The sequence below is a fragment of the Tetrao urogallus genome (assembly GCF_951394365.1).
Source record: "Tetrao urogallus genome assembly, chromosome: 2".
Taxonomy (NCBI): domain Eukaryota; kingdom Metazoa; phylum Chordata; class Aves; order Galliformes; family Phasianidae; genus Tetrao; species Tetrao urogallus.
Genome location: NC_136814.1, coordinates 6131277 through 6202824, shown reverse-complemented (window position 1 = coordinate 6202824; position 71548 = coordinate 6131277). Strand labels below are relative to the sequence as shown.

Genomic DNA, 71548 nt, shown 5'->3' with positions numbered 1-71548 from the left:
GAAGTGACAGAGCTAGGGAGTTAGAAACTTAGAGATCCTTTTGGTAAGCACAAAGCCATGTAACACACCACCCTCCATTGTTTTGCCAGAGTTCATGTATTTGTGGAGTGCACTTTATTGGGATTAGGCATTAAAGTGCTTATTTAATTTCCCAGGACTCTGCCATCAAGGCTGGCAGTGCTTGATAGAGCTGAGCGTTTTGTTATGCTGTCGCCTGTTCTGTCAGAGGCAACCTATAAATACCTCATGCTTCTATGTTTCCCTATCTCTCACTCTGTAAGAGGAAATGGACTTTTTTTCATGTGATTAGCAGGCAGAGGAACTTGTGAAAGTGACACAGCTGTACTGGTTTTTTTTTTAAAAAAAAACAAAAAAAAACAAAAAAAAACCCAACACCAAAAACCCCACCCCACAGAGTTTGTTACCAGAGCAGCTTAACTGTTGGCTCTGATAGACCTGAGGGCAGGACTGCCTGCAACATGGAGCGAGAGCCAATGCGCATAAGGGAGGGCTACTTGGTTAAGAAGGTAAGCAGGCAGCCTTGGACAGGGTGGAGGAGAGAGCTGACTGAGCAGGCTGGGGAAGTGTAGGGAAATATGCTTTGCTTTCAGTTATTTAAAATTAAAAAGCTTTTTTTTTTTTTTTTTCTTCCTAAAAAGGAAGGTGAATAATGAAAACAATAATGTTAGTAGTAAAATAGTGTGATTACAGCAGTGATCTACTGATTACAGAAGTACTGCTAGCAGTCGTATCTTGTTACAGTACTAGGTGATGAGGCATTTCTGTGTTTATCCTACAGTACTTCTGGGTCAAATATATATATAAATATAAATATAAATATATATATATATATATATATATATATATATATATTTTTTTTTACTAAGAAACACAAATGCCTTGGTTGGAAGCTTGGTAAAATAGGTAACAGCTCAAAATGACCAGAGCCTGTTCTACTGTGCTTTATCAGAGAGTAAAATATTAGAGAAGCACGTTGCTATCCCTAAAGTAGGGAGAGCTTGTGGGACCATGGACAACGATTAGGTTACAGCTTTTATTGAAATCCTTAGTGAGATCAGTCTGGTGTCCAGCAGTTTAAACCAAGTCAGTTCTGGAGCAAGGGAGGAGCTCTGCTGTGGGGTCTCTGCTCATCAAAACCAGAATTCAGCTCCTTAGAGCTGCTGGCTGGAGAGCTCTAATCTGCTGCCACTGTTGCATAGAGGCCACTCCTCAGTCTTATTTCCACTGGCACTGGAAGTAGGCGAGTTTATACAGTAATCTCAAAGTTGAACTGATGCTGTCATGAGGAAAGAGATGACCAAATTCACTCACGGCAGATTGCAGTTCTCTCTAGTTCTGGTGGCCCAATACTTAGAGCAGGTGGCTCACAATCTATATTTTTCCATGGCAAGGAAATGGCTAGAAACTTGGACGCAAGCACTGTGTCTGGCTGGGGCATGCCAGGGAAAAGATGTGTGCAGGCATCCGGTGTGAGTTCCTGCCATTCCTGTGGGTGCTGGGTCCCCAAGAAGTCTCTCTGTGTGGGTACTGCTAATGGAAAATTGCTGCTGCATGTGCTGTTTCAGTAGCAATAGGGAAGTGGAAATTGTGCCCCTTTTCTGTAAGGTCGTTCTGTCCTTGCTGAAGTGAGTTTGTGTTGATGGTGAAGAGCAGCAGTGAGCCAAATGGAGGCTGGAGGGCAAAAGGAGAAGATGCAGACCAGACTGGTAGCAGCTGTTTGATCTATCAGTAAGACTGCAGTGGATTCTGTAACCAGAGCTTCCAGCCAGGATGGGCAAGGTCCTAATCAATCTTACCTGCTACTGAAGTACTCTCCTCTTTTTTGTTATGCTTCTAAAGTGAAGCTATGGAACACACCTCCCAGACAAGTCACTCACACAGCCACAGTTGTCTTTGCCAAGGGTGAAGGCTGTTTTTCACTGGCTCTCTTCTTTTCTAATTTACATCATGGGAACATGCTTGAGGATCAGTGTTTTAGCTGGTACAGCATGACTTCTATTACATATGCATTCAGTGTTGGTTTTAGGTCGTCCTAAGCTGCTACGTGTATTTGTGGTGACTATGTGTAATCTTCTGAGCAAGCATGGAAAACGGCTTCTACTCATGTAGTGCTGCAGGAATTTATTATTATTTTTTTTAAGTTGTTCTACCAAAGCAGGATTGTATGAGTTTTTAACACAGCTAATGATTTAGAGACCAATTTGGAGAACATCCATCTTTATATGAAGTTTTTGGAGCAGAGGAGTTGATCTGATTTTTAGTACAAAAACATGCAGCATCCTTCTTGTTTGTCTTTCATGAGCAGTTTTAGCTGAGATCACCATGACCACGTTTGGGCTTTCTGACGGTGGATGTAAAGCTGCCGGTCTAACCCAGCTGTGCAGTGGCTTCCATTGGTAGGGCACGTCAGAATCTTCAGGAAGTATTAGCAGAAATATCAAAAGATGTGCTAGACTGGCAAATAAAAGGATTGTGTGGTGGCTCAAGTCTTGGCTCACCATCTTACTTGATTCCTTAGCAGAAGTTCAACCTATGGGTCACGTTCTCCAGAAATGATGAATTCATACAGTTTAAATGAGCAAAAAATCAAACTAGAGGAAACAGCATTCAATCCCTGTGTGCAATCCATATCCAAGACTGGCTCTTCTTTGTAACTCCCTGTTCAGCTGGGTTTCTAGACAGTCCACAGCATAGTGATTTTTCCTTTGGAAGGAAGCATTTGCTTGTGGGGATCCTTCTGCCTCCATTGAGGGCTGCAGAGGTTGGGAGCAGGTTCCATTCTTGCTACCATCTCTGCTGACAGTTTCCCCTATTCACCCCGTAGTTGAATGTAAGATCTGATTCGGAGTGTGAAAGGCATAGAAGGCAAAGTAGGAAGAAGGATGTGATGGAGAAAGGCTATATTTGGGGAGTGGTGGGGTGGGGAAAAAAGGAAGATGGTTTTTCTGTCCCATTCACGTGTGTAGAAATGCAAATGCAGCTAGTGCAGTCCCTCTCTCATGTCTGAAGATCAAAACAAGGCACTTTGCACGGTGTGATGGTGTCTGCCTTGCTTCTATCTGCAGCTTTAAGACTGTCTGGTCACCATGGTGGGAGGGAAGGGGGACGGGGGGGGGGGGGGGGGGGGAGGATAAACTGGGGTCTCTCTTTGTGCTGGAAAGACTAAGGACAACTAATATTTTTGAAGAATTCTGGACCCATGTATGTTTGGTGCTCTTCAGTAATTCTTCAGAGAAGCTGTTGATATTCAGCATATCTAAATGTTCATTTGGATGAGAAGTCAGTCACTTCTGTGTCTGGGATTGTGACTGTTCTTAAAGCTGTATGCAGGCAGGCTGAGCTAGCTAGCACCAGGTTCTTAATTCTAGAGCTTAATCATGCTAACTGAGCACAGAGAAACAGATCGTTCCTCTTTGAGTCCCTGAGACTTTGGCCATTTATTTCACTATATGTAGGTTCTGGCCCTGGTTTTCTCTATATTTCACTTGTCTAAAAACTCTGATTCAGAAACAGAAAGTAAAAACTTCAAGAGATGAAATGAAGCACCTCAAATTCTCACCACAGCAGTTAGGGATCTGCACCCTAAGAACCTTAAACTACTCATTGCTATTTGCTGAAGTCAAGAAATCCTCTGCAAACTTAGAATCATAGTATCACTTGAATTGGAAGGGACCACTAAAGTTCACCTAGTTGAACACCCCTGCAATGAACAGAGACCTCTACAGATTGCCTAGGGCCTGGCTCAGCCTTGCCTTGAAAGTCTCTGGGGTTGGGGCATCAACCAGACCTCTGGGCAACTTCTTCCACTGCCTTACCACTTTTAGTGTAAAAAAATAAAACTTCTTCCTTATGTCCCATCTAAATCTCCACTCTCCTAGTTTGAAATCATTTCCCTCTGCCCTACCACAACAGACCCTGCTAGAGTCTGTCCCCTTCTTTCTTACAGCCCCCCATCAGATACTGGAAGGCTGCTCTCAGGTCTTCTGGATCCTTCCCTTCTGCAGGCTGCACAGCCCAGCTCTCAGCCTGTCCTCACAGGGAGGTGTTCCATCCCTGGGCTCATTTTTGCAGCCCTCCTCTGCACACTCTCCAACAGCTCCATGTCTCTCCTGTACTGAGCACTCCACGTCTGGATGCAGTGCTCCAGGTGAGGTCTCACAGTGAAGAGCAGAGGGGCAGGATCACCTCCCTCACCCTGCTGGCCGTCATCTTGAATCACAGTGGCTGGGACAAGCTGAAAAGAAATGCCTACAGGGAAAATATTGGAAAAACTTACAGGTGGGGCCACTGGAAGAGGAAGTAAATGGTGGTCAGAAGAATAACAGTGTGTTTGAACTGCATAGTAAGATGGATGCGGTTATGGTTTAGTGTTCCCCTTGAGACATGATAATTAATTTAGAGTCTGATGTTCTGTGGAAGATCACGTCTTCACTGTTCACATGATATCCATTGATTTCTCAATGCAGGGTAGCATGTTTAATACCTGGAAGCCAATGTGGGTTGTGCTCTTAGAAGATGGAATTGAATTCTACAAGCGGAAGTCTGACAACAGCCCCAAAGGGATGATCCCACTAAAAGGAAGCACCATCAACAGCCCATGCCAAGACTTTGGCAAAAGAATGGTAAGTACTTCTTTTTCTAATAACTATGATTGACAGTATACTTAAACTGCTGAAGGCCCTGAAAGGGCACAAGGCTGGTAGTTAGATTCCTTATTCATATCCTGGTGATCACTCTCATTTGTCTTAGAAGGTCACAAGCAGGCTTGGACTTCTGTAGTGTTTGAAAGGTGTGACTGCTTGAGGAACAGCTCAGGATATTTCAAAAGAAGCAGCTCAGAAAGCAGTTGTTTGGATTTCTGATTCTGTCAAAATGGATCTAAATTGTATTTTCACGGTACCAGTAGCCACAAAATAAACCTGTAGTAAACTGTCTCATGAGCCCTGGAAAAATGTAGTTATTGCCAAAGAGCACTGACTAGTTTGCTTGAGTGGGAGGGAGATAAATGCTGTGATACAAATGCCCTAAAAAAGCTGTGAATCCAAACTGTTTCATTACCATTCAGTAAGTACATGAGGTCAGGTAGTTCATATTCATATAATCTGTTTTATTTGCATGTTATGTGGTTATATGTAGAGCTTTTACCTATGACTAAGAGCTACGTGTTTACTCAGAGTGAAAAGCCAAAACAGATTTGGAGAAATTAGTTGAAATGATGCTATGCATTTGGGCTCTCTGTGGGCAAACACAGTAAGCAAGTTAAGGTCCAAATTCCCAAAGAGATGCACGTATCATGATACTGGTAAATTCAAAGTCTTGTTTGAAAGACTTTAGTAGAAAGCATTTAGTCCAGGAGGAGACTGTACTGTTGTGTCTGGAAGGAGAATTTTATGATGGTGCATCCTTATCCGATGGTCATCATTGATACAGCAATACCTGAGCTGGCAGGGGAGAGCATTCGGTTGATTCAGAAATATTTGAGACCAAAACCATCTATTCCTTCTTGCTGACAACTTCTGCCCTACTCAGCCCCTGGCAAGGCTGGGCAAGCCTTACTGGTAACCCCTGCAACTTTGGATCTGACCTTCTGTTTCAGCGAGCATACGTGCAAGCCAGAGCTCTGCTTTACTGCACTTGACTTGACCTCTTTTGCAAACCCTGAACAATAAAGGTGAAGTGTAATTGCATTCAGGGACTTGAGCATGGGGGAAGAAAATTAAATAATCAAATGAAGGAAGACAATATATCTGTACGTATCTGGTTCTAATTCTGTCAGTTTGAAACTCTTGTCTCTACATTATCTAATTAACGACCCTCTGTACAGCTTTCCTTACTCTATATGTGGGAGGAGGATGCTGTTTTGGAGTATCAGATCCTACAATACAGTACTAGACATTCATTTTTTCCTTATAAAGCATTTTTTTCTGGACAGGTTTTTTTGTGTTTGATGTTTTGATAAAATCATTGTTGTTCTGTGGGGATTGCATGTGCACTCCCAAAATAGGCAGAGGGGTAAAGTATTCAGTGTCAGATCAAGAAGACAAGGCATGTGCCTTTTCAGAAGTAAAATCTGATGCAGATCTTTGAAGTCAGTGGAAGTGGTCCTAATGACTTCATTAGGTGTTGGAGCAGATCCTCTTTGTTAGGTCAGTGAGATCCCTCTGCAAGTCCATAGAGCAGCAGCCCTGAAGAAGTGCAAATTTGCACTTCTCAAATAGTCAAAACTGCAGCATACTCATTCCTACAAGCAGTGGTGTTATTGGGATTGTTGTTACTGTCCAACATGATTAAATTACTGCATATATTCCTTGAAAATACAGGAACTTTATTTTTTGATATTTTACATCTTTATTATGCAGCTGAATTCAAAGCCTCTGTATTGCATTGTGCATTCTAGTTAATTGCATGCTAAAACATACAGTTGTGCTGCTTATGGGAATAATTCTGGTTTATAGTGGCTTGAATGCATTTATAGCGCTAAAAATGGAAGTATAGTTTTAGGTCAAGATTTCTGTAGGGTAAAAAGTGGGATAATTCTAATTAGGTCTGTTTTAAGTCTAGTATTATTTGAATTCACACTGGGGCAGGGAATATTAAGCTGTGAGCAGACTTCCATGTTCATCTAGTCAGATTTCAGCTGTTTGAGTCAGGTAGGCCTCAATGCAGTGATACAGTCTGAAACCTCAAGGGTGCATGTTACAGCACACAGTTTGGTAAATCAGTTGCAGAAAGCAGATGTTGAGGGGAAAGGAAGTAATCTTGGATTTCTTAAACAGATAAAGCTTGTTCCCAAGAGGCTGTGACTGCATATTTAATGATTTTAATTGCAAAATGTACTCACCATTGTTTACTGGTCTTGATGTGAATCTTTATCATTGCTCAACGTGATGTTAATTCTGCTATATTCCTTCTTCTTCCTCTGGATGGCATTATCATGTATGGCTCCTTATAGTGGGATTCATTTATCTAAAATGTTGGTGTTTAGTTCAAGCTAATGCTCTAATTTTCTCAAAAGCACAAATAGATACACATCTCCAGAAAGGAGTTTGTTCACTTCTAGGATTGGAGACAGCTGATGATTCAGTCTTGATTTCATTGCTGTAGATCCACTGTTCTGTGCCCTCTGATGATAGTCTCTACTTGTCCCTATGGACCCATGCTGTTTGCTCCATTATTAGCTTGATGTTTCCAGTTTGATGCCTACTGAGCCTTTTTATTCTTGTACAACTATGGAAAACGTAGCAGTTCCTCTTATGGGGAGTTGTATTTTAGAGGAAATGGAAGCCCTCTTGTCTGAGTAATTTGACCTACATTTTCCATCCAAAAGGTCACTGGATGAAACCAAGATCAAACAGTCTGAATTTAGAGGTTTTTTTTTTTCCAAGTTGGTGTTTTTTTGGTTTTTTTTTCTCCGCCTAGTCCTGCCTTTAAAAGATCTGTTCTCATTTTGTGGGAGTACAAGTTTTCCATTGGGGTCAATGTATATTAGAGAGGCAATGATCATGATGTGTATCTCAGAGTTGGATTTATCATTTCCCTGCCAAATCCTTAGAAGTGTGCTAGACTGTAAACAAGTGCGGCTACTCTCTGTGACAGTTTTCTTCTCTCTAAGCATATGGTGTGGTTTGTTTTTTCGTTATTGCCTCTCCTCCAGACTGACCGCATCTCTAAATAGTGAGACAAGTTTACACCCATGTGATTTTGCAGGGGATGGGTACTTCAGTCTTTCAGCTATGTTGGACTTGCCAGCAAATGTTAAAATCATCAGCTGTATCGGTGCCACTCATTTTTGCTCATGTTAGCTCTAGCTGGAAAGTAACAGAAGTCCATTATCTTTACTGCCTGTCCATGCTTTTCTTTAGAATTATTTGACTGTGGCTCTAAGGCACTCTCCAAAACCCCTTAGATAGACTGTATGCCATGGTGGCACCAGCTACACTAAAGTAACTTGAAAAAAACATTATTTATCCTTCCAGTTTGTCTTCAAACTCACTGCAGCCAAGCAACAAGACCACTTTTTTCAAGCCTCCTACCTGGAAGAGAGAGATGCTTGGGTACGGGATGTCAAAAAGGCAATTCAGTGCATAGATGGAGGTCAAAGATTTGCCAGAAAATCCACAAGAAAATCCATCAGACTTCCTGAAACAATCAACTTGAGGTATGTTCTTGTAGCTCTGCTCGTCTGTTTACTTCCCTCTGCAGGCAGTGGCAGAGATGTAACCTCAGCATGGAAGAGCTATTAGCATGTCTGTCCGTGCTACCAATCCAGTTTCCCTTGGAGTCCTTTCTGCATAACTGACAGTTTCAGCATGGCAAAAAATAACTTGTGGTGAGAACTGGGAAGATCTTTTTTTAAAGCCTCATCTTTTTATAAAAACAAGCTAATTTGTCAAAGGATTTTGCTTATGAGCAGGCTTCTGTGTACACTGCAGCACTACATGTGATTCTTTTAGGAGAAGCATTTTCACAGAGGACAGAATTTACTGTAAAAATGTTTTTATATTTATCTTATCTCTGGGCAAATACTACTGTTAGCATTTTTGGTTTTGGCATGATGAAGACAGTGCCTGCCAGAGTACTTGGAGTTGGCAAAGGGAGAAGGAAATATAAAGGGCACACTCAAGATGCCATCTGTTTGTCAGTACAGGTCAGTGTGATATTTGTCTCTGAGCAGCAAATACAAAGAATACAAGTGAGCCTGTGGTCCTTCTTACAGGACAGTGAAACAATAAGGGGCAAAGATCCAACTAAATGTCTTCGCTGGATTCATCAGGGGATCACCCTGATTGAATAAAAAGCCAAAGAATTTAGCCTGTGACACTCAGTGTTTGTCCTCATTTCAGAACCTCGGGGAATTAGTTTTGAGCAAGTGAAAAGCAGATGGGAAGGAGGAGGTCAGATCAGGGGTCACTGAGGTTACTTGGGCCCTCTGAGTGCTTAAGGGATGTCCCAGTCACAGGCTTTCTGCTCGAATAGCCTCCACAGTAGGGATTCCTCTGTTCACACTACAGTCATCACAAGCTGAGACAGTCTCAAAATGGGGCCAATTAATGATGAGCCCTTTCTGCACCATTCTTGTATTTCTGATGGCAATGGTGAAGCTTCCATGTTTTGCACAGAAAGCTTTTCAGGAGAAAAACACCAAGCCATGCTGTAGCACTGCAGAGAGCACTATGCTAGCAAAATATGAAGATCCTGTGAAAGAATGTTTCTATAATAGCTGGATATAACTTTTTACATGCTAACAGTTTTTGTTGTTTGTTTGTTTTATGCACAGTGCTTTGTACCTCTCAATGAAAGATCCTGAAAAGGGAATAAAGGAATTGAAGCTGGAAAAAGATAAAAAAGTGTTCAATCACTGCTTTACAGGTAAGGAGATCTTGTCCTGTTGTTTTTTTGGTGCTTTTTTTTTCCCCTTCGTTCAATAAAAAGAGCACAGGGCTAAGAGTCTAAAGATAGACTAAAACAGCTCTAAGCCATTTAAAGTACAGTTTGTGAAGAAAGTTTGAGAGGAAAGCCTGGCAGAGGTCATGCTGACCATTGTGGGACATGCTCAAAGGATGAAGCTTGGGAGGGTTCAGATACAGTCAGAGTGGAGGAGAGAAAATCAAATGAGTGCCAGCAAGATTGAAATAGATCTTTCTAGAAAGTTCTGTGAAACAATTCCAGAAGAACTGTTTCTCACTGAATTTTTCTACATCAAACTGTGTCATGTTTTAATTCCTGTCCTGCTCCAAGTCAAATCTGTGGGTGCTAAGCTTGAATGTCAACCTCTTTCTACAGCACTGCATCAGTAACATTGCAGCTTGAAAGACTGTCTCCTCCAGGCTTGGATTTTCCAGTCCCTCCTGCTGAAGCTTCCCAGCTCAGCCCTGCATCTTTTCCAAGCTCTTTTCTCCTGGAAATACAGTGTACAGGAATTGTATTGGCCCAGGACATCAGTTGGATTAGCTCACTGAATGAGTTGTGGAGATGATGTTGGAGTACCTCACTGAATGACACAAGCACATTTGCAGATTAATTCTCTGCATTGTCACTGAGAATATCTTTCAGGAGATTGGTGTTTAGATAGATTTGTTGCCTGTTGTGGTGTTTATTTCTTGTTGTTGTTGTTTTTTTGTTTTTTTTGTTTTTTTTATATAAGGTTTCTGTGTGTTTGTCTTGTCTGTGGCTGATATTCATATTGTTAATTCCTTTGTAACCAGGCACTGCTGTGATTGACTGGCTGGTGTCTAGCAACTCCATCCGAAATCGCAAAGAAGGCCTCATGCTTGCCTCCTCTCTCTTGAATGAAGGCTACCTACAGCCTGCAGGAGATACATCCAAGGCTGCAGCTGAGGGACTGTCAGATACCCCTTTCCTGGATCTTAGTGATGCCTATTACTACTTTGTGAGTGCTGTACTGGTTTTCCTTTGTTTCTGGTTTGCAGATACTCTTCTCAGGCTTGAGCCTTGTTTTTTAAGTCCTGGAGGAAAGGTTGTCAGAAATTGAGAATTCCATGTTAAATATCTTTCTCTGTGTGACGCTCAGAATAAACTGACTCAACATTTGTAAGGTCAGTTCTTCTGTCGCTCTGTGTGAGCTGAGTACAGAGATCAAACTGGGCTCTTTTTAGTTTAGACTTTGTTCCCATTAATTTCAGCAGTAACCAAGACTTGGCCACCAGCTCCCCTGATGATGAGTCAGTGGAAGGGAAGGGAGTAATTCATCATCATGAGGCTTCTTAGAGCAGCTCAAGCTGGAAACACGTTTTTGTGCTCAGAGCCATCAGATGTGACTCAGTTCAGATGCATGCAAGCAGAGCTTGCCTATGAGCCAAGAAGCAAAAGTTTTCAATATCTACCTTGTAACCCCTGTCCTGGGTAGTTTACCCGATCTTTTCAGTTTATTTCTTCAAATCAGTCCACAGAATACGAAGAACTTGCAATACTGCAATCACAGCCAAATACTGCTTTTAAAAATGCTTACCTTATGAACTTATGCTTGCAAAAAGTGTTCTTACTGTCGTGTAAAATTGCTTCAGTTTTACAGTTCTGTTTATACTTACTGCATAGAATCACCCTACTTCACTGAAATGAATTTCCCATTGTTTGCTTTGTTTTCCTAGAGTATCTCCATGGTACCTGGGCAGAAACAGAAGCACTGGCAGTGCTGGTGAAGGAACCATGTAGCCATTATGGTTCCTGGCTACCCATGACACTTCTGATAGCCATTGTGCACTCTGCTTGCTTTCAACTTGCTTTTAGTTTGTTTCAGTGGTCTGAGGGAGGAAACTCCAGGTCAGCACCTGGCTTGTTTTCACGTGAATTGGAAGTACAAAAGCTTACTATATGCAGTACAAATGGTTACCTTCATTTATACCATTTGAACTACATGGTTTCACTAAGCAGCATCACAAATTATCTGAGATGATAGACAGCCTGGATGGAAAGAAATTTTAGATGCTGTGCTCGATGTAGGAAGAGGAGAGGTACATTGGGTTGGGAATGGGCAGCCCAAAATGTATTGGCTGTGCCAGCTTTGCTTCATGTAAACTGTGATGCGTGGAGGTGCTCCAGCTCTCTTCAGAAGCCTAAAGACCTGTTTTCATAGTCCTCAATCTGAAATGCTTCCAGTGTGACATGGAGAGGTCTTCAACTTTACTGGAGTGTTTTTCAGTAAAAGAGTTGGTTTTTTTAGGTATCAAAAACAGAGTGGAAGGAAGGCAAAGAAGCCACACTCGTATATCATGTATAAATATGTACCATTTGTGTAACTACTTAATGTTCTCTTGTGATCATGCAGCCTGACAGTGGATTTTTCTGTGAGGGGAATTCTAGTGATGATGATGTGGTCCTGAAAGAAGAATTCAGAGGCATGATAGTCAAACAAGGATGTTTGCTAAAACAGGTTGGTACCATGCACCTTCTACCCTTTCTAGCCTAGGATACAGGATTACTCTTTTCCTCTTAAAAGCTTTAAAGAGAAAAATAAGCCTTGTATTTCTCTTGTTCAACCAAGTTACTCAAAAGCAACAGAAGAAATTAGGTATGAGTCTTTCTGCTAACACTTACCCTGTCACATTCACCTCAGCCTGGTTAGTAGGAACTATTGCAAGCAGCAGTAGTTAGTTGTGAAACTAATATTTTGAAATGCCGAGAGGAAATGATTCATGATGTTCTTTACCAATTAATCTGGATTTGGTCACCCTCAGTGAACTGTGGCTCACTGTAGGCATCACTGCTTCTGCTGATTATGTCTGTTTTCAAGACTGGAGTGATGGATGGGGGAAAATGTAGTCCTGCTGTGTAATGGCGTTACTGCAGTTACATTGTGAGTGCTGTAAAATGAGTCAGTGTTTCAGCTTCCTGAAATGCTTCCAGATCTGATGCCCTGGGATGTCACCCAGTCTGTCTTCCCTGCAGCTTTTCTGGTGACTCATCGTGTTCCGGCTGGGAAGGTCAGGAAGGGAAATTTCCCATCTTCCAGGAAGAACAAAGGGCAGAACCAGATGAGCTGGATGTAGTCCATGCATGCCTAGGGTCCTTGTGACCAGTAGGAGTCCATGAGGTGACCAGCTGGGCCAAACTGAGCTCTAGGATGAGATCTCCCAGAGCCTGAATGCACTTAAACAATACTGATTGATTGGAGGTGATGGACTAAAGGCTGGGGCAACTTTTATTAATATTTGGATGCCTGCACTGTTTGGAGCTACATCCACATGCTGATATTATGCTCTGAGGGCAGCCCCTAGAAGTCAGATGCAGTGCCTGGAGCTGAGTGTCTTGGAATGGCATTGCTGTGAATTGGCATGACTCAGCCATCCAGCCAGGGATGCTGTGGAGAAAAGTTAGGATCTGAGCCTGGCTGCTAATAGCAATGATTATATATATGTGCAATTATAACTGCACCGTTGGCCATAAGCATTTTCAGGGAGGGCAGTTCATGACATCTGTGTTTTTGAATTTTTCTAGGGGCATCGGAGGAAAAACTGGAAAGTGAGAAAGTTTGTTTTAAGAGAGGACCCTGCATATCTTCACTACTATGATCCTGCTGGAGTAAGACACGTTTGGTCAACTTTGAATTATTTTTCTGTTTGTTTGGCAGTTTTGCTTTGGGGTTGTATTTTTGTTGTTGCTGAAGTTTGGTTAGTTTTTTGTTTGTTTGATTTTCAGGCTGCCCTCCTCTAGAAATATGAGTGAAGTATTTGCTTAGGAATGTGTGATTAAAAAAAGCCAGGCAGGACAGCGGGGCAATTTATGTTCACACTGCCTGGTCACTCTGGAAAAGTAAGAGGGAATGATGTTTTGGCATGTCAGGGTGGCAAGTGACATCCAGACCTGGGAGCAGTCAGTACTGAACTGTGCTTTCACCTTGTCTCTGTGGTCAATTGGAAGTGAACAAATTGAAAAGAGCAAATTAAGGCAGTACAGTCACTTTGCAGTTCATAATTTTCCATGTCAGACTGAGACATGGCACTTTATTTCGCGTGTAATTGTAATAGGCCAAATACTGTTCTGAGAAAGGAAGGAGCATCACTGCAGAAAAAACCTACCTCAAAAGCAGGCGTCCATATGGGTTCAGCCCATTATGTGTGTTTGTCAGACAGCTTGCAGGAGCAGTGCTGTTGTTGTGGGGTACAGGTTCTGTGCCTGTCCTGCTTGGCAGAAGCAGCTTAGACACAATGAGGACTCAACACTGAAGAGTTTGACCTCCATTTCCAGTGTGTTTTCCCCACTCCTGGCTTTTCCTCCCAAAATACTGAAGTGTCAGCTCACAGGAAATGCGTGTTTCAGGCTTATGCTAATAGAAGTGCTTCTCCATGCATTCTTTGGCTATCACAGTCTAGAAGCATGAAAGAAGGAAAAATAGTCAAAGTTATAACAGCTCCTGCTGTTTTTGTTTTTTGTTTTTTTTTTTTCTCTAATTAAGCAAACTAAAACTTTCTAAGATCTGCTCTTCTTTCTAATTAACCTTCTTTTCATCATGAAAAGGAAAGCCTGTAGTTGGCACAAGGTGGTATATTCTTTCCATGCCATTACTCAGGACATGCAAAATACTCTGCAGATCCTGAATTCCAAATTCCAAAAGGCTTCTTATTTATTTACAGATTTGTGAACGCCCTTACCCTTCATATGACACTGGCTGAGGATCCCTGGTTTTCTAAGGTGACACACTGAGTCACCAAATGTTTTTGTTTCCACTGCGGAGTTGTAGTCAGTTGCAGAGATGTGAACAGTTTCAGGAGTGTTGTATTTTATGCTGACTTTATATCTGTCTCAGGGAGAAGATCCACTAGGAGCAATCCACTTGAGGGGCTGCGTGGTGACTGCAGTGGAAGATATGCCAGACTGTAAGGAACCATAGCGGAAGAGCTGTTACAGGGTTTTGGTGCATTCTTTCAATCTGCCAAAAAAATCACAAGTGATTTTTTTTTTTTTTTAATTTTTTTTTTTTTTTACTCAAAAACAATTTGCACCAATTCAGTAATTTTTCTAATTACTAATAATTCTAATTACTTGGTTATCTTTATCACAGTACCTTCCTCTAGTAACTAAAGGTAGCAACAAGGTATCTTGTGCTTTGTCAGTTGTTTAGACTGGTCAAAATGATGACCTGGCATCCCTATGTTAAGATAACTGGCCACAGAAATAAGCTGAGTTCTCTTTTTAGTTTGTTTTTTGGATGGTAACTTTAAGTTACAAATGGCAGTGCCAATGAATTTGCTACTCTACACATTCTTCTCCTTCCCAAAACTAGAAGCTGTGGGAAGAGCAATGGTTAGCATTGCTGCGGGAACAAGAAACGTTCACTCTATGCATTCTCTTCTCCATCGAAGCAGTGGTGAAATATGCAGAATTCATATTTTTTTACTCCAAAACAATGACATATTTCATGGTCTTAATTTTGCAAACTGCTTACAAAGGTATGGCCAGGCACAGCTATAGAAAGGGGGCAAATCCCTTCACAGAATGTAAAGGAAGAAACATTTTAAATGCAAGACTTTTGATCACTCATAGCTGACTTCCTTATTTCTTTCCTGTAGCCAAGAAGCATGACGTTGAAAACAACTTGTTTGAAATAATCACAGCAAGTGAAGTCCACTATTACTTGCAAGCAGCTTCATCTGCAGAGCGTACAGAGTGGATCAAAGCAATTCAGACAGTTGCTAGGACTGGGAAATGAAGATGATCCACCAGCAAGAAGGACAACTGAAACTGATTGCTCAAAACAAAACAGGAATTTTAGCTTTTCACTGAGATGAAGTCATGTCAACCAGAAAAGCCTCCTAAGGCTTGTGGGTTGGGAGGGGGGGATAAGTTTCAGTTCTGTAGTGGGCACAACCACAACACAAGTGGAAAGTATCTTACTAAATTATAGCATAGAATGTTACGTTAGTGTGTGCTTCTTGCAGTATTCAGTATGCCTTGGGAAGGTTACACCTTATGCCTTTCCCTGCTGCCACTGCTGATAGCAAGGATTTCACCATTAAGAGCGGACAGGATCTTGTTGCTGTCTGTACGCAAGGAAAAGCCAGTATAACTCAGCCTTTACTGTTTGAGTATCTTCTAATAACTCAAGGGATTCCCAAGACAAACTTTACCCTTTCTTCTTTACTAGCCCATCTTTCTACTGCCGTGTTCAGCTATCCAGGTAATGCAATAGAGCTAAGGAAATAAATATTTTTTGGAAATGTGATCCACACCTTTATAATCCTTCAGTGTCAAGGAAAGGAAGAGTACAGACAACTGTGGTAGCACTGTGCAGAAAGCATAGTGTACAAATGTACAAATCAATGACAGCTGTATGAGTATCCATGAAGGAAAACTTTGCCCGTGATTCTTCCGAAGCAATCTCAGTTTTTCTGTACCAACTTCATTTTGACCTTCACTAAATTTCTCCAAAAGAATCTGCTCCAGGATCGTTGTTTTGCTTCATTTAGATGCCAGTGCAGCTGCTGGAGTGTTGTGCACTGCTGATTTGACCTGTATTTGAATTAAGAATCTTTCAGGAAGAGGAAAAGGATCCATATGTTGATACTTGAATTCCCAGCTGAGGTGTTGTTGATTAGGGTCTGTCTTAACCTACAGAAATGTACTCAATGCTTGGCTCTGTGCTTTAAGTCATATTAGAGGAGCCTTATTAGTTCTGCAATAAGTGTTGTTTGATGGTGTCAAGTTGCCTGATCAATCTTTGTTTTTTTGTCATACTTATGCCTCCAACCTTCAAGTCTTCAAACTTTAACTGGAGGTCATCATGTGACATTCTGCACGTAGCCTTTTCTTAAAAAAAGAACTTAAAAAGAAACTTTAAAAGATAAATTAGATTTCTTATCCTTAAGAACTCTTATTCAGGTTTCTTGAAACTAAGAAATAAATATGATTCTAAAGCTTATTTTTAGTTCTGTTTTCATTATATGTGTATTTACCCTGTTCACACATATGCCATGCAACTGGAGCCAGGAGAAGCTGCTACTTCAGCTTAGGGTAGCCTGATTGATGTTCAGGAAGAAACTTCATCTGGTCCATGGAAGCTGTATTATCACAAAAGCTGTTGTTGTTTTGGTAAAGCAGTAGCACAAGCAGCTTCTGCAGTAGTTGGACTGTGCCTTGGTCTGTTGGACCAGCTTGGTGATGATAATCTCCCAGGGCATGATGCTTTCATTTAACGTGAAAACAAAACTTTGGTGATCCACTGCATGCATTTGGGTTGATATGGTTATCTGCACAATGGAAAGCTATAAATACAGTAACAGATTGCTGATAAGTTTGGTTTTGTTTTTTTTCCCCATTTGAAGGGGAAAGGGTATGAATGTATCATCATCTCGCTCACACAGATAGCAAAAACAGTTAATAGAAAGCAAGTCTGAAGAGATCTAATCTAACTGCCTGAAGGTTGATGGCCTAAGTATGGCTTGTTGCTTTCTAACAACATTATACCAATGCTTTGCCTTTCACTCTTGCCTAAAGAACACTCTGCAGTTATGTTCATGTTATGGAGTTGTGGTTTGATATCAAACACCTGCAGAAAAACAGGTACCACTTTTTGCTGGGACCCTCCTGTGTTGGTGAATCTCTGCAGGTAGAAGCCAATGTAGTCTGATGAGATCTGGACCTCAAAAGACTGTACCAGCTCAAAAGGAAAATATCTTGGGCCTTATGCTAAGCTCAAAGCTCAACCATGCTTTCTACTCTGTTTTTATCTCACAGGCATCTCCATTTGTTTATTGATCTCTGGTGTTTTTTCTTTATTTAACCCCCAAAGTGCTTGGTTTTTCAGAAATTGCAGGCTTTGGCATATTTGTGACCTCAACAGTAGAGAACAGCGAATACTGGCAGTCAGCAGAGTCTCCATTATCCTAAAGGAAACATGGATTTGCTCAAGAAGCTGCTTGTACCCTTGAATCTGGGTGATTTTCTACTGTGTGCGGTAGAGCACTCCTGGTGTCTTTCACTTCCTTGAATTACTTCTGGTAAAGGATCAGATCTCGTTCTTTAATAAGCTGAGTTTCTTCTCAGAAATAACAGAAAATGCAGCTGTGCTGAGGCAGCGGGCTGGCGGAGACAGTGTTGTCACATCCATTTAGGACATAAAGGAAATCGGTTTCTAGCAGGCATTTCCCGTATCTTATGCAAGCTGACAGGATCGCTGAAGCCTGGTCTGTTATTCTGAGGAAGAGAAGATAACTATTTGCTCAGCCCTGCTTTTTTGATAATTGCTTTGTGGTTTCTCAGACCTCACTAACCCCAAAATGTCCTATAGCACAGGAAAATGAAAAACAGAAACTCGTCCAGCTTAGCATAGCAAAGGAGGAATGCAACTGTTGGTACAGTGCCTACACATGAATGGTACTGTTGGCAAATCTCTTGGGGAAGAGAGCTAATGTTTGTACCAGACAAACATTGTTGACAGGTTCTCTGACCTGCTAGGTGGCTCTTTATGACGTGCACCCCGAGCACTTATCTCAGGGGAAGCATGAAGACTGCAAGCTTATGCCTCATGCCACCCTGCCCTCTTTTCCTTCTCTGAAGACTTTTGTTTGCCTGAGAAGGTACTACGCAACTCCAAACCGAGCTTCCTTTTACTCAGGTTGCCACACATCTTGACACAAATAATTAGCTCTGCGTTCCAGGATGAATGTGTGCTTTAAAAATAGACGTGATAAGAAACAAGTACATTTCAGCAAAGCCCAAACTTTTCTTTTTAGGGTGAGGCATCTCTGTGATAAGTTTTTCACAAGGGATGACCTGGAGGCAAGGGTTAATATGGGGCTGTTATTCAAAGATCCATTTTCAAACACGTGGTAGTGCTTCTGAAAAAGTGAGAATTTAAGTGCCGCAGGTAATCTGACATTAAGAATTGTGCATGATAGAATGGGAATTGTCACAACCCTCGAACTGAGTGAAGTTGCTCAGAAAACAGCTGCTGGAGCTGAGACAAGGTGCAAAGGCTACCATAATGGATGTCTGCAAAGGAAAAAAAAAAAAAGGATTAATTTTATGGCAGTACAATTTCCAGACATACCAAACGGATTTTGTCCAAGGAAATTAAATATTAAAATGCAATTATATCATAGATTATGAGGCAAGTGCAGTTACTCAGAAGATGGGGAAGGGAAGAGGCATACTGAATGCTAGCACTAGAGGAGAGAGCAGGCCTAGTACAAGGCCAAGTAAAAGAGAAAGAAAGGAGAGCAGATGCTTGTGATCCACGCTTCTTCCAACTGTTTTCACCTTCTATTTAAATCATCCTTCCATGCGCTCAGTAAATACTACTTCAACAATAATTACTTTTTTTTCCTATTAAGATGAATTAGTCTTTTGTTATAGAATACAGGAAAGCGAAAGAAACCACTGAGAATAAGGATTATATTTATAACCTTTGTTTACTGTAAGACATGTACAATGTCATCTACAGTGAAGATCCTCATGTGTTTGATTTGCCATAGTTTTCCCTCCCCTGGCATGCTGCCCATGTACTCATCAGAGCTGGTTTTCAGGGGTGTCTATTAATGATGTACGTACAAAAACACGCTTATAGCGTGAACCTCCTTCTTCCACAGTTTAAAAGAAAACTGAACAAAACAAACTTGTAAATACATAGGAAAATATAGCATCCATGAGAACTGCAACAGCCTACTAATTGTTCAGCCACGGGTGGTGCTTTTTCCCATTATCCAATAGTCCCTTCCCCAGGTGGAGGCGATTCTGTCTTAACCAGTTTCCAGCAGTGGTTTTCAAAAGATTTTTACTTGTTCTGTGTTCTGGCTTTCCCTTGAAGGGTAAGGTGAGAGTTCTTTGTGGTTCCGTGATATTTGTTTCTGTCTTTGTTTTCAGGGTGAAATAAAAAAGTGTATTTTGTTGATGTAAAGTTTGCTCATAAGGAAGGCGGGAAAATACTTAGGACTTCTGAGGTGTAATCTAGTGTGCTGTCATACTTTTCTTCCAGAGAAAGTTGGTAGCTGTGCTTCCTATGCTGTAAATAACGCCTTCGAGCAGTAATCCTGCTTGTGGTTTTAGACTTCATTTTATTGCCAATGTTGTATAACAAATATTTTTTGCTGATTTGTTCTCAAAAGCTTTTGAAGGTTGTAGAGGTTATTTAAGTGTAAAACATTTGTACAGGAGTCCGGGTAAGCTCTTTGCAATACATCTCTGTTTCTTCTGAGATTCAGGCTTGCACAGCACCAAAACTCCCCTTAGGAATTCTTTTTGAGAATTAAAAAAAAATTAGTTTTTCTTTTTTAGAGCTCCAAAGGAACATGGGACTGAACTTTCAGAGAGTGAGAAAAGTAGACAAAAATCCTTTGTTTTTTGAAGTTGGTATTTCTATTAATGTCTTCCATTTACGTTTCAAAAGGCATCTATATATTCGTTTGTGACCTGTGGCCATAACGTTGCTATGTGGAGATCTAATTGTGCTCAGTATGCACTTTTGTGTGTGCAGTAGAAAGCCTGAAGCCGGGCTTCTAATTTTCCTCTCTTGTTTGGGTTTCCTGCAGGCTGTGAGGGCGATGCTCTGGGCCTTTCCTCTCACCACGCCGCCTCTCTTTGAGGAGTGTGGGGGTTTGACAGCTTTGGCAGCATGAGAAAGCTGTGTGCAGCACACAGAGAACTGCCACAAGTTCTTTAGCAAACCTGTTTGGCTTATACGTAAATAAATGCACTGTGTTGAGTTTGTCTTCAGGTAGGTAAAAGTGGAATAAATGTGTTTGTACATATTGATAACATGCCTCAATAAGCAAAGTGCTTCTTTTCAAAGGCTAAAATGTGAGGCTGTTCACACAGCCTGCATTTTGAAGGTTTGATTTCAGATTTTATGCAAGTAATTATATTTATACTGTATGCAGTTATTAATGAATAAAGTGCCAGACATTTTCTAGCAGCAAGGTTCAGGATGGAAAACTCAGTCCTGCTTCTCATGACTAAGAGTTGATAAGCTCCTCTCCCTTGCTTTCTCTCCTACCAGTGTGGTTCCTGAGTAACTATGACCTTTCTAATTTGACTTGTGTGATGCTGAGGAGGACAAAGGAGACTTAAAAAGCACGTGATAGAGTCAGGATCAGTGTTCAGAATGATGAAGTGCTGGTGCCTTTCCAGATGACTTTACCTGCCAACCACACATGGCTTAGCCACTGAAAGAGAGTCTTGCTGCATTGTGGAGCCCTTGGAATTCTCCTGTTCTCTGCAGTTGGTGGATTGGAGCCTAAAAGCGGAGAGCATCTCTTGCCAACTTTGAAAGTGTTCATTGGTGAACAAGGAAATAGAGATATAGAATATGAGACATAGTTCTGGGTGATTTGCAAAATGAATGTGAAAGGGAGCCAACGTGCAGCCATGTGTATCTGTCAGGTTTTGGTTGTTGTTGTATGGGATGATAGTATGGCTGAAGTTTGAATCTGATGCATGAAAATAATTTGAATATGGTTGTTTCATGACCCTTCAATGCTGTAGCTTATTTTAGGAACTCCTTTACATTTTAAAATGGAGGTTGGTAATTTGCAGGCCAACTAAACAGAAAACAGCCTTGATAATCTTTGACTGAAGCCAAGCTTCGTCTGTTGTTACTCATGGGACTTCTTGAAATAGAACTTCTGACGAAGTAAGTGTGTTTTTTTTTCCTGGATTAGAACATATAACTTCTTGCTTTGTGTTTAGAAGCAGAACTGTGGCTTTCCCCTCTGTGTTTCTGGCTCTGATTTCTTTTTCTTTTTTTCTTTCCCCTTTCTGTTTAGTTGAAGAGAGAGTAAAACTATATGAAGGCTGAGAAAACTGCTTCTCGTACTTCAGCTGTCTTCCATTTTAAGTGAGGTAGGGTATAGTCAAGCTCTTCCCCATCCTTGCATAGATTCAGCCTTTAAGATGGCAATGTTTCCCTCTCGTGCTCCATCACGTTATAAGAAGATGACTGAGAACAAGGGAGGAACAGATTTTCATTTGAGCAATTCAAAGAGATGGAATTCATTTGGTTTGTTCATTTGATTTTTATTCTGTATGTTTATCACTGAAGTCTTCTACCTCCTCTTTCCTGACTCTGGTGTATTAAAGAATTGGAGATGAAATAGTTTAGTTCTGTTTCCCCTTTCTCCTCTGTCCACCAGCTACCTCCCCTGTCTTAAAACTATTTTAAACTAAACTTCCTTCTTTAAAAAGAGTTAAGAGAACTTGTGGCAATTTCTGTAGGTATCATAGAATGCAATTCAGATACATAAATATAAATGTCTGGTGGTATTTTTAGCGTCCTACCACACACCACATGGTCTTTAGTCATCCTTCTAGAAGAGCAGAAATTTCCTCTAACGTTGTCATATCTATGTGCCATGTGTAGACGTCTGGTTACTTCATGGGCACTCAGTGTCATGGACGTTTCCCTGTTTAAGCATTTGAGTTGCTCTCACTGTGGTTATCTCTAAGGACGTGTGTTGATAGAAGAGTTGTGTATTAGAGTGATTTTAATGAGCAGTACAACTTAGTGATGAAAATGTCCACGGGGCAGTGATCTTTGAGAATAAAGGTTCATTAGAAAAGCCAGTTCGGTCAGCACATTAGAAGAAATAGTATAGGCAATTAAAGCCATTTATGGCATATTTCTATTTATAGTATCTTGCAAAATCTTGTCACCAGATCTTCCTAACTAAACTTGCAGAGTATTCTTTCTCTGTAGCATTGTGATGGAAGAATAGTGGAAGCTTTTTAAAATACGTCCTCAAATGAGCAGATGAACAAAGGTTTTAGTGGGAGTATTGTCATACTTCTTTGCATTGGCAGTGTTGTCTTACACAGCTGATAAATGTTTTGCTTTTTCTCAGCTTTCCCTCCCTTCCCTTCCACTAGGATTAAAGTGTCTGGTTTGTTAGAAGTCTTCCTACTGTTTCCAGCTTGCTCAACCTATACCTTCCATCTGCCTTCAAGTTGAATCCTCGATTAAGTATCTGTTACCACAGAATCACATATGGTTTGGGTTGGAAGGGGCTTTTAAGACCATCTAGTTCCAACTCCCTGCTATAGGCAGGGACACCTCCCCCTAAACCAGGTTGCTCACAACCCCATCCAGTGGTCACACTTCTCTTGATGCATCCCAGAGGACACTGTTGGTCTTCTGGGCTGCAAGCACACATTGCCGGATCATGGTGAGTCTTTCATCAACCAACACTCCCAAATCCTTCTCCTCAGTGCTGCTCTCAAGCTGTTCTCTGTTCAATCTGTATCTCTGCTTGGGGTTGCCCTGATCCAGGTGTAGGACCTTGCACTTGGCCTCGTTGAACTCCATGAGGTTGGCATGGGCCCACCTCTCAAGCATGTCTGGGTCCCTCTGCATGGCATCCTTTCCCTCTAGTGTATCAACTGCACCACTCAGCTTGGTGTCATCTGCATCTGCAAAACTACAACTTGTGGTGTTCTGTGTTTGGTGTTCTGAGACATTCAAAAACAGTGTTTAGTACCAGTGCCAATACACTGTAGTGCCTTGAGGCATCTCTGTATTGGCAAACAGCAGGTCCTTTGGCTGCTACAGTTTTTAAGAACTGTGCATTAAAACCAGCACATGCATTTCTATGATTGCAAGGATATTAATGTGAATAAATATATATATATATATATATATACTACCTGAACTTACACACCCTTACAGGCTGTTTGTTTTTAATTCTTCTCTGTCCTGCTTTGTAAGTCAGTGGTTGCTGAAAATTGATGGCAATGATGAACTGGACAATCCTTATCAGTTAGAGGGGATTGCAAATAACTATTCTAATACATAGAATTATCCTCTTATTTTGCATCTTGGTAGGGCCCCTGAGTTTTCTGTCCCTCACTTCTCTCCTCACACTTCTATCCACAGACCTTGAGGTCTGGGAAAAAAAAAAAAACAACCACAAAACATGTTCTTAGAGATGTTCTAATGATCTGAAGCCACTGCTGAGTTTCAGCTTTAAGTGCATAGGGTGATTTCTTCCATGTTTTTTTTGAGACAGGATTTTATGAACAAGCAGTACGCTGAAAAACAACGGCCAAGTGTTGTAACACTCTCAGGAATCTGAGATGCCTCTATCCAAGTTCATCAGAGATAAGTGGTGAGTGCTCGGGACTGAGGTCAGCTGCTTCAGTCTGTAGGATCTCTTAGAAATGTAATGAAGGCACACTGATGGCAGGCTCCCAGCACAAGACAGGCATGGAGCTGTGCAGTCCCAGAGATGACCACAGGGCTGGAGCACCTCTGCTAAAAGACAGATTGAGGGAGATAAGCTTGTTCGGCTTGGAGAAAAGAAAGCTCTGGGGAGGCTTCATTGTGGCCTTTGGAGGCTTAATAAAAAAGACGGAGACAAACTTTGTACATATTCTGATGGTGACACAACAAGGGACAAAGCTTTAAACTAAAATCTGTGTTAAACGTAACGGTGCTTTCTTTTTTCATTAGCCTGACTTGTAATGCCAGTGGCCCTAAGCCACATCCTGCACCGTGATAAAGCCAAACTTACAGTTCTTCCTCCAAAAATGGAGCTCTGCAGCGGTGAGTAGTTGCTGAGGAGGTTCTAAAACCACAGTCATTTTGGAAATACAAAAATAAAATACGTATCTTGGGGGAACTCTGGTTGAGCTTTGGTGCAGGTTTTGATGCTAAGCTGCACACAGCAGCTGGGGAGGTTTTTGTACAGCAGAGAAAGGTCCTTTTCATCACAGAAACCTGGCTGGTTTGAGCTGGGGTGTGGGAGGAGGACAAAGTATTTGCTCTGTACTACACAAGTTTTGTGAACTCTTTTGTGGGAAAGGGGTGGGAATGGTGAGAGGCAGCAAGGCCACGTAGCTATGGGGAATCCTGGGTGGTGGATGCCTGAGGCATCCTTCTGCAGCTGAAAACGGAAGAGTAGCAGGGCCAAAATGGTATGCCAACATCAGGGAAGGTAGGTGGAGCATACTGAATAGAACTTTCTGCTTCCTCAGAAGTTACGGGTAAGAGAGCTTGGTACTGAAGCAGAAAAAGGGCTTCACCAGTCACCCAGATGTGAGGATAGCTGGTGTGCATCTAGAGGAGGTAGGTGACTTCTGCATGAGTGGCCTTTGCTGAGGTTGCTCTCTGGGGAGGGATACCAAAGCACTAACAATAATTTAGGTATGTGTATATTGGTATGTTCTTCCTGCTGGAGTCGACTCAGCATTTTTGCTTGAAGCTACGAGGGTGAAGAGGCAGGTGCAAACCACAGATGGTTGGTGTACAAAGTGGTGCTGTTTGCACTATGGATGCTGCTGGGATGATGTTGAAAGGAAGAGGAGAGTCCTTTAAGTCAGCCTTTAACTGGGCTGCAAGCTGAGTAGGTGGTATAAGGGTAGGGAGGGGAAAGCAAGACCAAAACTGATGAAACCATTTCTGAATGGAATTAAAACCCTCAAATAGGAGCTTGAAGAGAGGAGAGGAGTCGTGTTGTTTTGGTAATAACTTTACTCACTGAAGGAAAAAGCATGTTGAAAGAGTGAAGCCTTGTCTAATTGCATGGCTGAGCACTTTTAACTCCTAATGTGTTTAAAAAGGCACAGCCACCTGAAGTGGACAGTTAAAGACTGGTAATTCCTGAGCTCATAAGAGAATGGGGGAAGCACTACAGCTAAGTGCATGCTGTACATGAGACAGATACACAGAAACTGATGGCTGATGTGGAGGAAATGGGCAGAAAGAAGTGAAAAACAGCTGAGACATGAGGACTGGAAGTAATAGGAGGAGACTGGTGAGAAGAAAGGTGAGGGATTAGATCCATTATTGTGCATTTCTCCTGTATTACAATTAATAATTTGGGCACTCTTGAGGTGATGAGAATAATACTAAACGCACATTTTTCTCAATTTATGTGTGTCTTTCCAATTTCTGTCTCTCTAAATTAGAGTAGAAAATACAGTGAATAGGGTGTGATGCAGCATCTTCAGTGGAAAAATTTGTTGGTTTTCCTTTTTTTTCTTTCATTGGGTAACAAGGTATAATTTTAGGGCAGAATAGCTCATAATAAAGGAAGTGGTGTTTGCAGTTCATTGAAATTCACGCTACACCCACTGTACTTAGCAATATGCTTTGCTCTAAGTTACACTTGAGCCATGTCTGTGGTGGCTGTGTGATAGCATGAGGTTCAGTGAACTTTAAGTGTTGCATCCATTTCAAAAGGTAAAAGATAGGAGGTTGAGGGAAGTGGGTTAGTTCTAATGGAGTCTGTGGAATGCTCCTAACTAGAAAGGGAATCAACGTATTGTTCTTGAAAGCATTTTAGAACTGTGGTCTTCACCCGGCTGTTCTGTGTTTCCTTGCCTTCCAGATAAAGGCACCTACAGCTGTGAGCCCAGGCTCTTACAAGGACAGGGGATAAAAGTGTGTCTTCACTGGATATTAAATAACTGTGAAAAAATAAATACACATAAATTGTAAAGAGTTCTGAACTGTTTGTTTAAACTCCAGCACCATCCAACAAACAATGTCTTCACCCGGGCGACCGTGATACGTGCTTTTCCTGAGCAAAGCTGCTCTACTGCTCCATCTTGTGTTACTGGGCACCACTACATGTAAGGGCTGGTCCTCGTTCTACCCAACTTCAATGAGGACCTGACCTAGTCCTGCTGAGCCTGGAGCTGTTGACATAACACACCTACCAAAGGGCCTTTTGCCACAGAACACAGTAGTCAATTTGATATGCTTTTGCATTAAACGCAGTTAATAATAAATTGCGTTTCTAGGCACGGTAGAACTCTTTTTATATTGAATAGGTTCCAGATCAGTGACTTGTTTTAGGCAACACTAAAAAAAAAATATAAAAATAGGGACCTTCCCACCATTTTCCAATTATTCTTTAGTGCAGAAGTGTAGGTAAAGAAAGGTGACACTCAAACCAAATTGTAAAAAAGTGATCTTGCAGTCATTCTTTATGTTGAGTAATGCAATGGGCATCTCTTATTCTAGCAGCAATTTTTCAAGTCACTGCAAAGATTGGTGCAGGTAAATCAGAATCTGTCTGATAGAAGATCACAACACAGAAAGTTAAGAGTTTCCAAATGGTATAACTGTGTGAGGTAACTTTATTTTCATAGAGTATCTGAGTTACTTTGTCCAAAGTAATAAATGAAACGTGTTTTACTCCCTGTTCCACTGCCTTCTATAGAAATGAGACGTGCGTAGCTGATCATGGAGAGGCTGTTAGTAAGTGGCTGCTTCAGCCCTGCTGCACGAGTCCTCATTCACAAGTCCCAGAGCTGGGCAGTAGAAACGCAGTGCTGCTCAGCACCAACACTTCCAGATGTGCAGGCTCTGTCCCTTGGGGCAGATGTTGGCATGTTGAGCCACCAGGTGGCTGTCTCTTCTTTGCAATGTCTGCATTTGTCCTTGCCCAGTGTCTCTTGGTGAACTCCCACATCATGCTGCTGATACAGTACACATTGAATCAAACGCTTATACATATTTTTTACAAGTCTTTTTTAAAAAGTGCATATTGAAAGTACCATCAACATCTTTATATAATACAGAAGATTAAATTTACAAATATGAAATTACTACTGAATAAGACTATCAGTCTTATTTAGAATTTCACTCTTTGTATCAGTCAATCTGATCAAGTGCAAGTAAAGTTATTTGCATGTGTTTTGTTTTTTTTCCTGTGAAGCTTTCTTTGTATGTTTGCAAATATGACTAATTTAAACAGCAAAATATTTACAGGCTGGCAGTCCATGTGTTGACGCAAGGTTCTTGAGTTGCAAGCAGCAGTGGTGTCCATGTATTGTCCAAGGTTCTTGAGTTGCAAGCAGCAGTGGTGGTTTCTCATCTCTCTAGTTCTGCTTCCAGGATTTCTCCCCATGTGTCAGCATCCATCGGACACATGCTTTTCTCTGGCAAGTTGTTTTGTGAGTGAACGTTACTGTATTTCCCACTGAGCCATTCTTGTTTTACTTTGCTTTTCCAGTAGTTTCTTAGTAATGTGATCTGATGGAAAAACAGACAGCTAAAATCTTGGAAGTAAACAGAATTAAGCTGCATTCAATATGGATAAGTTTTTTGCACTGGAAGAGTTAGTGCCAGAAAAAGGATTTGGAATGTGTCTTTGATACCTGAATGCCAAGCCCAAAATTGGGTCTACTTCCATCTTTTATAAGTTAGGTTGAGGATCATTTCTTGCCTCAGTTCTTAGAGGTTGAAAATGATGGGGAAATGAAAACCCTAAACAAGAATTCATCTTCCTCCTTATTTAAAAAAAAAAAAAAAAAAAAAAAAAAAAAAAAAGCCTTTCACTTTCTCTTCCTGTTTAGGTTTTTTATGACCTTTAAGTCTGGCTCATGCTCGTAACACAGGCTGGTTGTATTCTTCTATTCAACCAACCTTTTAGTGCATGAAATGCTTGCTTCGTTTATTTGTTGCTCGTTCCCCCTCTAAAATAGAAACAAAATAGAGATCTGGTGCAGAGAGATTTGTAAACTGTTGAGCAAGAGCTGAAAGATGGCTACATTTGGAGGTCAACACCTTCCTGCTTAAGGCAGGGAGTGCGAGTCCAGAATTCTTTTAATTACTATTTTTTATATTTTGCTTGCTCTCTTTTCACACCTCACTGTTTGCAAATGCACCAGCTCAGATAGGGTGGGGATCGCCCTCTAGCAAGGTCAGAAGAATAACTGTGAAACCATTCCTTTCCTGATCTGCTTCAGTTTGGAAGCTGGACTCAACACTGTTCAGCACATCTAGCTGCTCTCTCTTCAGCGCAGCCAGAACCTGGAATGTATGTGTGTGTAGGCTGCTCCAAAACAGCATCTGCAAGCTCCTGTGAGCTCCTTCTTTCCTTTTGCTTACCCCACATTCTTCCTCTTGGATGCATATTGCTCAAAATGTATTGAGATAAAGCTATCTGGAATTTTTTCTTCACAGGCAGCATCATTCCAGTGAAGCACAACAAGAGCTCATACACCATCAGACAGACAGGCTATGCTATTTGGCCACCTGGGTGCTGGGCTGACTCACATTCAGCCAGCTAACGGCCCCACAGCCTTCACCTCAATCCAGCTTTCCAGCCACTTTGCTTTGGTGATTTTGGGACTAACTAGAAATCGAAGAGCAAGCAAAGGAGGTTCTGTGTAAGAAAGAAGATATCGGAAGTAGAAAAATGATATAGACGTTTCTATAGGGGATGTGTTTGTGTGTATTTAACTGGATTCCCAGTTTGGTTTCGCTGCTGAGCCATGCTGGCATTACAGTGGTTCTCCAAGCATCTGGCATTAGCCTTGGACAGATGAGAAACACAGATTTATGTAATCTATTTGCGTATTTCTGCCACGAACCCCAAGGAGCTTCAAAGCTGCCGCCACCGTCACTCACGTTCCATTTACCTTCCACGAATATCCACTTCCCCTGTCGCCATCGATCTCCCGCTGGCAGACAGCCCTCACCGTTAAGCAGTGGTTTTTCCACAGCCAGTCGTTGCCGTCAATGGCGAGCCGCCAGCGCCTGCACGTCATGGCAGCGCTGCACAGGCTGCGGGGGTCGAGGGAGCTGAAGATCCGCACGCTGACTTCGGGAGGCAGGAGCGCCACAAAGTCGGCTGGAGCTCCTCTCCTCTTCTTGTCGGGACGGAGAAGCGTCGGTTCGCCACAAGTCAGCGACTGCTTGTTTCTCTTGGCTGTCTTCTGCATCATTCAGAGCTCTCGCCGAGTCAGGTCGGCACGCCTGAGCGAGGAAAGAGCGACAGTTAACGAGCATCCCACGTTACTGCTGCCTGTGTGGAGTTATGGATGCCGCCCCGGTGGCACGGCAGTGCCATCGGCTGAGCCTCACTGCTGTCTCCTTCGACACCCTTTCAGCCCGCGGCCGCCGCTAGCCGGCCCTGAGCCGAGCACAGGTGCGCTGCGGCGCGGCGCTGACTGGACCGCCCGTTCCCGCCAAGCCGCTGACGGCCGCAGCTCGACCGTTACCGCCTCGCGCCCCCGTACCCGTCCTCCTTTGGAAGCGCTCCGCCATCAGCGCCGCGCCTTGTTGACAAACAGGGCGACCTCCACGGCGCATCGCGCATGCGCGCGGCCCTTGTCGCAAGCCTTGCCGGGACTCGTAGTTCTCCCAGCCGCGCGTCAGAGAGCGGCGAGTCTCGGCGGCGGCAGCGGCGGACTACAATTTCCGGGCTCGTGCTGCCGCGCCGGGCGGAGCCGGGAGGGATTTAAACACCAACAGCGGCCGCGCCCTCTCGGTGTGCGGCTGGGGCGGGGCGACGTGAGGGAGCTGAGCTCGGCATGGCGGGCGTGCGGCTGGCCCCGTGTGACGGGGGCTGCCCCGTAGCGCTGCCGCCCGGGGAGACTCTGCTGGGACGCGGCCCTTTGCTGGGTGTAAGTGCGGGCGGGGCGCGGCCGGGCCGTGAGCTGAGTGCTGTGCTGAGCCGAACTGCCTGTAGTCGTCGTTTAGTGATGTGGGGTGGAAATGGGTTCGGTGGTGCGGAAGCGATGGCAGCGATGCCGTAAATCAGTTGATTAGGAAGCTCTAGGACTTAAGGTGTCGTGTTAGAAAGCAGGCTTTCTTTATTATCAGTGCTGGGTGCGTGGGGGCTGAGCTCCTCCTGTCGTGCACGCCTCGCAGGGAAGATCTCCAGTTTATACACATCATACGCAGGTTTTCCTGGTGATTTTGTATTCAGTGTTACCTGTTCAGTCACTGATTCCAAGGAGAACATCCCTATTTTCTTTGTACAGAGGCACGGTAGAACATCCTTATTTACTTGATCCGGAGTCACAGCTCTCTGTTATCTCAACAAACTGCAGGGCTGCCAACCAGCGAGCTTAACGGAGTCTTTACAACTTCTATCAGAACTGTCATCTATAAGGACTGTTCCTGCCACGTGCTGAATGGGGTGGGAGTGGTGGGGGATTTGCAGTGTTCCTGCAAACACAGGTCATCATAGAATGGCCTGGGTTGAAAAGGACCACAATTGATCATCTGGTTTCAACCCCCGGCTATGTGCAGAGTCGCCAGCCACCAGACCAGGCAGCCCAGGGCCACGTCCAGCCTGGAAGATGTCTTTGCAGCAATGCAAGAGGTGCATTCCAGCAACTCCTGTCCTGAAAGCAGAGTGTTACTGTACTGTTATTTCTCATTTTCTTTTGAAGCAGACTTCTTCTTCCCTGGTCAGAGTGTTTTTTGTGCCGACAGTGATGCTGACATCCCATAGCACATACTGGTAGCTATTTAAAGCCTATACACTTCTTGTGTTTCTCTCTGTTGTGAGATGTCAACAGTGTCTTCAGCCACTTCTGCCTACTGCATGATCATACAGTCATACAATGGTTGAGGTTGGAAGAGACCTTAAAGCCTGCCCGGTTCCAACCCCTGCCATGGGCTGGCTGCCCCCCACAAGTTCAGGCTGCCCAGAGCCCGTCCAACCTGACCTTGGGCACCTCCAGGGTTGGGGCACCCACAGCTCTGTGGGCAGTAATGGTGGTTAGCAGTGAATAGAAGGGTATTTAGACACCCTGCCCCATCCTGTGTAAATGAATTAATTAATGTAAGGATGAACTATTCATTAAAAATAATAATAATAATAATAAAAACAAAACAAAAAAAAAAAAACCACCTGGAGTTTCAGTATGTGCTTGTGAGAAGTATTTAGTCTCTGGAGCATCTGGACTGAGGCTTTTAAAACCAGATCCGAGCAGCTGAGTAAGTGGTCTCCTACAGAGCAGCAGATTTGCAAGCGCTCAAGTGAGAGCTTGCTAAGATGTGCTGGACTCCTTAGGCTTCTGATTCTGAAAATTGGATCTTAAATATATGGATCTCACATCGCTTTTTTATCTCCTTTTCAGATTACTGATAAGCGAATATCCCGAAAACATGCCATATTGGAAGTGGTGGGTGGCCAGGTTCGCATCAAACCGGTAACTTCAGTCTCTTTATTTACACCTACAAAGCCAAAATACAGCTGCTGCAGTTTATTTTAGGTTTTCTTGTGATGTTACACTTGTGATTTGAGAACAGCGTTCAGTTTTCCTTGCTCTCATTTCATAACCTTTGCTTTCACATTCAGTGTCATTCTAACTTCAGGTAATATTACTAATGTTTTCATACAGAATAGTGATTGGGTGAATCAAATAAAACACCGCAGAGGTTTTTTATGTTACTTTATAGTCCTGCTTTTGCTTTTGAGACAGAGATACATTCCCTTTACTGATTTTCCCCTGATTCTTCTCCAAAAAAAAAAACCTCTGAATTTACAACCTTTGCTCTTCAGCAAATCATAGAATGATAGAATGGCCTGGCTCAAAAGGGACCACAGTAATCATCTAGTTTCAACCCCCCTGCTATGTGCAGAGTCACCAACCACTAGACCAGGCTGCCCAAATAAGTCTTCTTTTCTTCTTTTCCAGATAAACCCATTTGTTGTTAGAGGGAAGTTTTAAACTTACTCAAACGCTTGGGTTTCTAAAAATTGGAGGTGTTTTTGCAGTAATTAACTCATCAAGTCTTCATATAGTTACAGTGAATTGAGAGCTTGTGCACAGGCTATGCTAAAACATTTCAGATATGTGTGGATGCTGCTGTTTCTGTTAGAACAGAGTTGTGACTGTTTTGCTCACCAGTGCTGTGAGGGCCAAGAGGAGCTGCTCTGGTGCCACAGGTTAATTTGCGCTGGTATCTCTCAGTTTCAGGCTTCGTTTATTTCAAAGGCTTGGCTGAGTGTTGTAGGAGTTGTGTGCCAATGGCATTTGTATCCTAGTTCTTCAGTTCACATGCTGCTAACTCTGCAAATGTGAGCTGTGGCCCTCGTTTCTAGGTCTGGAAACCTGCTAAGACCACGTTTACTTGTGTTTTCCCCACTAGTTTTGAAATTTACCTTCCCACCAGTTCACACTTAGTTTTGTTTTACATTGTTGTTTTTTTTTTTAATCTTGTTTTATTGGGTTGTATTTGTTTGTTGGTTTTTTTTTTTCAGAATCCAATTGGATTGAAATGTTAAGAATCCATTTTAGATACTGAAATAGCAAACCACCTTTTCACTAACTAGTTCAGTTAATTGTGCTATCTTGTGTACATGCCTATTTTTGTCTTTAATGTTTTGCTATTGCAGCTTTGCTGTAGCTGTTCCTATGGCGAATCTGCTTTGTATGATAGAGCTTGGTGTGTGTTACCCAGCCATGTTATGTACGTGTGTGCTTTTTTAATGCTGGCTGTTCTTTCTGTCTCACAGATTCATGTAGATTCATGCTTTTATCAGTCTCCTGAGAACGGCCGTCTGCTACCATTGGAAGCTCATGAATGGCACTCATTGAAATTTGGTGATAGCTTTTCCCTGATGGTTGACAAATACATCTTCAAGGTCCTTTCTGCTCAACCTGTGGAGAGTGCAGAGAGGTATCAATATCTGCCAATTATGATCCTGTTCTCAGCGACAGCTTTTTTTTAACCATTAAATAGAGTCTTTTTCACATAGGGGCCCAACAGGTGATGCCCAGAAACCACTAAGTCTAGGAGGTGTATATGACAAGTGGTCTCAATTCTGGGAATATGGTGTTCTGTATTCTATGTGCTTCAGTGTTATTTAGTTTAATCCTCTTCTTGGAGAGTGTTAACAGCATTGCATGAAAGTGTTTAAGAGTGAAAGCAGTGGTTTGATATTGCTTGAATGTAAATTTACGTACTCCAATAACTATATCTGTGCTCATCTGGTATTATGCTTCACCTGCGTAATGATAAGTTCCCTTTTCTATCACAATAGTTTGAAATGATGTTAATTACTTGCCTGAAGGAAGAAGTCTTAAGTACCACTGCCAAATGCTGAGTGCCTTCCATAGTCATCCCCATATCCACGTTACGTGATCACGCCATAACTGAAAGTAACTGCATTCATGACATTTCGACTTGGTGTTAGCTTATCATGAGTGCTATTTTCTAACATTTGGAGAGGAAAAATAAAAAGAAATAGTGTCAGAAGCATAGTTCTCATTTTGATATTCATCAGATTTGTTTGCTTGCACACTCATTAGAATATTTGATTTATTAGGTTGTTTATTAGGTTATTTATTATTGTTTATTAGGTTACTAGATTATAGTATTAGAGTTGAGAACTGGTTAAACTTTTCTTTAAATGAAACTTAAGCAACATCCACATCACTGAAAGCTGTTAACTTCAGGAAAAAAAAATGGTTTGCTGTGTTCTAATATTTGACCAATGGCAAATATCCTCAATGCAGCATGATATTTACGTAAAAAAAACTCAAGTCACTAAGTCTAGAAAGTCAGATACATGTTTTGAGTTCAAAATGACACTGAGAAGTAAATGAACGTAATTTGAATAAAAATTGTGTTGTTTCTTATGTAGAAACTTGGCAATTTACATTTGGGAGGGAGCTAATACTGTAAACAATTCAAAAATGGATTTAGAGCGTAGCAAATTGCAAGCAATGACTTCAAGTTTTGTTGTGGCAATGGCTATTATATATAATGAACTTTAAAAAAGCTAAAGCACTACAGCAGGGATCAGTAATTACTGGAAAATCACTGGTTTAAAGTTCAGCAGAAGGTAGAAAGACATCTTTATTTCCTCTAAAAATTGATGTAAGAGCGCGTTAGGTTCACTTTGTAAGTTTAATAGCAGAAGTTCAGATTGGCTTCTGTGTAAAAGGAGTGCATGTTCATATTCATGGTGGGTTTGACTACTTAAGAATGATTTTCTTTCCTCAGGAATAATGAAGATGCAGAAGCAGCAGTAAATGTTCGCCCTGTTGAGGTATCTCACAGTCCATCGTTACCTGAGCCAGCATGTTCCACCTCTGAGATGCAAGGTAGCACAGAAATAAGAAGCAGTGACTCTACTTCCACACATCTGGTGAGTGCTTAATTTTTTACAGGAAAATGTGGTATGTGTAAGGATGTGTGTCTTTCTGCTTGTCTTCTTGAGAAGTCAGCTTGGGCAGACCAGGTTATTTGCTCAAAATATATTTGTTTTGATTGGCTTATATGCTACAGAAGTATATAAATTGATACTGTAGATTTGTGTTTATGGCAAGTCTGTTACAGTCATGTGTTCTCTGAAATACACAAAAAATAACATAGCTGTTACTACAGGAATATTTTGAGCTAATATTTTGAGCTCAGTGCTAGAGCTGAATGTGGTACTACAGAGCCGTGCCAGGTTCTAGTCTCTTGTCAGTTACTGCCTGCAAAGGGAATTATTCCTAGGGGAATAAGAGGTAGTTCTTTCGATCAACCTGAAAAACTCTAAAATTCATATCTGGAGAAATTGAATTGCAGATGCCTTGAGCTGCCTGTTCATTGGAATCATGCAGCAGTGATGGAGTTGTGTTGTCAAAATCTTCACAGGCGCGTGTAGGTAGCTGTGTTTTTAGAGCAAGCATTGTGTGTTGTTTTTACTGTCTGTGAGTAAAATTGCCTTCAGACAGTCTGAAAAATTCCTTTGGCTCCATAAACCGTTTTTCTTAGAGCTTCTGTTGTGTGTAAAGCATCACAGTGCTTGCTAAAAGGGACACTTTGAGTGACATGGTTATATGGTAGGTAGTAACTAAGTACAATGAATGAAATGTTGGCCTTTGTCAGAGTAGGGATTCCTGGATTGTTTACTTACCTTTTAGCAGATAGTGCCAAATTGGTGGTATTTCATTAAACAGGTGCATATTAAGCATAACTTTGGTGTATTTAACTTCTTACAATGTTTAGAGTGTGATTTCTTTCTGAAGGAAGCAATTGAAAGAATGCTAGCGGAACTTTTTTGACAAAAGTTTTTTGACAAATAGGCATTTGTTGTTTGTTAAACCCATTTACTCCTATCTTTTTTTGGAAACTGCATAGAACAGTTATTTTAGGATCTTGCTATGAAACTTTCAGTCTTCAGTCTTTTATACATTTATTCCAAAGGTCTGAGGAACTTTGTACTGAATGAAAGCTTCTATAAATGCCATTTCTCTGTGAATAGAAACTATTAGCAGTTTCAGGCAATGGGCACTCTCTGAAAGTTAGTAACCCAGGCTACTTTTGAAGGATCTAACTGATGACAGGCTTGTGTTCCAGTTTTACTCTCTTGTAAGTGACAAAAAGTATTAAAGAGTAAGTATTGTTCCAGGTTCCTTTTTGTGATGATGGTGAAGGTGAACAGTCAAAATCTATTCAAAGGAAAAGGGTGCTTCCATCATGGATGCTGGAAAAAGACCTCCTGGTTCCAAGGATTTCTGAGCCTATAATGAAAGGAGGTAAGCTCACAGTGTAGTATGTTTGCATATCAATATTCAGTATATGTTGATGTGTATCTTAAAGCACAAGTATTACTCCTCTAAACAAAGTCCAGTTGGAGTACAGGAAGCGGAAAAAGTTGTTGAAACCATGCTTGCACATCTGCTGATATTCCTCATGGCTTTTACCCAGTGTTCTACTTAGAAGTAACTTTAGATTTCCACTGTGTTCAGGGTTTTGCAGTAAAAGCTGTGTTCCAAAAGTAACTTTTTTTTTTTTTTCTTTCAAGGTGATAGATACAAAAAAAGCCAAGGAAGGGGAAAAAGCGATATGGAATCTTTAAAATCAGAAGTAAGTGTTCTGCAGGGAATGAGATCAGCTTCTGAAGAAATTAAAGAGAATTTTGAAGATGAAGAGCAAGATGAGGAGGAAGGGAGACGACTGTCCTCTTCATTACAGGTAACATTTTGCTGTTAGCAAAATGATGGTATTTCAAAAATGTAGTTGGCAATGTCGTAGTGTAAGGTTGCGTTTAGAATTTAACTATGTGTTCTGCTTGTAGTTTGTGTTCAACACTTGTCCAGTGAGCTGGCATTTCAGAAACAGCTCTGTAACAAGGAAGCTTTCAGAGACTTGATAACGAGTGTTTTTTGTGCTTCTTTCTTGAGACCTGGGATCTGGGCTGTGATTGTTCCATAGAAACACCATACTTCCAGCTTTGCAGCAAGAGATCTGGAAGATGGGACAAAGTACTGCTCTAGTAGTCTCACTTCAAGTGGCTTTGGAGCATGGTTTGTTTTTCTGAGAAGTCTTTAGGGGATTAGGTGATGGATGATGATGCTGATACAAGGCAGCTGTGGACTTTACCCAAACTAGTGCCATTCTAGTTGGTTAAATTTTGTGACTGGTACAAGCCCCATGAAACTGCTACATTTTGAAGGAAGATAGTGAGGAGTGTAGTAATGGCATTGCAGTAGGAGTCAAAAATGGAGGGGAATAAATCATGTGAAATCTAAAATTGTCTGTGATTGTGAGCAAGCAGAGTCTTAAGTCCAGCTAGGCAATGAGACAGTGTGTCTTCAAAGTAAAACTGCATTTTTAGGCAATGATATGCTTACTGATAGTGTCCTGCTAATAATGAAAAGATGTTTTGAGGATCATTATCAACAACAAACTCATTCTGGTGGGAACAAACTAAGGCTTGTACTGATTTTTAAATGAACTAGTTGGTGTTTCAAGCCTCTAACACTAGAACTGCTTGGATCTGTAACAAGATCTGAAAAATAGTTTTCATTTGTACGCTTCATCATTTTTCATGCTGCAAAACATGTATGTGGATTGTTTTTGAATCTTTGTTATTGAAATTACCTACTTGTGGAGAGTTTGAGCTTAATTGTGGGTAGTTTGAGCTGATTACTTGTGGGTAGCTTTGATATAATGTAGTATCTCTTCATCTGAAAATGTTTTCTTGAGTAACGTTAATGCTAGTGAGTGACTGTATAATAGAAGCCTCATTTCTTTCTGCTATTAAATAATTTCGTAAACGTTTATCTCAAGTACAGTAAAAAAAAAATTGACTCCTGAACTCTGTAGGAGGAAATAATGATTACTTTTGCTTGCTCAAACCAGTCACAGAAAACTGAAACATTGAAGTGTTGATATTGCAGGTTAAGAGCGAGAACCTCAACTCAGCTGTCGTGGCAGCCAGCCGCCAGGTGGCAGTGCAGTCATACACATGCCAAAAATGAATGCAACCTGTGCTGCTGTCTCATTTTCTTTCCATGCTAACAGTATTTTTCTTCTTTTAATAACTCATCACAAGATCTGATAACATGTGATTAATTTCCTGTGTTTTATCTAATGAGGGTAAAGCACGTGGTAGTGGGAGTCCCCACATTCGAGAGGCAAGTTAGGAAAAAGTAATCGAGTCACATTTCTGCATATGAAAGCTCATTTCCTTAATTGCTATTGTTTGAGCCTTATGTCGGGTGTCACAGAAGAGTCATTTGACCCTGAGTTGACTTATTTAATATGGTGCTCCAAGGATCACTTGAGATTCCTGCAGAATTTGCCATTTCTTAGTAGTATTGCTGCTCACTTACAGTTGCCTCAGGCTTTGGTGAACTCGTTAGTTTTGCATTGAAAAAAGCAAAATCAAATAGGAAGCAATCAGTCCATTTTCAAAGTGTGCCGAACACATCAATGCAAACTCAGTATGAATTCACAAAAGGTGGCACATCAGGTAATAAACTCTAGAGAGTAGAGATGTTTGAATAGTTATTTTACAGTGTCAGGGGTGTTCAGCTTTTAGTATGGGTATGCTTCCAGGTTACAGCTTGGTTATGTATCTTCTGCCTCTGAAGCACTCCTCTTTTAAGTGTATATTCTACTTTTAAGTGTATATATTCTGAATCTTGAAATGCAGGATTTGTCAAAACTGCAGTATTAGCCTGATGAGCTGTTTTATGCTTTAGCTCATGACCTTAAATCATTCCAGATGCCTTAGAGGTGAGATTAAGCTCAAGGTCTGTACTTATTGATTCCCATATATCTCTTATATATAGATAACCCATGAATCTTGGTACTTAGGTATTAAAATTGATTCTTGTAAAGTAATGTATGCTCTTCTAGAGTCTGCTGTATCCTGACATGTATAGCCCATCTTAATTTTTAAGGAGCAGTACTTTTAAATTTAATTTAAACTAAAATCCTTAGACTACTTAGAGGCCAAAGTGATAGGAGAGAAGCATCTACTTGTGAAGGAACTGAGGCTGAGGATGTAAGCTCTAGGATAAGGTTTTCTCTGTATTCTGTGCATGTTCTTAACCTCAACTTTTCATTTGGCAGCTGTATGTAGCAGCTAATTGGACTTTGAGAAGTGGAGATGATGATTTTGGAAACTGGAATGACAACACAAGGAAGAGTTTGACCTTAATGCTTTTAATTCTGTAGAGTGTAGATTTTCAAGTTGTTCAAAATGTAACTTTTTTCCACAGAGTGCATCTGGATTTCCTCTTGAAAGTACCATGGGAAACATGGAAAGAAAAGGCAAGACTGAAACAAAAAAAGCTGGAAGTTCTGTGGAAAAAAGTAACAGGCAGCTGCATAGTAAACGATCTAAACCATCAGGTCAGATGTCCAGTAAGATAAATAGACTTGAGGAATCAGAAAACAAAGGACAGCTTACTTGTTCTACAAGCCAACAAGCTCCACGGGGCAGGACTTCACCTACTGGTGCCCAGGAAGGTGCTTATGAGCCCAATGCAGATATGGATTACGACACTGAGATTTCTTATACAACCAAAGGTGCTGAGGCTTCAGAAAGCTCCAGAAAGACGAAGCATAAGAGGACGCCTTGCATGTATGGAGCAGCCTGTTACAGGTAAAGCAAACTTAAACTTAAAACAAACTTAAGCTGGTATATAATTGAGAAGTAATTTATTAGCTGTGGAACAGAAAACAGTGAAATCATCACAAGGTTTGATATGGGGGGGGGAAATCTTCTGGTAAGCATGGGACTGATAAAATTCTTTTTATGTGATTTGCTTCTTAAAATACAAAAGGAAGAGCCAGGTGGTCTTGTTAGCTGCTAATACAACCTAGCAGGGGATGAGGTACTTCAGCAAGTTAAAAGATAAAGTGGTAAGGGAAATAAAGGAAATAGGCAACAGAAGTCCATCTTAAAAGAACAAATTAACAAACCTGTACGTGCCAGCCAGGCACTAGTAGCAGCAAGGAGAAGAGGTGTACGTGGTACAAACCCAACCTAAACCCTGTGGGCTTGTTTTATTAACAGATAAAAATTTTATGAGAGTTTTAGTTATGGAAGTAATTGCATGCCTTGTGACTTGAACATTCAAAGTAATTTTTATCTGTCTTTCCTAAGTAATGAAGAATTATGTTTATTGTAAGTTGGCCAGCCAGGTTTCTTATTTAGCTTCCACTCACTGCCTAGAAATACAGCACAGCATGCTTAGAAACTCCATGTTAACCCTTATCTGGTTCCCTTCTTTGGTATATTTCAAGTGAAGTGCATTTCTTTTGTTCTCCCTCTCTTTTTGGTGACTGAAGATATGTTGTAAAAGTTTTCTGTGAGATACAGATGTAACAAAGAAGTCCCACAACATCAGGAATTTGTGTATGTTCTGTTGCTAGTTTCTTCTGCCCAGAAAAGATTTGGCATGTTATGTGTTGCTGCATCAAAAAGAAGATACAAACTCAGTGGTGATCTTGAAGCTAGCTAGTGAGCACTGTAGTAGAAGGTGTCTTTGAGCTCTGAATTCTTCCATGCAGACAGGAATGCAAGAGAAGGCTAATCTAGGAAACAGTCAGTGGGTCCAATGATGTTCAGGAAGCTTGAACATTAGTGAGAACAATCTAGCAAGAGTGTATGTTCATTATGTCTAATGCCACAGACAGCAGGGGAAATCAAAAGCTCAAAGATGCAGTGTTAATGATTGTGTCAAATTACCCACTTTTCATATATCTTTTTCATGTCTGTTTTTTCCCTTAATCACTATCATGAAAATATTTTACTAGTCCAGTAAGCTGATTCAGTAATGCAAATGCAGCATCTGCCTTGCTCCTACGACTTTATTTTGTCTCAAACTAGTTTTCCTGCATATGTGAGTTGAGTGGAATTAAACATTAGGAATCCTTCAGTAAATCAGAGGATTAAGAAAACGTGTTTTAGTTACAAATAGTATGGAATATTGGTTAGCAATATTGAGGCAAAGTGTTGCATCGTAAGGAAAAGCACGGTATGGGACAATGCACAACAAAATCTTACTCAGTCTGGTTGCTAGCAGATCCACTTTCATAAGCTTGTTGGTTAGGGGGATGGGTTTATACCTTCCAGTGTGAAGGTTTTTCTATGTCATTTCTGTAAGCTGGTGGATTCAGAAGGGACTGCCAGATGATTGATAACCAAGGGTGATGGCTGCAGGTGGTGACAGCTGCATTAGAACCTTCACATTCTGGCCATTACATCCTGTATGCGTATTGCTCTTGCTTTTGACCTACTGGTGCTTCTCTCAGCATACATCAGGCCCTTGTGTAAGCTGTGGTAGCCAAAACCTGATCAGAAGTGAAGTGAGTAGTTAGAGAAGTACAACTCACATAGCACATTTAATTGTAACAGGTGTTGTGCTCTTACTGATCAAACCTTTAGTGCCTAGAAAAAATAAAATTCAAAACGTTCAAACGAATGAAAGCCTTTATAAAAGGGAAGAGATGTGCATGTAAGCTTTAGATTTTCTGCAAGGAGGGCTGTTGATACAAGCTATGCACATCTCTGCTTATATTTGTTTTGCTAGATATCATTGGACAGCACCTAGGAGTGGAATAAGCACAAGTTATCCAGGTAAAGGTAAGATAAAAGATGTTTGTACTAGTTTGAGCATCTGAAGCACACGTTTAAGATGCTTCACAGACAGCATGTAATTTGAGGAGCATGATCTGCTGGCCCAAAAAGCCCTGAGCATATTGGAAGACACATCAAGAATCTTTCCTTTTTCTTCCTTTTCCATTATTCCTTTGGAGTTTGTTTGATTTGGCTTTGGGGAGGAAGATCAAAGTTCTGTTGCTCAAGTAGGGTTTGAAGAAAAATTTTGGAAGAAAATGTGCATCTTCTAAAATATAATAGCTTGTCTAAATGGCAGCTATTAGTAATTCTTTCCTTGGTAAAAATAATGAAGTACATTTCTTATTCTAGGAAAAAGTAGAAAAATGATTTCGCAGAACACTAGTCACTTCCAGATCCCCTTGAGGAGATGAATTATGTCTTAAATGATTTTGAATTCTTGCAAATACCGTTAATAAGGTAGTTTTGTGCACTTAGAAAACAGAGCAAGTAAAATGATTTGGTTTCATCTCATTTATTTTTTAAATGGGAAAGGAAATGAGCAGCCAGCTCCACGGTGCCTGAATTTCATTTAGGAGGTGATGTTTTCTGAGAACTTGTGGTAGAATAAATGACAAGTAAATGCAACCCTGCAGTAGTATCTACTGAAATAGTGTTTATTTGTCCTACAGCTTGCAAAAATTAGCAGAAAAGACCAGGTCAAGAAGGCTGTCACCTTTGTAAATACATAGAAGGGATGCTGTAATTTCTTATAAGCAGCTCATTGAAGAGCTTATCTGTGGTTCTTGTGTACTCAAAGGAGTTAGTGTGATAAGTCACTGAAGTGTTTTCTGGGTGTCTTTGGAAAAATCATTTGTTAACATATCCCCTGTTCCTTGCTTGTAAGTGTTATATTTGGAAAAAGTATCTCTTAAAGAAATCATAGGAAAAAAGTAGATGTGCTTCTGGTAACAGCATGTTAACTGTGTCATTTTTGTAGTGTTTATTTTTTTTTATCTGTGTCCTGAAATCACAACTCATTTTTCTGTTTGTTTTAATATCACTTAGAAGTTTTATAAAGCTTTAAAGTTCTTTAAGTGGTGTTTATAGCTTCCTTGTCTTGCGTTGTGTGCATTCCAACCTATTGACTAGAAGCAGTTACACAGAGGTCAGTTAATAAACCATTTTGTTTGCTACATCTTGGATCCTTCCTGTGTAAACAGTATAGAGCAGAAGGCTGTTTATGCCAGAGATGTGCTCTCACTGCTTGCATTGCTGATTCAGCCACATGCAGAGCTGTTATGCCTTGTAGTACAGCTTCATTTCCTCATTGCTCAGATTGGAATGTGATACTTCAAATAAGATGCCAAGGTAGCCAAGGCAAACTGTACAAACTGTAGTTAGTGAACTATTCAGTAGACATTTGGAGTAATGTGACAGCATTTAAGTAAGAAGTTGTATGCATAACAGAACTACTAGTTGATACAGGTTGTTTGAAGCAAATATATTATCCCCAAGTGTACGTGGAGTCTACTGCAGTGGTTTGGTTGCCATGCATTGGGCCTTCCAACTCAAGCTGAGGCTGCAGTAGTAGTTTCTGTAACTCTTCTAGTGCTCCACTGGGAGCCAAAACTGAGCAAGTCAGGCTATGAGCAGGATTGGTGCCGTGTGATTACTTTAGGAGATGGTACATGGGCTGGAGGTCTTGAACCTTGATATACTGAAGGCAAATAGGAAAAATTGATGTTTTAACTGTTGCTGAGACAAAAACATCCTTCTGTTACCCTGAAAGTAGGTCTTATGTGCTGCATAAACATAAAAAATTGTACTTGTGTACTGACAGAAGAATGAGTGTAAATGGGACAGTGAATTCTCCATATATGTATTTGTCTTCTACAGGAGGAATCCCGTTCACTTTCAGCAGTTCAGTCACCCTAATGATGATGATTATTATGAAACACACAGTGTAACTCAAGATGACAACGATAACCGCCCCGAATGTCCATATGGAACTGCTTGCTATAGGTAAGAGGCACTGTATGAAATGGCTTTACTTATTTTACAGCTTAAGACTGTTCTCTGCAATTACAAAGTGACATAAAAGCAAAGAATGGTTTTTGAATTAAATCTTGAGTAGAGCATATCATTGTGGCTCATGTTCTTGTCTTGGTGCCTTTTGAAATTTACTGTGGATAGGCTGCTACCTTCCAAGCACTAAAGTCTGTGCAAAATGTTTGGTAGTGATTTCAGCCTAGCAAACATGGAATCTTAACTTCTGGAAACTATTCACTAAAATAGATTTTTAACTTTTAACAATAACACCCTTTTTAACTTCTCGCCATGTAGCAAACTCCTTTTTTATGAACACTAATTTATTGCTACATATGTTGTTTATGATAAACTTTTAGTTTAAATTTTGATAAAGTGTATTTTGAGTCTTTTTTCAAAATCTCTATGTTAATTATTATCTGACTCCCTAGAAAGCATAATTCCGGTAGCAACAATAAAATCCAATTTCTAGTTTACTGTACTTTCTTTTAAGTGCTGTTGATTTTCTGAGAGATTGTTTTATTCTATTTTTTCTTCAGTGTTTAGATTTTAAGCATTTATTTAGCAGATCTTAGCATAGATCAGTTGGAAGGGACATACAGAGATCAGGTACTGCTGCCTGACCAGTGCAGGGCTAATCAAAACTTAAAGCATATTGTTAAGGGCATTACCCAAATGGCTTTTGAACACTGGCAGGCTTGGGGCATCACCCCCTGTGTAGGAAGCCTATTACAATGCTTGACCTCCCATTTTTTTTTTTTGTTAGTGACTACTGAGTAGTTGACTATATGGACAGAAGAATATATTTTGAGGAAATAGCACTTCTTCTCAGGCATATTGAAACTTACAGCTGCTCTTAATAGAGCTTGTATATATTCAGAGCAGAAACATTTTCCACTTTCTCTTCGAGAAAGCATAGGTGACTCTAAAGAATGTGTTCTCTATGAAATACAACAATGTGTTGTGGACGAGTTTATTACTCAGAACAAGAAATCTGGATTTATCCCAGTAGTGAAGTTGCCAAGGTGCATTTCAGCAGTGCAGTGGGTACTGAATACAAAAACAAAACACAGAGCACAGAGAGCGTCTTTGTAAGTTAATCAGTTCTTAATCTGTTTAATTATTTTGAGGCAAAGGGTATGAGGCACCTGTAAAGCAATGCTAATTCTTTAAACTTACCAACAGATGTGGATTGAAGAGTTTTCAAATAATTTTTGTTGTTGGCTACAATTTGAAGAGAGTGTAATCAAGAGAATGATCTAAACACTATGTCTTAACTTGTGATCTAATTGTCTGATACTGGTGATAGTAAGAGTACTGAAATAAGTAATTCCTTCTGTTATTGTACCAAGTATGTTGTAGGAAGCAGTACTTCCACTTCCCACTCAGATAAATACGGCTTTTAATGCATACATAATGTACTTCAGGATGGCAGTAGCTATGGAATTGTAAATGAAGTTGAAATGCTTGAATTTGTCACAAGTTGTGACATATATATGTATATACATAGCAAAAGTGTGTCTGTATTACTCTGTTCCTTGAAGAATAAAACATAAATAGCAACTAGTTTTACAAGGCAGTTTTTGTAGCAAAGATAGTTTGTAAAATACGCAGTAGCTGCGGTTGCAGACTCATCCTATAAGTTTCAAGCAGTTCCAAAGGGAGTGTCATAATTGAATAATGGATTTTAATTGTTGTTCAGAAGCAGAAATTGGGATAACTGAACTGATTTTCTTGAAGTTAGAAACTTACTTCTGTACAGAAAAATGGAAAATAGAGCAGAAACAATTTAAACAGGCAATCCCAAGAAAAGCCTGCAGTATACTAAAAAATTAAGAGCAATGCCAGTTACACTACACTCAGCTAAAATTTATTAGAGCAGCGTTGCTTAACAGTTTGCAGAGGGATTGTGATGAGGGGGAAAACATTGATGTGTGTTAGTTACCTGTGGTAGTCACAGCTTGGAGGAGAAGAACGTGTTGGCAGCCTAACAGTGAGTTGACTTAAAAATTTCTTTCATTGTTCTAAAGCTATTTATTTATTTATTTCAGAAGATGTGAGAAGTTGTAAGTTGAACTGCAGTAACATCCTGCAGAAATGAGTGATTCTTCCTGTGGTCGCTCTGTGTGATCCTTCAAAACAAGCAGTTCTTTCCAATGCTTCAGTTTCCCAAACTATTTTATTTGTATCCATATACTGCAAATCATGGAAGTTACACCTGGGTGTTTCAGACCTGCACTGTTATACAAGTTATATTCTGTTTTCATTCTTTATTAGAGTAAATAATTGGATCAGGTTTTACTGTGTTGAACCAGTGCACGTTACGTGGCTTTGGAGACGCATCTCAATTTTCATCAACCAGCTATTTTCTTAATAAGAAATAGTTCTTATTCAATCTGTTTTTAATCTTCCACCTTCGTTCTACAAGCACAAAGACTGCAGTAAAGTACTGACCACCAACTTTTATTTTGATGAATGTTGCTTAATGAAAATGGGTTTTGTGGCTGTAGCTGGGATGTAACATAGAAGTTTGTGCAGCAGAACAAATTGCATGATAGAAAAGGTCTGAGTCTCTGCAAGTCTGTAATGATTCCTTGATTTAAGTCTGAAAACTGTATTAAAGAGAACAATAAATTATAGGATTGTATGATTGTATAATTATATCATTCTTGTACAATTATACAATTTTATGATATTTGATTTTTTTTTTTCTTATAGTAAGTTTTCAGATAAAAGGTGAGGGGAATATGGGGAGGAGGTTGCTTCTTAATCTTGTGTTAAGGATTCAACTAACAAATCAGTTCATTTCTTCATTCAGGGTGTTCACCTTCCCCTGATCTGTGTTCATATCCAAAAATACCATGTAGTTCTGGGCTGTTTATGTGTTGAGCACAGGGGCAAATCATGCTTTTGTTGCTTTCTTCTTTTCAGGAAGAATCCACAACACAAGCTTGAATACAAGCACACTGTACCTCCAGGTAAGCTTAAGGCTGTATACATGTATACATAAACCAACAATGGATACAAAAATGTGGAATAACCAGACAGTTTCGATCAGACAATTCTTAGCATGTAATATACAGGAGCATAAAAAACAAGTAAAAGGTGCCATGTGGCAACTGGGCATTTCCATGAGCATAGTAATTTTTTTAATGAGTATTAAATCGATATAAATTTATAAATTAAATAGAGTATAAATATAAATAAAGTATAAATATGGTATCTTACATTAGCAGATCTCTCCTATCGGTTCAGAGCTGTATTAAGAAAATGAAAGCAGGGAATATATTTCAGTAACTGTCAAAAAACTCAGGGAGATGCCCTGCTTGTATTTTGTGTGCTCTTAAAGAATTCAAAGAGGAACTTCATGGTTTTTATACCTTTTTGATTGGACACTTTTTTTTTTTCTACTTGAAATCCCAGTGCTATGAAGAAGTCATCAGAGCAAATCTATTATGGACATGTAGTGATAATGTACTTCACCTAAAGAATTAGAATTATGACATTATTAAGGAGTAATTTATTGAGGTAACTGTAAAATATTTAAATACTTCAATTTGGGATTTGAAAATATCAATCTTAAAGACATTTTTCTTGGGGAAGGAATGGTTTATAGTTCCAAGAAAAGGTCACCTGGTGAATTTCTCAGCAATCCTTCAATACAAAATAGTTTTTTGGGGGCTGTGTGTTAAGGAGGAATTTTTCTGTTTGTGAGCACTGCATAATCACTGCAGTGTTTAAGAGGTCAGTCACTTACTGTAGCAGCTCCTGTGAATGACACTTCTCCTGGGTTGTACTCTGTCCTCATTAATAACCTTCTTTTCTTTAGTAACTGAAAGACGAACCCGACAACGAACTTCCAAGAATGGTGAGTGTGTTCTAATTCTGTGAACGGACACATCAGCGTGGGCCATAACCCACATGCTTAAGTTTTTAGCAGATGCTTGATAAAACTAAGAGAAAGTCATTGTTGTTTCATTTTTAGTGAAAACCTGCTTGCTTTTTCACAGATGAGAGTGCTGAAGTTCAATTTGTGCTAAGCCTCTTGAATGAGCATGTCTATTCCTCTCTGGAAGCAGACAAGAAATCAATCTGATGTTTCACATTTAAAAATGAGGATGGGTTCTGAGTTCATAAGTTAGTGGTGTTCTCTCTTGTACACTGTGCGCGCACACACAGCTCGAGTACCTGAAGCTTTGGTCTGAGGCTGCTAAGAAATGCCCATGGTTAATATAAATATTAGTGATCTGGACTGGGGTATACAGTGAGGGGAAAAAAAAATTTATGACTTCAAATGGAAGATAATGACAAAAATTGCTCAACAGACTTAGTTGTTAGGTTATCTTTAGATGAAATAAAGGAAATGACAGTCTGGGAGGAAGGCTCTATATTCAGTCCTAGTAAGGGCACACTTGAGGTGGGGGAATCATCATCCCTAGAGGTGTTCGTGAAATGTTTAACATGTAGTGAGGGACGTGGTTCAGTGGGAAATATTGGTGATAGGTGGATGGTTGGATTGGATGATCTGTGAGGTCTTTTCCACCTTGAAGATTCTTTGATTCTAAGAATTGGATGTGATTTTACTCAGAGATGTGACCTAAGGGCACAATAACATGATCAGAATACTAATGCAGTGTAACTAATGAGAAATTGTGGACAAACAAGGAAAAGGGAGATAGTGTAAACTTGCAGAGCATGAGTTATGCATGTCTATCAAAATCTGGAGACAAAGAAAATAAACTTGTTGAAGATTTGCAGCTGCTAACAAATGAAAGAAGAATGCACTGCTGCCATGGTAGTGCCAGTACAATATGGCTGCCAAGACAGAGCTTCACAAGGCAGAATTGGTTTAAATGGGTAAATTTGCCAACGCATTTGAGCAATAAAGGAATACTGCAAGACTATCCATCCAAAAGAGCTTGGGAATGTAATGCAAACAGCATCTGTTTCTTATAAAAAGAGGCTTTTTGTCTTTGATGCCTGCCATCAATACAGAGTATTGTGAAATACTAGGAAAGCAGAAGGCAATTTCATCACAAAGAGGTAAGTTTTTAAGGTAGATAGAAGACATAAAATTAGAAAATTGTGTAGTAAAATAGCCTAAGTGAACTAGGGAAAAAACAGGTAGACTACATTCCTCTTGGAAAAGAAGTGTTTAGCATTTCCTTAACCCTTGTTGAGAAAGAAAGCATAAACTATCCAGCATGGATCTTGGTTGAGAGCTTGGGATGTGTCATCTAGCAGGTTGTTGTCTTTTACTTGACACTTATGAAAGAAGTAAATAGGAAATAAAAGCCATATAAAATTATTGAGGAATTCGAGTATAAAATAGCCAAAGGCAGAAAATGTAGGGGCAAAAAAGCCATCTACCAGTAGCTAGAGATTAAATGGCAAGGAAGATGCATAGTTTTTGTCTTATTTTGCTTAGATAGTAAATCTGGTTAAATAACTCACATTGTTAATACCAGTGATTTAAAAAAAAAAAAAGGTTGGGACTGCATGAAGAGCACAGATTAAGCAACACCAAAAAACTTTCAGACCCTGAGATCCAGTCTTGGGTTGTATGTAGTTCTTGAAAATCATGAATAATTGATATGATCATAGAGACTAGAACCAGGGAAGTTCTTGCTTTCAAAAAAGAAGCTAGGGAGCTATATGCTAGTCAGCTTAAATTCTGGTTTGGGAATGGGGAGGTCTGATACTGATAGTGAAGAGGTAGAAGAAAATGTGATTTTTTTTGCTTGTAATTGTATGAATCCAGCTTGGCTCTGTGATATATCATTATGAATTACGGTTAGAGCCAACAGGTCAGTCACAGAACCATTGAACACAACCCTTTGGCTGTGTCCAGCCAACCAATTCCTAATACACTGAACAGTCCATCCTTCAAACCCACACCTCTTCAATTTAGAGAGAAGGCTGTGGTGAGGGACCACGTCAAAGGCCTTGCAGAAGTCCAGGTAGGTGACACTGATCACCTTTCCCCTGTCCACCGATGCTGTCACTCCATCATAGAAGACCACCACATTGGTCAGGCATGATCTACCTTTGGTGAAGCCATTTCTGACTTCACTGTAAAAAGGAACTCTGCGTAAACCCAGTAAGCAAAACTTGAGGTGACCAGGCACCTTAGTGATAGGTGATAAAGTTCTGCAGTAGATGTCAGAGAGAGATAACATGGTTCAACTTGTCATGAGGCTTTTGTAAATCTAACCAGAAACTGTCAGAATTAGGTAGGATGCTTCAGTTTATTCTCTGTCTTCTTGGGACAGATCAATTAATTAGTCTCTGGATTAAGTTTTTAGTTTTATGGTTATGATTCATGAATGCATTATTACATTTTTGTCCTTCCAGGAAAAAGGGGTTTAGAGGAAGACAGTGATGATGATGGCGAGCCAAATGAATATGATCTCAATGACAGCTTCATAGATGATGAGGAAGAGGAGTGTGAACCGACTGATGAAGATTCTGACTGGGAACCAAGTTCAGAAGAAAAGGAAGATGTTGAAACACTTGTGAAAGAAGCACAGGGATTTGTTAAGACCAAAAAGTAGCTGCACTGAATAACATTAAGAATGTGCAATCCAGTTGTATTAAAATTTGGCTGTGCAAGAACAGAAATTGCTTTGAAAACTACTTTTTCCTCAGTGATATAGGAACTATGGGAGAGCTTAGCTTAATAGTGGTGAAGGGATTCAGCAATACCTTTCTTTTTGTGTAAATTGCACGCTTTAAGTGGTGGAGTTAAATGATTGAGCTCTGGGATTCTGCTGTGTGTCAGCTGAAATAGGACTTTGTGAAACAGAACTTTCTCAGCTATTTCTTCTCCAGCATCATTAGTTTGGCTGTACAAAATACAATTTTAAAGGTTTATAATGCTTTATCTCTCTGTCTAAATATTGACATTAGAAAAGCCTTTAGATTTGCTGAAACACAATATATACTGTGTTAAATAAAGAGGAACCAGACTTCGTGCCTGTCATGTCACAGGCTGATTCTTGGCCATCACTGAGGAAATCTGTGTAAACCATTTTACTTTTCAGTTATTGAAACTTTACATTCCATTCATCAGCTACTAGCTTTCCTTTTGAGCTTTACTTCAGTTGTCTTGATGTACAGCAGTTAAATACTGGTTGTCTGAGTAACTTCAGAATATCTAAGTGTACTGAACGTCTGATGATGTCCCCACACAAATTATGGTGTATTTGCTTTAATTACAGTACCTGTTCAAATACATGTACATCCCTGGAGCTGTTTGGCTCACCAAAAAGCTGAAATAAAATGACTATTTTTGCACAATTAAACTTACAATAAGCCATGAGGGGAAAAAACCTTATAACTGTGTCTCTGTGGTTTTTCTTTAAAGGCTCTGTTGGAAGATCCTGCCTTCAGTGTGTTCGCAGCTTTCCTGAGCTTAAATTAAAAAAAAAATTTGAATGTGTTTCTGGCAGGTGATTGAAGCCATGTTAATTTAGGAGGTTTTTTTATTATTATTTTTAATATGGAAATTCAGCAGGGATACTGTTCTTGTGTGACTTTGTGAAATTTTTCCTAATTATGGTTGAATAATAGATATCCAACTGCACTTGGAGCATTGTAGTTGGGTGATGAAATGCTCTCTGCTGGTGAACTTCCAGGAGTACTTTTTCCAGCTGATCACTTCTGCAGCATATTCCCAGCATGAAGAAAAAGACTGTTTTCTAGGGCTTCAGAAGAAGCAGATATTTATAGTAATTTCCTGTCTCTTTAATATGCTTTTGCAGTCTTGTGTTTGTTAATCATTTTTATACTGTTATATCTTTGCTTGAAGAGACTGAGTGCCATGGAAGCAAACTGCTGTTCAGTTCTGTATTCTGACCATGTAATCTTTCTTGCAAGGCCCTCATGAAGTTAGAATAAATTGGATGTTACTGCAAATTGGTTTGGGGCTAATTTTGGATACACAGTAGTAACTTGCAAAGTGTGACTGCAGTTTCTCTTAAAAATAATGAAAATACAAATGCTTATGATGGGCAACCGTTCAGTTTCAGTTGGCCGAGGACCTGGGTGATGCATACAGTGTCAGATAGTTCTGTGACCTTAACCTTCCTCAAGTGGAAACATTCATTATTGTAATGTTATCCTGCGAATGGCTGTCTAAGCTGCTCGAAGGAGATATTAGCATTTGGAAAATTGAAATAGCTTTTTGTCACGGGAGGTTCCTAATGAGGTGTGTAATCACAAAAGCAAGTGTGCATATGATTCATGGTTTGTGTGATAGTTTAAGATTTACTACTGATCCTTTAGGACTGAAAAAAAAGTGTAGTGTCAAAGGTATTGTGTAAGGGTAGGATGAAGCTGTCTCTGTTCAAGAGTATTTCCCTCATATTTTCTTTTGACCTCAGTGTATGTTTTTTTTCTTCTAGATGGAGAATCTTCTGACTGCAAGATATTTGAATGTTGATTGAAAGTATTCAGTTTGTGATACAGGTAAGATCTCTCAGTTAACAAGAGACTAAATGCCAAGTTCTCCTGTGTTTTCAGTCTGTCAGGTATGCACTGAAATTGAGTGGAGTGAGATATAATCTAATTCTCTCTGCCTGGAATTTATTCTGTAAATATACTAGTACTGCTTTGGGAGGAATTTCAAGAATTTAAAAACGAAAATGAAACCAAAGTATGCCATCAAATGTTTTAAGCTGTGGTTGTTAATAGAAAATGTGATAAATTAAGTTTAAAGCTATGAGTTAACACTGTTATGGTTGCTCTGAAACCTCTAGATTAACCTTGAGGCTTTGCTTGCCAGTAAGACAATAACACATAAGAAATGAAAGGTGTGCCTACGTTAATGAAAAGTTCCTGTTTCTAAGTGAGCATTTGGAATAGCAAAGAGTGCAAAATATAGCACATGCACTGACTTTGTCTCTTACTGTCTGTGTTTCTGCCTCAATTGCAATTAAAAAATAGTTTACTAATGAGGCAAAGATCAAGTGCAAAAAAGCTTTTGACTGAATACTGAAAATTAACGATCCATGTCAGTTAAAGCTATTCAAACTGTGCAACTGGCAGACTTTTCTGTAGAATTATAAATTTTCTGCATATGAAGTGTAGAGTTTTGGGGAATCACCTGGATGAAACAGCTTAATCAAGGACTGCAATAGAAAATAGTGTGGGTGGAGAAGTAACAGAAAAAATGAATGGAAAAAGTGTTTCTTCCTCCCCATTACCGCACCTGAAACAGAACCAAAATCACAGCAGCAAGTTATAAGAAAAGGTAAAATGGTTATAATAAAACCCAGGAGAAAGAAGTATGGCTAAATGAGATGGTCAGACTTTAACAAGATACCTATTACTGATGCTTCTACAACTATCATAATTTAAATAAAACAAGTTGTTACTTTAGACTGATAGCAGTAAACATACATTCCTTCATAAAGTTACTGTATAGAATCTCGTAACAGATTGGATTGTTTCAGTCTTGAGGAAGTTACTACAGCTCAGTAACAGGAAAATGTTGTAACTCGTTAGAATTGTCTCAGAGTTACATTGAAATAGTGGTGTGTTTTGTTTTGCTTTTCTATTGGTGTGTGTGTGTATATATATATATATATATATACTTCTTTTCTAAATTGTTCTGTCCTCTGTTTTCTAAGTTTAAGTTCTTCACAAGGTCACCAAAACCAACAGAACTGTGCAAGTCTGCCCTTGGAGAATGTGTGTTCTTTGGTCTCGCTCTGGGAGCACAGTGTGATTGCAGACTCAGAATGGCTGGAGTGGAAGATTTCCTGCCTAAGTAATATGGACATTGTGGGTGTCCTCTGAGTCCGTATGTCACGTTCTCAGAAACAGTAATGTTTGTTGCAAGCACATTGCAACGTTGGCTATATCTGGTCATTGAAATATTCTTCTTTTTTCTTAAGCCAAAACAAGCATGAAGATCATAAAATCATCAAGGGCCAATTTTCTGTTGCTGTTGTCTTTCTGTACACACACTATTAGAATTTGTGAAGAGCTGTTGGTTGTTAGGAGTGCCCCTCTCCTACTGTCTTAAATTCAGCTGCCACAAAATGTGGTTTGGCTGTGCATTCCTTTAAAAAAGCTGAATGAAAAAGGCCTTTTCTTCTGCCTTTTGCAGTCCTGTTCTCTGCAGTGCTCTACTCCATATTAGGATGATGCTTCCTAAAGTTGAAGGAACTGTGCAGTGCCCATAAGTATAATATATTAAACAAAAAAAATTGCCATCCATGCACACTGAAGTAGTTTCACAGATTTTAGCTTATCTAGAATTATCTTTTCCTGGCGCAACTGCTTCTATGTTTGTACTGCACACTGTTTGAGATGGAGCAAATCCTATAACAAAACAGTTAATTATAATCAGAACTACTTGTCCAGTCCATTTTGCTGTATGTGTACAATGAGAACAAGAAGATCTCTCTTAGTGCTGTGTTGCTTTTAGCTTGTTTACACTTACTAGCAATTTTGGTCGTCTTGAGACTTCAGATGAAAGCAAATTCTACCGTGTGTTTCTTTGTTCGTTAGTTAAAAAAACAGAGAAGTTAAGAAAGTGAATGATTCTTGAAGAATCTTATTTTACATGGAAGTATCTTTATATAAGCGTTTTGTAAGTATGGGAAAGAAATCCACACAATTTCTTTTGTTCAGGGGCAAATTCCACCTGTCTATTGATAACTACAGTAAAAGAATTACTGCAATCACATGTCCTTTACAATTGTGCAATACAGGCTAAATTTTTTTTTCCAGTAGTGTTGGAATTCTTTGAATTTTTTATTTTGATTGAGCTAGAACATAAGGAATGATAATTTCATTTTTTTTAAAGGACCTGCTGTTGTTGATCTGGTATCTGTCTGAGAGTTGTTTTCAGTAAGAACGATTGATATAAACCTTATGGACTCTTGTTTTTATTCCTGTTGGAATGTTGCTGGTGTACAAAATCCTTCCTATGGTAAAAGAAGAACAAGTCAGAAACTGCCTCATGAGGCTGTGATATGTTACAGGTGGGTCAGGGTGATCCCTGGTACATGTACAGAGTGGGAGAAGAACTCCTCGAGGTCAACCCTGCCAGGAAGAACTTAATGGGTCCTGGTAGATGAAAAACTTAACATGCGCAATTACTGCTGGTCTTCTGGGCTGCATCAGAAGAGATGGAGAAAAGAAGGATTTGAGGAAACTTCGTGGTGGTGTGAGGGGAGTTTATAAGCAGGAAAGAGACAGACTTTGCACAGTCTGATGGCTTTAAACTGAAAGAGGAGAGGTTGAGGTCGGAGGAGTGCTTCATCCTGCAACTTTTGATGTTTTCTTCAGACCACCACTGTTGAGGAGTGCTTCACTGTGCAGTTAGATTTTCTTCTGATCACCACCCTTAGGAGCTCTGAAGGGTCTTGAGTTGGGCATGTGATGCTGCATAATAGAGGTGGCAGCTGGAGGGTGCTGTTGGCACAGGGAAGGCTGTCACACTCAAAGAAGTGGGTACAGCATTAAAGCTGAGCTCCTGAATGGATCAATTCTCAGAGAAATTTCACATCTTGACTATTGCAACCCACCCCAGCCTGGGGTCTTTCAAGGCCATCCTCCTTTGGTAGAGGACGATGGTTGTTGTTCCTTGTCCTGCTATTTCTTTATTGAAATACTTTGTTCTTTTTGCTGGGAGTAGCTGCTGTTTTGTCTCTTAGTCATTCCTGTTAGTTCTTTGGTTTCATCACTTCATTTTCTAATTACAGCAGTTTCTTAGTGTTTTTGTTTTCCAATTTGTTTTTTAACGACCCCGTGTGATGGAGCAGAGTAAACTTTAGGTCAGTTCTTCCTCTCAGAGGGGATGGAGAGTGAAGTGCTGCCTCACTGTTTTCCACAGCCCTCATACTCCTCACTGAGGAGCTGTACCAGAGAAACAGCTGAGCAGGGATCAGCAATGACAGCATCACATCTTTGCCCTTGGAAATAAAAACTGGACAAGTCACAGTGTACTCATGATTGCATGTGATTTATGAACTGCATGTTTGATCTAAACCCTCCAAGCAGCTGTAACATGGATGCATCACCTCCAACTCTCTCATCATCTTTGGCACATCCCATAGTTCTTGCTGAAGTCATTCTTGCTGCTGGAGCTAATCAGGGGCAGCCAATGGCCGCTGATGTTGTGCTGCAGTCTTTACTGTCTTCCAGTGGGTGAGAGCTTGTGCTGGAACAGGCTGCTCCTTCTGCATGGCAGATGCTGCCTTCATTCCAGCTTATGCTTTTTTGTTTCAGTAAGGCTCTTACAAGCAGAGCTCTAGAACGGTGCAGTCAATTTTCAGTTCCCTCATTGAAGTTTACCATTCAATGCAGATGAGAAAATATTTCTCCAGGGGAATGCAGGAAGCCAGAGATTAGGCACAGCTTGACGGAGAAGCAAGGAAGCACCCAACTCTGGAGCACCTGCATGTAGACAGCTGCACTGCCTGGGGCATGGATGCCCAACTTTGGCTTGCTGGGCCACGCTGAGTGAAAAGAAATTATCTAGGGCTGCTTATATGTAGGTTGCTCTGAAAGTATCGTGTGCTCTTTATTTCCGTGGAAACTACCAACAGATACAAAGAGCACAGTAACACTGATAGAGGAGATGCTCAGCTAAAAGCACTATTTTTCAACGTAGTCACCACCATTAGTTGTGCATTTTTGCCAGTGATGAATAAGAGCCTGCATGCTGTGCTTGTAAAAATCTGCATGAGCAGAGGTGCCACTGCTGAAATACACTACCTACCACCTCGCTGTGCTTACATCCACTGTTTGGTTTCTGCAAACATTCAGCAAGCATCAGTTAATGTCAGTAGGTGCCATTTTTCCTGTATCCAGGGAGTTCAGTGCCCTCTTTGCTTCATACACACTTCCATCTCAGACACCATTCTGTCAGAATGGGAAGGTTCAGCCTCTGCTGCCATCCCACCAACATCCACCTCCGATGTTGTGGGCCAACGTAATAGAATAGGAGGCATTACTTTCAGAGCAGCTCTCATGAGATACATAATTAATGTCTGTAAGTAACAAAACTTATTTTAATGTTTAATATTTTCTTATTAAAACAAAAAAGAGCAACAAATCTATAAAACCGGTGGGATATGTGACCCTGTTTTTGTGACACTGATGCATCAGTTTGGTTCAGTGGCAGTGGCTGCAATTTTCAGTAAGCTCACAGGTGTTCATCAGAGATTTCTGGTAAAATTTTACACCTCCTTGAAAATAATTGTTTGCAGATATATGCACTGCCAAAAGGCAGTGACATGAATAAGGCATAGCTGCAAAGCGAGGGCTGATTTTCTCTGGTGATAAAGAGCTTATGTAAGTCTGGTGAAGAGACATGATCAGATTTTTGAGTTGCATGTCTGATTGCAACTTGATACATTTCATTTTAAAATTTGAGGAAATGTGTTTATGTTGACTGAAAATGGAGTTCCAGATATTAAAAAAAAAAAAGTTGATTTTTTTTTTTTTTTTTTGGCATTCTAGAAACCTATTCTCAAATTCCCTTTTCAAAAGAGAAAGGCTGCATATTTTTCACTGTTTGCAGGACTACGTTTAGTTGATGTATCACAATGCATACAATTATTTGCCCTAAGTGAGTCGGCACTGCACCGTGCCCTCACCATGCCCTGGATTCAGAAGGAATGGGTTTGGGAAAGCCATGTTTGTTTTTTATTTCCTGTTTTCTTTTTTGCTTTCCATTTTCTCTAAGCTTTTGTGCTGGTGAGTTCTGCAGTGAAAGCAAGATCTGGGTGCTGCCAACAAGCACCCATTCTTCTCTGGTCTTTGGACTTTGAGGGATGAGATGGACAGGGCAGGACAGAAGGCTCCAGGAACGGGGGCAGAGAGGGCTGGAGCCAGGAAAATGCTCTGAGCTGCCTGCTGACCCCAGCATCTGGGTGCAGAGGTCAGAGCTGCTGAGTTTTGCTTGACTTGGAAGGAATGGGACAAGGCTCAGAAGGGACAAGACCAATTGTCCTTGTCCTAGCTGTGGATGAAAAGAGATCTCCCTACATCTAGAAACTCAGGAAGTACACAAGAGATGTTGCTCATGGAAGGCCCCAAGCTGCACAAAGACGTACATCCATCAGGAGTTTGGTGGAGGACTTTCTTTCCTTGCACAGCTCAGGAGAAATCTATCACCATGTGGCCCTGGGGGATGCTTTTGAGAACGTTTCCCTTTGGAATTCAAGGAATTTCCTCTTGTGGGGCAACAGAACACTCAAAGTGATTTCCAAAATTTTAAAGCGTATTTTTTCCTGTGACTTTTGCTTGGCATTACCGGTGGAGGTTTATTTATTTTCTAGTAACTCCTCCTGAGGTGAATTCCCAGATGTGGAAATTGTTAGTTGCTTGGCTCTCTGTCACCAAGAATAGTCAAGGAGAAATAGGTGGGAGGAATATGAGAACACTCTAATAGCAGGTAACATTCCTAGCTAATTCCTGATAGCTACAACCAACTCTAGAAGATATGGGCAGATAGTTTAAGGAGAAATTACAAGATTAAAGCTCTTGATGATGTAATACTACAAGTCCTTGATATTTTTTTGGTAGGACGGGAAAACAGTAGGTTTAGTACTTTTCCCTGTTTCCCTAAAAATGCCATTTAAAAGAATGACTTCATTAATGGTTTTGTCTCAGAGAGGAAATTACGCGATCTCTCCAACACATATTTTTTAAGAGCAGCTAATGGCAAGAGGATTTGAGCACATTAATGGATTTGAATATCCTTTTGCCATTAAAATTAATTGGTCAGCCTGGCAGTTTTTCTTCAACAGACACTGGATAATTCATGTTAATCGCTTGAGTAGAGAAATGATGGCTAAGGGAAAAATAGAAAAAATAATTCAGAATGCTCATTGTGACTCTGTGTTTGCTGTTTTATTAGCAAGGTTTGCTGCTCACTTAATATTCACAAGTAAACAAATTATTTACAAAAGCCATTTACTCCAAAAGTAGATGCTGCCACATACTTTAAAACAGGAAGCATTTGTTGTCACAATAGAAAAGACTTGATTTCAATACACGATAGTCCATGGCATTTTATATGTAGTTAAATTATGTGCCTTACTCCTATTGTCACCTGTTTTATCACAATTTCCTGTTAAGAAACACTCGTGGAGTTGCACAAAATGAGAATAGTAAAAATGGCATTGCGGGAGGCAATGCAGAATTTGTGTTGAGTTGTTGCTTCATGTTTGGCCAGACAACGAGCTACTCAGCTGAAACAGTGATCAGCTTGATTAAACCAAAGTCTGTCTCCATTGCTTGCAGGACACATCACCTCAAAAATCCTTGTAATTTTGGCCTTACTTGTATTTTATTTGGAAGGTGTACCCAGACTGGATAAGCTGTTTAGGTATGGTTCAGCAGGGTGGACTTTTTCCCACCAACTTGCTCTTCTTCCCAATATGTCCCACTGAAAAAACAAAGCCCTATGAGCACAAATTGGAACACGTGAAATTCCAGCAAAGTAAAAGGAAACAATTGTACTTTGAGGACTGAACACTGTCAGAGGTTGCCCAGAGAGGCTATGGAGTCTCTGTCTTTTGAGTAAGTTAATGTTCAACGGAACACAATGCTGGGCAACCAGCTCAAACTGTGGCCTAGATAATCTGGAGACGTTCACCAGCCCCACAGTTTTGTGATTGAGTCTGTGATTCTGTGAAGTGCTCAGTGAGTCAAGGCAGCAACAGCTGGCCAGAGGGTGCCTGGAAGTGAGAGAAGGAAACTGTCCCTCTTTAATTTCCAAATACTTAATAAACAGAGTAACACTCTACAGAAAAATACAGGGTGGAATGCTGATAATGCTGATATTCTTAAACCAGATAACACATGAAGAGACTTCAGGTTTTTACCAGACTGAGAAGCAGTGTTCAGCTCTGTAAACTTTGTAGAGAATGTGCCTTTCGTAAGAGCATGCTGCACATTGGACAACTGGAGCTGGTGGTCTGTAGGCTTCAAGGAGTTTCTTCATGAGAGGTAAACTGAGAGTAAAGAGTGACACGAAGCAAAATGGGCTTTCTGTGCTATCCTTCCTATCTTGCCCACGAGGAAGCAGAAGGAAAAGGACACCAAGCAGCTCAAAGATAAGAACAATAAGCTCAAAGAGAGTAGAAGATTTCTGTTCTGAAGAAACGAAGAGACATCATGGCTAGGAGTGATGGTCAACTCTTCTGTCTTTGAAATATTTAATGCATTCACTGATTTTTTGTTGTTGTTCTCTATCAGTTTTAAAGAGCTCTAAAACAAGTGCCTACATTCCAAATTTACAGATGGGTAAACTGACGCAGAGCATCAGTCTGAACTGTGGGATTATGCAGCAGTCTAGTAGAAGGATTCCAGTGGAAATCCATAGTATGCTGCCTTCTTCAGGCCTCTCGGCAGTAGGTGTTTGCATGGACAAAGGAGAGAATCCTATGAGGTGGTGTTATTTCCTCTTTCGTGCCCCTCCCCTCCCCCCCCCCCCCAAATATGAGATTAGAACCACCTAAAACTTACTTCAGTTTTATGCAGTCTACCTCCTCTGTGACTGGCATTGCACTTGTTCTGAGATCTAAGTCTGTACTAGATTTACTTCCATGGTACGTTGATCTCCATCTGAGCAACATGATCTTCTTGAAGTACTTCATGGTGTTATTTTTTACAGTTACAAAACACATTGTGTTTATCATGCTGTTACTCATAGCAATGCATTCAACTATGTAAAAAGCGGTAAGATAATGCTTCTCTTTCACAAAGATTGTGGGGAAAAAGTCACGGACAATGGTGAAGCCATAGAAGGGTGCCCAGCAGAGAACATAGGCGGTCAAGATGCACATCAGTACCATTACAGTTTTTCTTCTGCATCGAAGCCTCTTCCTGATTTGTTCTGTCTGAAATCCTGGTACGGTTTTAAACCAAAGCTCTCGAGAGATTCTGGCATAACATAAGGTCATGGTAATCACAGGTGCAACAAATTCAATGCCAAAGATGAATAGGAAGTAGGATTTGTAGTACATCTGTTGGTCAACTGGCCAAATTTGACCACAGAAAATTTTCTCCTGATTTTTTACTATAAATAATACAGTTTCAGTAGCAAAGTATGCGGATGGGATAGCTACGAGTATGGAGACAATCCAGACCAAGGCGATCAGGATGGTTGCTGTTTGGTAATTCATGCGTGGTTTCAGTGGGTGAACAATGGCCAGGTACCTAGAACAGACAAATACTCTCAAAGTGAAGTCTGTAAACAGCATTAACCAGAGCACAGTTCAAAATACATGTGGACAGAATGAAGCAGAAGGAAACTGCTGTGATTGTTAGACATTGACATATTCATCTATGAGGAGTTAATAAATTTGGCCAAAGTATCAGCCTAGAATGGAGATCCTAAACCAGGACAGAAGTTCTGGAGCAAGTAGCTGAGGAGTTTGTTAAGATAGCAGGTCTTTGGCAATCTGAAAACCTGACTGCATATTAGGAACCCAGCCTTAAACTCCCACCTGCTCACAAAGTCAAACTGAAAAAGATGCAGTGTTGTATCATAAACCTTTCTGTTTTTAACAGGAATCATGCATTTGGGAGTTATGGTTAGACTGGAAGAAAAGAAAGAGAGGGAATATTCCTATTACTGACAAATACGTTAGCAGGAGCTAACACAGTGTGGGGTGACAGTGTGTCCAGGACACAGCATGATACAGCATCTGGAATACTTTGGTGGGCAGCACACCTATAGGTAAGTGTTTAAAAATGTACCTAGTCAGGTGCAGATAAAAGCACAAATACATAGAAGGAGGAGAACAATTTGCCTACGCAGAGAACTATTTGAATCTCTCTCTATATATATTTAACATACATGACAATGCTTCCATTATTTGCTCTGTTAATCCTTGAAGTGAAAAGAGTTGAAGCTGACACTAGCAATGGTTACAGGTGGTTTTCCAGCCACCAGCAAAGGACTGTATGTCCATTTTCTGCTCACACACATTTTTGTTTAGACTGCTGGAGGTGATTGTTGCTAATAATTAATCTCAAATACGCTTTGTTAAGTAGTATCTGCCATCCTGTAAAAGCTGAGTTAGGTGCTAGCACTTCTTATTACTGTAAAGCTGCACAATGCACTGCAGAGCTTCACCAACAAGTATAAAGAAATGGAAGTATGATGCTTGCAAGACCAATCAAGTGCCCTTGATTCAGTTAAAAAAGGGCTTAGGACCAAATTGCATTCACTCTGGGTTGCAAGACTCTGTTTTTTTTGTTTTGTTTTTCCTAATATTTGGTAGAAGTTGGGAAGGTTATTTTTTAAGAAGCTGCAGGTATAAGATGAGCTTACATTAGAATGCTCTCTAACCCAGACAGATTAGATATACTGCGAAGAGGAAATTTTTATCAGAGAAATTCCAGAGCTCCCAGTGCAGTTGTATTTGACACAAAGGACTGTTTGAAACAGTGGCATTTCTCATTCATTCAGAGGCTCTTCTGTCCATATATATCATATACACAGATAGCATCCACAGGATTTATTCATTATTCAAATAAAATGGAGAGTCAGTAGGGCTTTTCACAAGACAGATCTTGGAAGCAGATAAATTGCTCATTGCTTTTAACACCGCAGGCTAGATGTCAAGGGTCAGCAGAATTATTCAGCTTCATTGTGGAGCTGATAAATGAGTATTTTTAGATCAGGTCTTGTGGAAAGAATATTAACTTGTGGGATAATGTGTATGTAGTCATAGGTGTGCATATCAGCTCAGCACGTTTGGCTGAATGGGGAAATCTCCACGGCAGAATCAGAGGAGAGCTTTTGTGATGGATTTCCTGGTTGCCATTGCTTACCACACTTTGCTGTCACTGTGGAATGGTGCTGGAACACACAAACTGGATTTAGATGAAACTGCACTGGAAGATGTGATCCAAAAGAGCATTTAAAACATGCTAGGTGCTCGTGAGTGTTCAGTCCAGGAAACCCAGCTGCAGCCAACCTCCCCTTCTCCTGAACATTAACAGCATGGACATTAGGCACTTAGCACAACATCCTCCTCTTCTGATCTTCTCCATTCACACTGCATTATTCTTTAAGTTTTTGAAATTCTTGCATGTTTTCTGCAAATAGACATCCAGGTAGATGAAGAGGAGTCAGACCTGTGGCAAGTCCTACAGGTCAGGATTACCCTCTCTATACAGGGAACCTTTTAAAATGGCCTAAATATGTGAAGAGAAATTTAATAGGGGCTAAAGTTCACTGCACGCATGACATAACCAACATGGCTGTGAAATGAATTGTCTTTCTCTATGTTTACTAATTCAAAAGCTCACACATAACAGACAATGAAACCAAAACAAAGTGAACGAAGTTCAATGATTACACAATGAACTTCAGTGATTAATTATTAATTATAGGGTTGTTTTTAAAGATGTGTGGGGAGATATGCTAGAAATCTTATTTCCTTTCAGACATAAGGGCTCAGTGACTTGTATTACTTCATCAAAATGGGATGCAGTAGAAGGGGTTTTTTAAAAATAAAAAGTAATTCAGAAGTAGAGAAAGTAATAGAAAATGGTGATGTGCACATGACAGTGCTAAGAAATTAAAGTCTTATTCCCTAAGATTATGCAAAGGGTATTGTGCTGCAGGCTGATCGAGGATTTGTTTCATAGGAGCTGATTGCCCTTTTCCCCAGAGCAGGCAAAACATTTCTGAACTTCCTCAGAATCTTTCTGCAGATTTTGTGTTGACTTCAACAAAAATTAAACCAGCTGTGCACAAGCCAGCTCTATAACTATCAGCAGGGTTAAACTGATCCTGAGTTATCTTTTGGATCAAGTGCCAAAACTAGGCAACGTTAGGCTAGAATATACAATAGCACATGAGAGAAACTGACCAAAGGCTGGTGGTGGAAATGCTAGTGCAATGAATGGTAAGAAGCTTGAAAGAAATCATACAGCATGTAGATGGATATACAGAGGATATACAGAAATATGTATGATCATACACAAGAGGTGGCTTGTAATGGTCTTTGTGTAAACAGTTTACTGTACAGGTCTTTCTGTTAGTTGGTCATGTCAAGCTTATACCAGCATGAAGCTGATCTTCAGCACTTGGGTCTGTCAGAATTCACAGCACACAGGATTAAGAGAATAGCAGTTGTAAGAAAGAGTATAGCTAAATGACTTGTTAAAATTCCTGGAGGGAAAAGCAAGCAGAGAAATATCTCAGGACTACAGCATAAAGCAGGTGTGCTTTATTTTTATTTACAACTACAGCATAAAGCAGCAGTGCATTCAGCTCACACCATTATGAAGGCTGTAAAAAAACCTCCGGAAGGCTGCATTGATGGAGTATTTTATCATTTCCTGGACACTGCAATCACCACTGTTTCATGGGTTCTGTAAATGGCATTTGGATATTTCCTAGCCTGCTGCAATGTCACCCTCAGAGAGGCATGTAAAGAGAGAGGAGAGTATTTCAATGAAGAAGGGTGCTAATCATACTCACTGAGCATCCACTTCTGCATTGGAGCATCCAGCTAAGACCTCAGTACTATCAAATGTTTAATGTATTGACTATTGAGTTTGCTCAGTAGAGCATGACAGAGAATAATAACCCCATTTTGCAAGCTAGATAGAGGTCTTACCTGTTATTCTCTTTCACACAAAAACTGGGAAAAATACTTTAGAAGTGAGAAAAACGTATTCTGTGGAGCAGTAACCCTATTAGGAAACTCACCTGTTAAATTCTGTAGTAACCAGTCAACTATTTCTCTCTCTGAAGAATACTTACTTCACATTTTGTAGTAAAGGTAGGACAAAAGGAAAAGCTCTGTAGCCCAGTAATGGAAGTTCCTTAGAGATACATAGTTTGGAGCAGGATTTGGTGAAACACCTTCCTTTTTGGTCTATTGACAGTTTCCAGTTTTGCTGTCTCCTCTTTCCTAAATCTGTTTCAACAATTGAGTTAGATATATTTTTATGGGGGTTGGAGGGGAGGGCTTTAATAAATGAACATTCTTTTCACCTGAAAAGTTTAATCAAGAAATTTCCACTTTGTTTTCTTTGAGATGATCTTATGACCTCATGCGATTAAGCTGTTGCGAAACAAGATACCCAGGTCTGTATAGCACCTACCTTAACGTGATCACATCCTACAGAACAGCTGAGCTTGGTAAAAATCTAGAAATCTGGCTTTCTCCTTGTGCAGTTGTAACTCCTCACCTACCTGTCAACAGCGATAGCCAGGAGAGCGTTGGTAGAAACATAGAGAGAGACAGTCCGTAGGTAGTTGACCGAGGCACAGAGGACATGGCCGTGCTCCCACGACAGCTGCCGTACCACATAGTAGTCCATCTCAAAGGGGCAGCACACGATGGCAACTATGAAGTCTGAGATTGCCAGGTTGGCAATCAGCAGGTTGGTGAGGTTTCGCAGCTTCTTGTAGCGGGCAAGGGCAGCGATGAAGATGAAGTTGCCGATGCCACAGACCAACATGATGCCAACAAGAGCCACCCCGATCACAATCTTGGCTGCAAAGAAGGTGCGCGTTTTGGTCATGTCATCTTCGCTGTCCAGCGGCAGGTCATAATCACTGTAACTGAAATTGAAAGGGAAGGACAAATTTCGCATGGAGGTTAAATCTCCATCGTGGAGATTGTAGATTGCAGCAAAGTTGAGATTGACGGTAGCATTTGGGTTATGTTCGTCTTGCTCCAGGACCATGTCTGTCTTCTTTTGACACACGTGGCTTGGCTGACCCTTGGATTTGTGATAAAATTACCCAGGGTGTCAGGGCACAACAGTGGCAGGCAAGAGACCTCATCTAAAGTTTCCTTCTGAGCAGTGAGTCAACTTTCCTTTGTCCCCATGAGATTATAGAGCAACAGCATCATTTATCGTCTTCTGTGGGAACAAAAAGAGGAAAGCATTTCCTGAGAGGAAATTACAGCAAAAATAACGTTCATAGGGGGAAGCAATATCCACCTGATTGTCTCGCAGCTCTATTGCTGTCAGTGCACAGTGGGAAGAAATACTTTGTGAAAGGATGCTTTGGTTATCATAAAATACCTAGAGTTGCATAAGACACTGGTTGTTACACCTGGCAGTTTTATTTACCAAACATGAAATTTTGTTTTTAGCACAGTGTAAAGTGACAGTACAGGAGTGTGCAATCTGCTTCAAATATCTGCCAGCCTTCAAGTCCATGGTGTTGACATCTCTGTGTGAGGTAGAAGAGCTAAAAGGAGATAGCACCTTGGTTTGCTGAGAAGCATCTGATGTCTCTTCGGGGCAAGGCTTTTGCTTTATGCTGGTTGTCTCAGGGCAATACAATAAACAAGAAAGAAGAGAACTGATGTCCTGGCTTATAAATACATTTCTTAATTAGTAAGAGTTGCCAAGACCCAAGAAAAGAGCAAAGCCAGCACTTTCTTTTTTGGCAGCCATGTAGTGAGTGCTGGGGGAGGGACGACCAGATTTCCAGCCCGCACAATCTATCATTGCTTCTCTCAAACCAGTGTAGTACTGCCAGTCTGCATGGACAAGAATTTATCCCATGAACCTTCTTGTAAGGCTCTGCTGCAAAGGCAAACCAGCTGTTCAAAAGGAGTGTGCTTCCACAAACAGTTTCACCCTGAATATTTGAAAAGAGAGAGAGGATACTTCCCCCTTTGCACTGCCTGTTGTACCAAACATTAAAAGCAGATTTATTTTCCACACTGAGGAAAATATCTAGTCTACTCCTTAATATTGCCTTTCCCTCTGGACCAAAATGCTGAGAAGATTGTATTCTCGCATCCTCCCACACTATGTCTGGGCGTCCTCACACCAGACTCCCAGATATCAGGACAGTCCTAACCCATCCCAGAAGAGAACTGAGGAGGATTGCTGCTTCTTCTGTATTACAGCAGTGGGTCTTCGGCTCAACAAAGGTACTAAGCAATGCCCACAATGGCTACAAAGGACAGTGTACAGTGGAGCTGTTGTTCTCCTTCCCTCCCTAGAGCCACCCTCAGCCCCTCGCGTATTAATGCTTCACAGATTTGAGAGAAACTCTTCTGTACAACTTCTGTCTCCACATTGCTTTTCAGATTGAGAGTTGCAGAACAACTGAATAGCAGAAAGCCAAAGCCTGAAACTAAACAGCATTTCAAACAATTAACTGACATCCCCAAAGCTGACTGGAAGCATGAACCTTCATGAAACACTGGTACTAAACAATTACTTGGACACAAAACCTGTATATTGGTCATAGCAAGGAGCAACATCTGTTTTACACAAATGTCTCTGCAAAATATCAGGAAAGATAATTAAAATAAATAAAAACAACCACACACAAACTGACATAACACCATCAGGTAACTAACTACCTGCAGTTGCTCTTATCTTCTTCAAGGTCTCTGGGACTCTGGGTGTAGTCTCCTGGATTCTCCCCTGCAAATACGTTGCTGTAACTGAAGCACAGAAGGGATTACTACAAAAGCAGCCAAAGGACTTTGCTGAATGATCATTTCTCTGCCCTGTAGCTCAGAGGGAGGATAGCTCTGCTGTCTCCGTGCATGCATCTAAAGCCTTTTCTCAGTGGGAGGCACCTTGAAGCTGTCCATGCATTTCTAATTTTAAAGAGGCAGTACAATACAGAGACAGTACAGCACAGGTCCCCAGCCTTATTTTTCCGCTCTTTAAGTCGCCTGAAAGCAGCGAACAGCAGAGTGGCTTTGTTAATGAATCTGAGCATGGAGGGTATAAAACCCCAGTGTGTGCTTGTTTTTTGAGTTTTGTCTGTGCTGGGCAGCAGCTACCTATACCTGGTATGAAACAGAAGCAGAATACAGAGGTCCCATTGGGGAGGAGCGGGAGGAAGAAGAGTGAATCACTTTCCCAGGGACCTTTCTCTATGGATATCTCTTGCAGCCATTGTCCTGAAGACTGCTACTGTGGCAGCTTGTGCAGAAAGGAGGGTCAAGCATTGAACAGCCATAAATCAAAGGACTTCTGACAGCTTCCCTTGACCTCTAAGGGAATTAGTCAGAGTAGCAAAGTGGCAGTGAATCCTTAAGGACATGGTATCCTTTGCTAATGCTGCCTCCACGTTTCTCTGAAGGGTGCTCACCCCAGCAAGAGGTCTTTTTGCTTCCCAGTTCTCCAAAAGAAAAGGAAACACGCTGCAGATCTCCTGTTCTCTTCTGCACCTCTGGTCATCTTCGCCATAGCTGACATTTTTCAAGGTGTGGAGTTGGGACACACGGCATAGTTCTTGGTATGTGAGACTGTAGGAGGCTATAGGAAGTCTAGAAGAGTGTTAGTTTGCAGAGAACTTATAATTTGATCTGCAGAACACACTTAACGAGACTTAGCTATTGTGAGCTAGTGAGGTCCTACCTCTGAAAGAGGGAATTAGAGCAGTCTGTTAAATGCCTACAGATATGAAATGTCTTTGGATGAGACAGTAATGTGACATTTGTACTAGAAAACCTGTGGAAGATCAGAGTCTGCACTATCTAGAGCTAGCAGACATCACTGTGAATTTTGCATCCCTTTCACTTGGTTTTATTTTAGCAGTCATTCTAGTAGGTGAAAAGCCTCTGTAGACGTGTTTAATATGCTAAAAAGGTCCAACCAAATGCACAGTGAGGAAATTAGATATGGTCTATTTGTTGAATTCTATCACAAAAAAGAATCTTTGAGGAAGAGACAAGGTAGGTCTTGTACATCAGAATCAGGTCTAAAACATTCCTAAAATGGGCCACATACGCTGGAAATAGGCTTTTAGAAAAACTAATGCAAGCTAGCTTTTAATGTAGCTCCTGCAAGCTTTACATTAAGAATGCTCGTGTTCTCTTCAAGACTTGTTCAGCTGTCTCACATTAAGTTATCTAGTGGGTTAACCAAGTAACATGATATCTAAATATTTATATTCCTTTAGGCCAGAACCTCAGCTGCTGTAGAACAGTCTATCCCCATTGACTCCAGGCAAGCTGTTGTTGGAGCCCTGTTAACTGCAGCTCCTCCAGATCTGCACTTCATGCTTTATGTGTAGCCGCTGTACAGCTGTTCATCCACCACGGTCCAAATAATTGTGCTATATGTGTCAAGCTGTTTCTTAGAAAATACTGGTAATACCGTGAAATGATGCATTTGGCAAGTACTGTGCAAGGCAGCGTTTTGTGGTTGTTGAATTGAAATTGTTGGATAGTGAAACCAAAGGTCCTGAGTGCTGCCTTACAGATACACAAGTATGCTGAAGCTTAAAAATGGGGCCTAGGGCCCCAATAACTACCAATAAGGCAACATGCCTTGCTATAGCAAAGGCTGAGGTGGTAGTAGAGGGACTGTAAAGCCACTGGGTGTGTGCAGGATTTCCCAGCTGCAGATGTGGTACAAGAAGTCAAAGGCCACCTTCCAAAAACCAGAGTCTTTGATGTAAATGTGCTCAAAGAGCAGCTCCGTGAGGCATCCAGGCTGCAATATGGGCAGCTATCTCTGCATGGCTGGGACTTCTTCATCCCAGTAGCTTTTTAGCCAGTGAATCTCTTTTCCTAGGGAGAGAGCACTGGGAGGCTTTGGTGTGCCTGAGGGCATTCCTTGCCCACAGCCCATATATGATGATATCCATTTATCTCATGCTTACATTCTATTACGTTGTTTTTCAAAATCTGCATGTAAGTCTGGTGTTGGATTTCTGCAGAAGAGTAGGTTTCTCATTCCTAGCTACTTCCCCAATGCTGCCACAACATTTTAGCAGCACATTTTCTGAGACCAATCAGTTTGACAAATTCAGTCAGAGGAAAAAAAAAGTCTATTCTTAAAACTATTATGTAAACAACTTGCATTCCTGGGTTTGGTTGGTGTCATTAATATGGTGGCAGTTTGAATGGGGAAATTGTTTGCAGGCTAAATTATGCAAAAAAAGATTGCAATGCAAAGTACTTGTTTAGGGACTTTCAAATAATGAATGTCTAAAGCTAACATTTAGCCTGGTAACAGAGCTAAGGACTCAGGCCTTTTATTTCAAAACAGCAAATGCACCATCTATTGTCCGAATTTTCTTAATTGCTAAATAAATTGGACTCGGAGCTATGTAATTAATCCCTGGAGACTTACATAAGCTTTGCATGAAATGTAACTGGAATATTATGGAGATTGCTAATACAAATCAGTTTGTGAAATGTGACAGGAACTCAATAGAACAATAGCATCAAATATCCTGCTGGTATTCTGGAAAAATGAACAAAAGGTAGCAGTGCACATGGGTTACCACTGTCAGTGTATCTTTGCACAGCATTCCAACCAGACACTCAATTTAGGGACGTTACTGAGAGTGTGCATACTGAGCATACTGGTATGTTCAAGAAGGTTACGTTCAGGAGAAATTATTTAAGATATAAAGGGCTGACAAAAGTTCAGTATCAATCCAAGAAAGAGATTAATGTCGTGTGAAAGCCTTTCAGCAGGTAACGTATGCTGATTATTTCTGCATGCTCTTGAAATGAATCTGGGCCCAACAGAATGATGCTTAATGGCTGTTTCATTTGATGCTGCTCAGAGCATGAAACCACAGTCCTGGTGTCAAAATGAGTCACGACAAGCTGTTATCACACGTTATTTCTGCCCTGAAAAGGTTTTATGGTTCTTCAATGTGATTTCACAACTCCAGGGTCAAATCAACCTTCTTCTCGTCATAGTTTTGAAGTCTGAGGGTATCACTGTTGAAGTGATTGCACTGAGAGGAGACGAAAGGTATGTCTCTGTTCCACAAACTAGCTGGAAGTGAAGCAAATCCATCCCAAAAGGTACACATCCATGTTTTGATACAACAGCTGTGCCCACTCCCAGATACCCCAGGACTGACTGCTGTGTGAGCTACCAGGAATATGGTGGAGCTCATGTGCTGTTGCCTGTCCATGGCACTCTGTGAATACATGCTGGGACTCCCAGTATCTGTAGGGACATAATCACAGACCTGGTGACTAGTGATATCAAAATAAATTGTTAGTTCACTGTAAGAAATAACATTCTGTGGCATATAATACAGAGACCAGCATAATGCTATTTGAGAATCAGAGCATAAGCTGGGAGTTGTGCAACTGGAGGAAGCAGGGTGATTGAGCAGATCACCAGACTGGCACGTTAGCTGCTGCTCTGGGGCTGCAGCAAGATGGCTTGCTGGTGGACTGCCTGCTTTTTTCCACGTTATTCTTCTGAACAAACTTTTATTTCAATGAGATTGAAATTTTAAGCTTGAAGTTTCCCCAGAGGAGATATCTAATGTAAGGCCAGCTGTCCTTTTCAAATGAAATTATTTATTAATCAAATTATTGTCATTAACCACTGGGAGGCACACCTGTAAAATCACTTTAACTGTACAAAAAAAATCAGTTTCCCAGTCTTGTAGTTTATGTAATCTTGCTGCAGGCAGTTCATTTTGAAGAGAAAAGGATGACAGATTGGAGATTTTGAACACAATTCAGGAAGATTTTTAAAGTTTGTTTCCTCTACTAACGCTCTCTTAAATCACCTTCAGATGCTTTTCTGTCCAGTATCTGACAGAAATACACATACCATCAAAGGTTTCTGTCTTATGAATACAATATTTTACCTTTCACTGTCAGAGATGGCTGCATATCCCAGGTTGATAGCTCCATGTTGAACCTGACCCTGCCGTTAGCCAAAGGTAATTGCAATGAAAGGTGCTAAAAAGTTGTCCCCTCCTCATTACACAGGGACATTACAGTGGTTATTTTCCTTCCAGGGCAAATGGACTTTCTTGAGCTTTCTGTGTTTCTATGGGCAGAATACTTTTTGGCTGTGTTCTCCTTCTGTTTGGCCAACTGAGTTAGGGGCTCATTTGCCAAAACCCACAGAAAACTAGACCATGCATGAGTTTACTTCAGCCCACTTAGGAAGGCACAGACACCATGGTGTGAAACACTGTGTGAAAGAGACTTTTGGGATGCAAAGAGCCTACTTCTGTCCCCATCTAAAAAAGACCAGCTTCAAGGCACACTTTGAAAGGACCAGTGCTCCCAGAATATCTCAACTGCCTTTTGTGCCTCAGGGCATAATTTTTTTACAGTGAAACTTGGCATCCTCCAGCCCCATCTCATGTGTACATCTGACTAAAGAGATTAAGTCAGAAAATTCAACATCAGCCAGATGGAAATGTGCCAGCCTGCTCCTGCGAATGAGAGTTCCTCCTCAGCTGCAGTTGTACCAACCATGAGGGAGTCTGGATATGGCAGATGAGACAGATGAAGAATAAAATGCTGAGAAGTCTCAGCTATGTCAGGAGCAAGTCTTAAACATACCGGCACTTCTTGTGCATCAGAGCAACTTAGGAAAAAACTGCTCTAAGGTCATCTTGAACATTTTAAGGGTTCTTGCAGCGGTCCTTTGGAGTTCCTTCCTCTATCTGCAGGCTGACCAAATCTCTGCATTGCTACAGCACTGTCCTTTTCATTTTGCCCAAGGCAGCCTTTTTGCTGTCTTCTGATGCTGATAAGGAAATCTAAAGCTTGAACCATGGC

At 40.6% G+C, this 71548-nt stretch overlaps 4 protein-coding genes across 4 annotated transcripts; 2 read left to right on the top strand and 2 right to left on the bottom strand.

Annotated features, from left to right (window-relative positions):
* Positions 1-479: 479 nt before the first annotated feature.
* PLEK (pleckstrin) lies at positions 480-15187 on the top strand (the record flags this gene model as incomplete). The annotated part of the gene is made up of 9 exons (XM_079550037.1): positions 480-527; positions 4488-4643; positions 7998-8179; positions 9299-9390; positions 10227-10411; positions 11807-11911; positions 12976-13059; positions 14285-14354; positions 15048-15187. The coding sequence occupies 9 exons, from the start codon at positions 480-482 to the stop codon at positions 15185-15187; spliced, it is 1062 nt and encodes a 353-aa protein (XP_079406163.1).
* Positions 15188-27283: 12096 nt separating this feature from the next.
* Positions 27284-29142, bottom strand: FBXO48 (F-box protein 48; the record flags this gene model as incomplete). The annotated part of the gene is made up of 2 exons (XM_079532432.1): positions 27284-27445; positions 28837-29142. The coding sequence occupies 2 exons, from the start codon at positions 29140-29142 to the stop codon at positions 27284-27286; spliced, it is 468 nt and encodes a 155-aa protein (XP_079388558.1).
* A 588-nt stretch (positions 29143-29730) lies between these two features.
* Positions 29731-49612, top strand: APLF (aprataxin and PNKP like factor; the record flags this gene model as incomplete). The annotated part of the gene is made up of 11 exons (XM_079550833.1): positions 29731-29823; positions 31291-31347; positions 32673-32836; positions 34166-34310; positions 35562-35688; positions 35958-36127; positions 38665-39050; positions 42909-43034; positions 45990-46036; positions 46888-46926; positions 49413-49612. The coding sequence occupies 11 exons, from the start codon at positions 29731-29733 to the stop codon at positions 49610-49612; spliced, it is 1554 nt and encodes a 517-aa protein (XP_079406959.1).
* Positions 49613-59548: 9936 nt separating this feature from the next.
* On the bottom strand, positions 59549-64745 carry PROKR1 (prokineticin receptor 1; the record flags this gene model as incomplete). The annotated part of the gene is made up of 2 exons (XM_079549985.1): positions 59549-60245; positions 64249-64745. The coding sequence occupies 2 exons, from the start codon at positions 64743-64745 to the stop codon at positions 59549-59551; spliced, it is 1194 nt and encodes a 397-aa protein (XP_079406111.1).
* Positions 64746-71548: the final 6803 nt, after the last annotated feature.